We start from the raw sequence: 60,939 nt of genomic DNA on the forward strand, positions 1-60,939 counted from the left end.
CTTATTTGAACATTTATTACACACAAGGTTCAAGTAAGACTTTTCTTATTGGTATATAATTAATTTCCTTTAGTCTCCCTTATCCACATTGGCTTTTTCTGGAGGAAAAGCAGTGATCTGTAAAACAAATCAAGAATATATTAAATCTAGAGGAATGCAGGGAAGAAAACTATAAAACAGAACCAAAAACTTGTTGCACAGCCTACATAATTAAGAGATCAACTGGCTGGAAGCAGATCAAGGCCTAACTTCATTCAAGACCTAAATATTATGAGACAGTTATTCGGTTTTATGTGATATCTCTTCCATTCACCATGCACAGGCTTTTCCAGCTATCTGCATAACGTTTGCAAATATTTGATAAAGATGATGTTACCCTATCTTCCTCCATCTGATTCCTGGAATGCTTGAAGAAAGGGGAAATCTTGAGTAACCTCATTAAAATTAATGTCTGGTGGACCTCTCAGTTTGCTCACTGATTGGGTAGACTTGCTACTCTCGATTAATAACTGCTTTTCTCTGCCTTTTCTATTAGCCATGCACACACTTCCTCCTTATATCCAAAGTTATTTGCTTCTAAAATTCATAGTTGATACCTTCCCAAGGCTACCTGTTGTTTCAGATAAATAGTTGTGCTTCCTGATAGTTACAGGTTTTCCTCTCTATCCTTAATTCTGGCAGAATTGTTTTTAATTATGTCATGGTAATTTCAGGATGATTTTGTATCTGAAACTTCACAGACTTAGAGTTGGTTTGTTTTTTAAACATAAAGGAAGAAAAGTGACCTTTCTCAGCCCTTTTACTTAATTAAAAATGCAAGGAATGTAATTTTTAAAATGTGGAACGAAGAGTAAAACAAAATGCTATGCCTCCAGAAACACTGATGTGTTTCAGTTGTTTCAAATAGTAAACAACCAGATGACATGTTGGGTACACACATTAATTCTATTCCTAATGAGAATTAGATTGCAAGGCATATAAGACTTGAAAACCAAAGATTAGCTTCAGCCATGAAACTTATTTCAGCTACCTCTCCAGCCTAACCCTGCCCCCAGCCCGCATGGCCCAAAATAACCTCACCACTCAGTGACCACAGAGAAAGTAACTTGGTTCCTTTTAGCCAAGAAGGGAAAACACAGTAAGGGTAAATAAGTACAGGTTACATAGCAGGCCTGAGTGAGCAGGAGTTGAAACTAAAAGTCAAAGAGAAAGCTATCAAAAAAAGTTTCCATTTCAAGTCAGTACATTTTGGATAAAAACCAATCCTAATGGAAGATGGGGCTAGGAAAAAGATTAGGAACTGGCAGTTATCCATAGAGGTCAAATACAGAGGGAGGGACAGCAAGAGAATTGACAAAGGTCGCTGATAGGCCACAAGTGTAGATAAAGATAAGAAAACAATGTTATTACAGTGACTGTTGACTTAGGCAGCTAATCTGGACTATTGAAGTCAAATCCTCTCTGGGAAAAGTTATCTTTCTGACAATGCAAAGTATGTTTATTTAAATATCAGAATATCTTCAGTCTGAGAGTTAAAGCATATGAGAACAATCTTTCCTAACTCCCTAAGATTCATCTTATAAGTAATTTTTTTTAACTAAGGTTGTCTTTTAAATATATATAGAAAAATATATATACACACGTATAGACATGTATATATATATATATGTATAATTATAAAAAAGGTATAATTACCTTTTCCAAATGCATTAGCCTGATTGGACTGTGCCACAGATTAGTGTCTTCTCATGAAATTTTGAGTATGTCATTTGTAAATGTTAGCATTATAAATGACAGGAGAATTTAAGAATTGACTTGTATTTCACTGGATACTATAGTACCCGGTAGGTTACACACCTGCTTGACCACATACCATTCATGTTACATGACACAAAATAGGAAAAAATCTTTTGCTGGTATTGCTTTCCCTTCTCTCTTAGAGTCAAAAGGATCTATTCTGCAAAATTAATCAAAATATTCAAAAGGAAAGCAGGTTTTTCAAAACTGGGCTAAGCAATTATCAAACTGAACTAACCTGTTTTCAGATATCCTGTTGTATTGCCCGGTAAGTCTACTCACACTTGTCCAACCCGTGAATCAATATGGAATTAAGAAAGGTTACCATATGTAAACCCAGCTATAAATGGTTGTAGAAAATGTAAGTATCAGTGGGTTTCCTATGTAATAGTATTTAAAACACAAATATTTCAACCATTTGGCCAGGTATATGTTGAAGTTCACAAGCACTGGTCCTAACTAGATCACATGAAGTGGATTATGTTTCTGATATGTACCTTATTATTTTGACTATATTATAATTTTACTATATCCATATCGACCATATGTTTTAATAACACATCCCATTGAAATGACAAAGTAGAATTTCTCAGTTACATGGGGCAGGCCGGGCGCAATGGTTCATGCCTGTAATCCCAGGACTTTGGGAGGCCAACGTGGGCAGATCACCTGAGGTCAGGAGTTCAAGACCAGCCTGGCTAACATGGCGAAACCCCGTCTCTACTAAAAATACAAAAATTAGCCGGGCATGGTGGCGGGCACCTCTAATCCCAGCTACTTGGCAGACTGAGGCAGGAGAATCGCTTGAACGTGGGAGGCAGAGGTTGCAGTGAGTCGAGATTGCGCCACTGCACTCCAGCCTAGGCAACACAGCGAGACTCTATCTCAAAAAAAAAAAAAAAATTATTTACAAAAATGTACATGCTATGGTGTTAGAGCATGAATGTCAAATCCAGGCTCTGTCAGTGAGATTCAGTACTCTCATCTGCAAAATAAACCTTATCTTCCTTCTGTCCTGCTCAGTTCCATTTTAAGACTAACAACAAATTTGAAAACTTAGTTCTATATTGCTATGCAGCTAAACAGCTATGTAAAAAATGGCTGATAATTACTGTTATATACAAAAGAGAAACTTATTCCAGGACAGTGAATAGCAACAACTAACCTTTTTATCACTCTATACTGTTCAGGGTACTTTATGCACACATACTATGCAAGTACCTTGCATATTATATATGCATCATTATATATATCACCATATATATAAAGTACCTTGTACATTTTTGAGGTTCTATAGAAATATATAATCTCATTAATTATTATGTTCTTATGTTTCAACAGGTACTGTTATTCTCATTTTATAAATAAACTCAGAAGCTCAGTCACATGGCCTCCATCTCGTCTCACACTTTTTCCACCTATTCCTTTCTCCCTGTCCTAGAAAATGGCAAGAACTCCACGTTTGAACATGTTAAATGTAGTCTAGCCTCAGTTTCTAAACTTCATATATTCAGCTGGTATGTTACAGAAACTAATAGTGAGAAATTGTCATCTGAATTAACTGCTAGGCAGCAGGACCTATATAATAACTGGCCTCGTTTTATATATTGTCATATTTGGATCAGCTCCTTATACTGCTCTGCTGGTGTAGGGCACCTTAAAAGCCCTACATTGGCCGGGCACGGTGGCTCACGCCTGTAATCCCAGCACTTTGGGAGGCGAAGTGGGCAGATCACGAGGTCAGGAGATTGAGACCAGCCTGGCTAACACGGTGAAACCCTGTCTCTACTAAAAATACAAAAGGAAATTAGCTGGGCGTGCTGGTGGGCGCCTTCTAGTCCCAGCTACTCAGGAGGCCGAGGCAGGAAAATGGCGTGAACCCGGGAGGTGGAGCTTGCAGTGAGCTGAGATCCTGCCACTGCACTCCAGCCTGGGCGACGCAGCAAGACTCCATCTCAAAAAAAAAAAAAAGAAAAACCCTACATTGTACGTCCTGTGTTAAATCACCTTTCATATTCCATGTATATGAAAGATGGGAAGTTGAACAAGAGCAGCAGCCTGGGGAATCTCCAAAAAAGAGGGCTTAAAGGAATTGCATCAAGTAAATGGGACTAAGCAAAGATGCTCTGCACAATAGTGGGAAAATTGGTCACTAAGTTCCACTATGAGGCTGAAATTCCACTTTGAGATGGAGTCTCACTCTATCACCCAGGCTGGAGTGTAGTGGTGTGATCTCAGCTCACTGCAACATCCGCCTCCAGGGCTCAACCAATTCTCCTGCCTCAGCCTCCCAAGTAGCTGGGACTACAGGTGCCCGCCACCACGCCCAGCTAATTTTTGTATTTTCAGTAGAGATGGGGTTTCTCCATGTTGGCCAGGCTGGTCTTGAACTCCAGGCCTCAAGTGATCTGCCCGCCTCGGCCTCCCAAAGTGCTGGGATTAGAGGTGTGAACCACCACGCTCGGCGGAAAAATCAAGTTCTGAATACACTTAAATTTTCTTATGTAGGGAAAAATTAACATCTCAGAGTGTCAAACGAAGTGATAGTCATCTTCAGTGTCAGTAATAGGGAAGAGTTATCATTACTCTGGAAAAAATCTTAGAACCTGCAGTTTGCATTAAAAGACAAAGGCTGTTTCCTGGATCTTTGTCCTCCACGTACCAAAACCAAGCAACTTGTATTTAGAAGAAAACCGTTTCTCCATGATGCAGGCTCAGGCAAGGTTTTCTATACTAGGCTTTGCTTCCCTAGCCAGCTCCTGCTGCAGCTCCCCACAGCTGCTATCTCAGTCTTCATTCCTCAAACCTGGACAATGCTCACCTCCACCCTCACTCCTACTTTAGAGAGAAAATAGAAGCTGTCAGACATGAACTCCTTCAACTTCTCTGACGCCAGGTCTACAAGCCTACCTATATCTGTGCCCATCTTGGTGCCTTCTTCTGTTACAGAGGGACCTCAGAGTAAGGCTAATCCCTCCATCTGTGCACAGGGATATCCTGCAAACAATTTCTTTACACACATCATCACCATCAGCTTCTCTCTACTGCCTCCTTTCCATCAGCATTTAAGTGTGTAAAATCTCCCCCACCTTTACTGTTTTTTATTTTATTTTATTTTTATTTTTTGAGATGGAGTCTTGCTCTGTCTCCCAGGTGGGAGCGCAATGGCACTATCTCGGCTCACTGTAACCTCTGCCTCCCGGGTTCAAGTGATTCTTCTACCTCAGCCTCCTGAGTAGCTGGTATTACAGGCAGGCGTCACCACACCCAGCTAATTTTTGTATTTTTAGTAGAGGTGGAGTTTTGCCATGTTGACCAGGCTGGTCTCAAACTCGTGACCTCACGTGATCTGCCTGACTCAGCCTCCCAAAGCTCTGGGATTACAGACATGAGCCACCATGCCCAGCCAATTTTTTTTTTTTTTTTTTTTTTTTGGTGGAAGGGAATGGAGTCTCACTGTGTCACCCAGGCTGGAGTGCAGTGGCACAATCTCGGCTCACTGCAGTTTCCACTCACTGCAATCTCCACCTCCCAAGTTCAAGCAATTCTCCTGCGTCAGCCTCCCAAGTACCAGGGACTACAGGCGCACACCGCCATGCCCAGCTAATTTTTTGTATTTAGTAGAGGCAAGGTTTCACCATGCTGCCCAGGCTGATCTCAAACTCCTGAGCTCAGGCAATCCACCTGCCTCGGCCACCCAAAGTGCTAGGATCACAGACGTGAGCCACGGCACCCAGCCTCCCCCATCTTTAAAAATAAATAGAAACATGACCCCATGTCTTCCTCTAGATATTGGCCTTTTGCTTCACAGCCAGCTCTGAAGTATCTGTGGTTAATCACAGTTCCTCACTTCCCTCCCACTTTTCTACCCAATTTAATCTAGATTCTGCCCCAACTACTTCACAAAACATTCTCATTAAGATCACTAGTAGTTTCTATTTTATTAGGCCTCTTAGCAACATGAAACCCTCCTTCTCAAACCACTCTTTCTAGTTTTCTCTGAAATCACTTTTTTTTTTTTTGACAGGGTCTGTCACCCAGGCTGACACCATCATAGCTCACTGCGGCCTTGAATTCCTAGGCATAAACAATCCTCCCACCTCAGCCTCCTGAGAAGCTGAGACTTAGGTACATGCCACCACACCCAGCTTGATCTCTCTCTTATTTGCCAGTTTCTCCTTTACTTGCTGTAGCTTCTCAGGGTTTTGTCTCATAAGCCCTCTTCTCTTCAGCCTGTACATACTTGCTAGGCTCTCCCATTCACTACCAAGGTCAATGACTGATTGACGCACTTCACATGTACACTTCTCTCCTGAACTTCAACTTGTAATCCATTTACCTGCCTGCTAGACATCTTCACTTAGATACTTCTTAGGCTCCTCAAACCCAACAAACCCCCAAACTGCTCTTGCCTTATCAAACTTGCTCCATCAGTGTTCCCCACCTCGGAAAATGGCCCCACTGTGCAACCCAGCTCCAGCCAGAAATCTAGGAGTCATCCTTGACTTTCCTCTCACTTCACATTTATCAGCCTCCTAGTCCTGTTGCTCTACATCTTAAGTATCCTTTAAATCCATGTATTTCTATTGCCAATGCTACCACTCTGGTTGAGACAATCATGCCCTCTCATCTGGGTTGCTAGACTAGCTTCTAAAGGACTCTTCAGTGTTCACTTATACTCTTCACCCCCACTCCATTTTATATTCTGCCAGTGTCTTTAGGAAAGCTCTGTATAACCTGGTCCCTTCCCACTTTCCCTGCCTCTTTGCAGTCTATACCACTCTTGCCTTAGCTTTCTGTGTTCCAGCCCTGCAGGCCTTCTTTTAGTTCCTCAAACACACACATTCTTTTCTCCCTTTCCAGCCTTCCCATTTGCTGTTCCCTCCTGTGCTCTTTCCCACAGTCCTCAACAGAGAATCTTCTTTGTCATCTCTTCCTCAAAGAGGAAGTTCACCTGACTAGTTTGCTTTCCTTGTTAATTCCTCAGAATCATGAATCCTTTCAGTGTGCCCAAATCACATACGATTTTTGGTGTTGTGTGCTTCCTTCTCACTAAATCACAAGAGCCATGGAGGCCAGGGACCATGTCTGACTCGTTCACTATTGAATCCATGCAGTTTCATATAGTGCCTGGCACATAAACATTGTTATTTGTTGAATGGATAAATGAGAACATAGAAGCTGTTTATCAAAGAAAAAACAGCCCATCATCCTCCCTGGCATAGCAGCAGAAGTCAAAATGCAACATTAATCAGTAGAACTGTTCATGCTTGCTTAAGACCAAGCTCAGAGGTTGATGAACTTAAGCAACCTGGCAGAAAATAGGGAACTCCCTAAACTTGTACATCTAACTGTGGACATCTCTTCAGTTTATCTGCTGACTTCTTAGAGGTTTTCACATTTTCCATAGTTGTAAGCCATGTCTAAGCACGATCTTAATTCTGCTTTTTACAAATTCCCACCCTAATCACTGTTTACTTGTGCTTAAAGGTAACATTGGGTTACATTACATTTATAGATGGTGATTTTCTTAGCCATTTCCCCACTGCCGGGCTTTTTGGTTAGTTCTGATTTGAGATTGTTATGAATAGCAGTGCTACAAACATTCTTCGTAAGTAACTTATTTCACATCTTCTCCTTGAATACCAAGTGGGATTAAGATTTCAAAGCATATGAACAGTTTATATCCTATCATATACATAGCCAGAGATTTGTCTAAAAAGAAAGAATCAATATATAGTACCATTAAAATTCTGTAATACAAACCTATCTCTAGTTCTGTATAGCCCTACCAACACTGAGGGTGGGTTGTTTAGTTTTTTTAGAGACAGGGTCTTGCTCTGTCACCCAGGCTGGAGTATAGTAGTACAATCATAGCTCACTGCAGCCTCGAACTCCTGGGCTTAAGCAGTCCTCCTGCCTCGGCCTCCCAAGTAGCTTGGACTACAGGGACACACCACCACACCCGGCTAATTTTTTTTTTTTTTAGAGACAGGGTCTTGTCATGTTGCCCAGGCTGGTCTTGAGCTCCTGGCTCAAGTGATCCTCCTGCTTCCCAGAGTGCTGGGATTGCAGGCATGAGCCACCACACCTGGCCAACATTAGATTTTGCATTTGCTACATTTATTTCTTGAAACTTAACAGAAAACTAATATCTATTGAGCTATTTCTGTGTGTCAGAAAGTTTAAGGATTTGACATGAAGTTTCCCATTTAATAAATCACCATAAACCTGTAAGTACTATTAGTATGCCTCTTTTAGAGATGAGGAAACTAAGGCTTAGAGTTGTCCAGGTAAATTGGAGGAGTTTAAATGTACATGTACTGATTCCAGAACCTGTATTCTTAGCTACTGTGCTGTACTGTCTCTCCTGGTTGTTAATGGCAGTGTTTTTTCTGTTTTACTTAACAGACAGGAAAAATTATTAATAAAATCTGTAACCTGTCTGATTTCCAGGAATGTGGTATAATTTATTGCTAGAGAGCTTGTTTCATTGAGGTAAACATCCAGATGGAGCTTTTTGATTAAGAAAAGTCAACTCCCAGGGTTTAACATGTGTAGGCCAGGACAATACAAGAGAGATCAGTTACTCCAAATAATAAAATCAAATAAATTTGGATTTTCATTGGATGCCCTAGCGAAAGAGAATGAGGCCTGGGAAAGAAAGAAGTAGGGAAAGGTTAATGAAGAGAACTGAGACGAGAAGCATTCCAGAAACATTGCAGGAGACAGGGGCCTACTAGAAGACATGGCCATGGAGAAGCTCCCTACTGTAGTAGAGAATGGCTGCTAAATTTCTTTAAGCAATCATCTGTGTACTGAATTTGAAGTTTTCTGCTTTGTGATACAGCCTTCCATTAACTAAACCTTTCATGCAACTTGGATACACTCAACCATGTTGGTGGTGGATCATTCGGAGGAATGAAGGATGAGGAGTGGCACATGATAAGGCAAAAAGGAAATAGCCAAAGGAACAGGGGACAGGGGACAAGCAGGCTGCATCACATCTGCAGGAGACCCAGAAGCAAACTTAAAAACTCTTGGAGAAACTGAGGTCTCAGGACTTCTCAGAGTGGTTAGAAATGGGTCTCAGGCCATTTCATATTGAAAGAATGACCCTAAACACTAAATTATTTGGGGTTGTCCAAGTTGGAAATGTCTGGGTTACACGGAAGTGAGAAAGAGCTTTTCTTGAACCACAGTAAAATAAATCTGATGTATGAGCAGCATTTGTCAGAGCCTGTGCCTTGATGTAGGGTATGAAATAATTAGCTTTGGCTGGGCGCAGTGGCTTACGCCTGTAATCCCAGCACTTTGGGAGGCCGAGGCAGGCAGATCACGAGGTCAGGAGATCAAGACCATCCTGGCTAACATGGTGAAACCCCATCTCTACTAAAAATACAAAAAAAAAATTAGCCTGGCGTGGTGGCAGGCTCCTGTAGTTCCAGCTTCTGGGGAGGCTGAGGCAGGAGAATTACGTGAACCCAGGAGGCGGAGCTTGCAGTGAGCCAAGATCACGCCACTCCAGTCTAGGCGACAGAGTGAGACTCCGTCTCAAAAAAAAAAAAAAAAAGAAAAGAAATAATTAGCTTCCAGGACACCAAACTCTTCTGGTTTTCCTCCTTCCTCATCAGGCATCCTTAGTTTCCTTTTCCTAGTTCTTCCTTTTCTTCCTGATCTTTATTAACAGTGTGTGACAGGCTTCACTTGTCCACTCTTTCTTCTGTCTACAGACTCAGTCCCTTGAAGATCTTTGATGCTTTTAAATACCATCCATATGTTGACAGCTCCCAAATTTTTTTTTTTAATTCTTTTTATTTTTATTTATTTATTTACTTATTTATTTTTGAGACACAGTCTTGCTCTGTCACCAGGCTGGAGTGCAGTGGCACAATCTCAGCTCACTGCAACCACTGCCTCCTGGGTTTGAGTGATTCTCCTGCCTCAGCCTCCCGAGTAGCTGGTACTATAGGCGCATGTCACCACACCCAGCTAATTTTTGTATTTTTCGTAGAGACGGGGTTTCACTGTGTTGGCCAGGATGGCCTCAATCTCTTGACCTCGTGAACTGCCTGCCTCAGCCTCCCAAAGTGCTGGGATTACAGATGTGAGCCACCATACCCAGCCAACAGCTCCCAAATTTTTTTTTTTTTTTTTTTTTTTTTTTTTTTGAGACGGAGTCTCGCTGTGTCACCCAGGCTGGAGTGCAGTGGCGCGATCTCGGCTCACTGCAAGCTCCGCCTCCCGGGTTTATGCCATTCTCCTGCCTCAGCCTCCGAGTAGCTGGGACTACAGGCGCCCGCCACCACGCCCGGCTAGTTTTTTTTTTTGTATTTTTAGTAGAGACGGGGTTTCACCATGTTAGCCAGGATGGTCTCGATCTCCTGACCTCGTGATCCACCCGCCTCGGCCTCCCAAAGTGCTGGGATTACAGGGTTGAGCCACCGCGCCCGGCCTTTTTTTTTTTTTTAAACAGAGTCTTGCTCTGTCACCCAGGCTGGAGTGCAGTAGTGCGATCTCGGCTCACTGCAATCTCCGCCTCTCGGGTTCAAGCAATTCTCCTCCCTCAGCCTCCCGAGTAGCTGGGACTACAGGCACGTGCCACTATGCCCAGCTAATTTTTTGTATTTTTAGTAGAAACGGGGTTTTGCTGTGTTCGCCAGGATTGTCTTGATCTCCTGACCTTGTGATCTGCCTGCCTCGGCCTCCCAAAGTGCTGGGATTACAGGCGTGAGCCACCACATCTGGCCAACAGCTCCCAAATTTATATCTCCCAGACTTCAGACTTGTCTACTGAACCCCAAACTCATATAGCCTATTACCCACTTGACATCCCCACCACTTGGATGTCCAAAGTTCATCTCAGACTGAATATGTCCAGTACTGCATTTGAGTCTCCTTCCAAAAGCTTTACTCATGGTTTTCTCTACCTCCATTCTTTCAAGCCAAAAAACATGAAGTCATCCTTATGACTCCTTTTCTTTTTTTTTTTTTTTTTTTTTTTTCTTTTTTTTTTTTTTTGAGACGGAGTCTTGCTCTGTCGCCCAGGCTGGAGTGCAGTGGCCGGATCTCAGCTCACTGCAAGCTCCGCCTCCCGGGTTCACGCCATTCTCCTGCCTCAGCCTCCCGAGTAGCTGGGACTACAGGCGCCCGCCACCTCGCCCGGCTAGTTTTTTGTATTTTTTAGTAGAGACGGGGTTTCACCGTGTTAGCCAGGATGGTCTCGATCTCCTGACCTTGTGATCCGCCCGTCTCGGCCTCCCAAAGTGCTGGGATTACAGGCTTGAGCCACCGCGCCCGGCCATGACTCCTTTTCTATTATACCCCATATCCAGTTTAACAGGAAGTCCTGTCATCTGTACATTCAGAATAGATCCAGAATCTGCATGTTTCCACCATCTCTACTACCGCCCTAGTCAGAGTCATCGTTCTCCCTAACTTGTAAGGGAGGCTGTCTCCTAACTGATCTCCCTGCTTCCACCTTTCCCTCCCTAGCAGTCAAGTTTGATCCTTTTGAAATCTGAATAACAAAAGATTATTATTCACTCATCTGCTCCTCATTTCATTGAGAGTCAAAGCCAAAGTTCTTATAATGGTCTTAGAGGATCTCCCAGCCCTTCCCCTTTGACTTCATCTACTTCTGCCTTCTTGTTCTTTCTCTTCCAGCTACATCTGCATCTTTGCTGTTCCTGAACAAGCCAGCCAGGCACCCTCCCTTCCACTTTAGACTTGTTGCATGTTCCACAAAGCTTATTCTCCCATTTCTCTTTTTTTCTTTTTTCTTTTTCTTTTTCTTTTTTTTTTTTTTTTGAGACAGGATCTCACTCTGTCACCCAGACTGGAGTGCAGTGGTGCAGTCTCCACTCACCGCAACCTACACCTCCCAGGCTCAAGCAATTCTCCTGCCTCAGCCTCCTGAGTAGCTGGGATTATAGGAGTGTGCCACTACCGCCCAGCTAACTTTTTTATGTTTAGTGGAGATGAGGTTTCTCCATGCTGGCCAGGCTGGTCTGGAACTCCTGACTTCAAACGATCCACCCGCCTCAACCTCCCAAAGTGCTGGGATTACAGACATGTGCCACCGTGCCCAGCCCTACTGTCTCATTTTTTATAAGTCTACTTAAATATCAACTTCTCTATTGGATCTTCCCTGATAATCATCTAATTGTGATGCCCTATAAGCATTTCCAATCTCCCTTTTCTTGTTCTACATTTGTTCTTTTTTCTTTATCACTTATCACCTTCTAACATACTATATCATTTTATTTATGTCGTTTATTTATTTTGAGACAGAGTCTTGCTCTGTCACCTAGGCTGTAGTGCAGTGGTGCCATCTCAGCTCACTGCAACCTCCACCACCCGGGTTCAAGCGATTCTTCTGCTTCAGCCTCCCAAGTAGCTGGGATTACAAGTGCCCTCCACCACGCCCAGCTAATTTTTGTATTTTTAATAGAGACAGGGTTTCACCATGTTGGTCAGGTTGGTCTCGAACTCCTGACTTCAGGTGATCCACCCGCCTTGGCCTCCCAAAGTGCTGGGATTATAGGCATGAACCACCACTCCCGGCCTATATTTTATTATCTTAGTTGCTTATTGTCTCTCTCCCCTCATCACTAGAATATATAGACTTCACAAAGGCAAAGACCTGTATTTGCTTTGTTCACTAATATATCCCAAGCTCTTACCACAGTGCCTAGCCCATTGTAGGCACTCAATGATAATTATTTTGATGAAAAAAAAATTAAAATCTGGGCCAGACATAGTAGCTCACACCTGTAATCCCAGCACTTTGGGAGGCCAAGATAGTTGGATCACTTGAGGTCAGGAGTCTGAAACCAGTCTGGCCAACATGGTAAAACCCCATCTCTACTAAAAATACAAAAATTAGCTAGGCATGGTGTGAGCATCTGGAATCCCAGCTACTCGGGAGGCTAACACAGGAGAATCACTTGAACCCAGGAGGCAGAGGTTGCAGTGAGCCGAAATCACACCACTGCACTCCACCCTGGGTGACAGAGCAAGTCTCCATCCAAAAAAAAAAAAAAAAGCCGGGTGCGGTGGCTCACACCTGTAATCCCAGCACTTTGGGAGGCCAAGGTGGGAGGATCACTTGAGGTCAGGAGTTCGAGACTAGCCTGGCCAACATGGTGAAACCCCATCTCTACTAAAAAAAATACAAAAATTAGACCGAGTGTGGTAGCTCATGCCTGTAATCCCATCTCTTTGGGAGGCCGAGGCGGGAGTCAAGACTAGCCTGGCCAAGATGGTGAAACCCCATTGCTACTAAAAATACAAAAATTAGCTGGGCACGGTGGCAGGTGCCTGTAATCCCAGCTACTCAGGAAGCTGAGGCAGGAGAATTGCTTGAACCCAGGGGCCAGAGGTTGCAGTGAGCCGAGATCACGCCACTGCACTCCAGCCTGGGCGACAGAGTGAGACTCCATCTCAAAAAAAAGAAAGAAAGAAATACAAAAATTAGCTGGGTGTGGTGGTGGGCGCCTGTAATCCCAGCTACTTGGAGGCTGAGGCAAGAGAATCACTTGAACCCGGGAGGCAGAGGTTGCAGTAAGCTGAGATCACGCCACTGCACTCTAGCCTAGGTGATAGAGCAAGACTCCATTAAAAAAAAAAAAAAGCCATCACCGCTAGGAGTCTAAAAGCATTTTCCTTTAGGCCAGGAATCAGCAAACTTTTCCTTAAAGGGCCAGATATGGTCAGATGATATTTGTTGTAACTACTCACCCCTGCCATTGGAGCTCTAGAGCAGCCAGAGACAATACATAAACAAAGGGGCATGGCTGAGTTCCAGTAAAACTGTGTATTTACAAAAAGCCGGCCAGGCTGTACAGCAGTCTGTACTTAGCTGATTCCTGCTTTAGACAAAGACACATCTTGGTAAATCAGCTCTCTTCATTGATAGGCCAGTCTCTATTCATCCCCTCTCCCAATTGCCAAAAACAAAATTCTAGAAGAGTGAATGCAAACCTAGCAAAATTATAGATCATTAGCTTCTCTGCCTGCATGTACATTGTGGGCATTCCTTACTCAGTGTGGCCCTTGAGTAAGTTGTGATTTGCGCGGGTGAGGTAGAGAGAGAAATCCTGCTATCCGGCACTGTCTTGCTAATGAGTCTTGAGCACATTATCTGTAGCTTTGGAGTATCCTCTAGAGGTTTCTAATAGGCAGAATGATCTACTTCTGAAGCCTCTTTTCTCTATGCCATTAAGTTCTTTGGCACTGACGATGAATTTCCTGTGGCATTTTTTACTTTTATCTGCTATTCTGAAAGTCAACAGACTGACGCAGTTATTAAAATAACTGCCAATATTATAAGGTCCAGGCCCTAATTTCCTGCCATCTAAAGCAGTAATACTCAATTAGGGGTAGTTTGCTTGCTCTGGAGACACTTGGTTGTCGTAACCAGGAGTAGGGGGGTGCTACTGGCATCAGGTAAGCAGAGTCCAAAGATGTGACCCAGAATCTTTCAATACACAAGATAACCCCCTGTAACAAAGAATTAGCCAGTCCAAAATATCAGTAGTGCTGAGGTTGAGAAACCATGATTTAGACTCTTCTACTGAACTTTTAATCCACCTCATACTCTACTGAGAAACCAGTATCGCTAAACCATCACTTTTCTCCTTGACTCCTAAACTCCAGTAGCTCCTCATCCCCCGGAGAGACTAAGTCTGTCCTTGTCATCCTGGCATTTAGATCTGGGGATTTTGCCCACATACATATTCAGACTCTGCTTCTTTCAAGTTTTTATCTGCACCACCCTCGGCACTACCATACTTTTAACTCATGTTACCCCGCAAACACACATTTTGGGAAGATCACCCCACCTCTCTCCTCAGATCCAAATCTTACTCATTCTTTGAGGCCCACGCATGCTGCATGCCCCTGTACCATTGAGTCTGCCCGTACCACTGCCTTTTGTAGTTACACGGGCTCACCCGTCTTACACTGTTACATTGCTATTCTGTCTACCTCGCCTCCTCAGTTACTCCCTGAAGGGGTCCGTATTGTATTTCTGGCCTATTGATCTCAGTTTACACAGCGTAAAGTGTGAAAAGTGTATTGGTGTATTGAGATTCTCTTCATTGAGATAATGAGTATAAAAAGCACCCTATATAGTGCCTGGTACACAATTAAGTGCTCAGAAAATTATAGTGTCAGTATCTATAGAAGCATGAATTCGGGACCCCACAGAAGGTGCTTAATAAATTGTTTAAATGTAGTTATATATTGGAGAGAGCATGCCACACAGACTAGTCTGGTATTTGGAACTAACAGCAAAGAAAAACTGCCATAGAAATCCTACACCAATTAACACGCCTTCATGCTAGACTGAATCCAGGAGCAGGGGTGTCATGTTTTCCCAGAGTGGTGCCCAACCCAACCTTTCTGCATTTAGCAAGTTAATGAACAGCTTGTGAATAACTCTTTGCCCACTCTGGCTCAATTTAGAAGGCCACCAACAGGATATAAATATGCCACACTGTCTGCTTTCCTGGAGACCCTGCTGTCCTCTCCCTAAGTGCTTCTGCTTTCAGTCGGTGGAGAGTCTGATGTGCCTAGAGAAGTTGCACAGTGGGGTGAGGCTGCAGCGAGGGCCTGGCCTTTTCCCAGGCGGAAGAGAGCCTTGTCTCAGATCCTGAGAGAAAAGTGAGTGGGGGCATGGCATTCCGAGCAGCCCAGGTTTGGCTTTGGGCCAAGCACTGAGTGGCAAACAAGAAGGAACACATTCCGGGAAGGCAAGGAGCCCTGCCAGCACGAAGGCAGCAGCAAAAGCAGGGCCCTGCTGGGTGCCAGGTGTTCCTTGGCTCTGTGGAGGTCAGGCATGCAGGGGGATGAACTCAGGTTTCTCTAGAATATCATTTGAGAGGCTTAAGTGCCTCCCGCCCTCTCCCTGTCAGCAGACAGAGCATGTGGAACTGTTAAACATTAAAACGCTCTGCTCTGGGGTCCAGCCCATGCTCTCTAAATAAAGGCAGGAGCGGAAAGAGTGTTGTTGCCATCATGAAATCACACTTCACAGGAGCCAGATTTCGGTAATTCTGTGTCTAAGAGAAAATGCTACTCCAAACAAGGGCAGGTTGGAGAAGCGCCTGGGATTTCTATGCCCTAGAAGCTGCGCTCTCCACCGTTGCAGCCCAGAAACACAAACACACACACTTGTTCTCCACGCCTGTCTTCCTAGTGGCCAGAGCTGGGGGAAGCCTGGAGAGCCCTTGAAACGTCCTTTCACAATCGGCGCTGGCCCTTCCCCAGGTGATGAGAGAAGAGGGAGAGGAGGACCAAAGCGGAAGCAGATAGAGCCATTCTTTTCGGGGGAAATGGCCACACAAGCCTTCCTGAAGATTCCCTTCTTCTGTTGGATAGGTAGGTGACCTGGACAGGAAGGGCTCTGGGCCCGTTTTCCGCAGCAAGGGGACAGGGGTAGCTTTCTCTGAGCGGGGAGAATGAAGTCTTACCCCAATACCTCTGGGTCTCTTTGCTGGACTTTGCTGCCGCCTGGTGGCTCAGTTGTCATCACTTCTCAGAGAGACAGCCAGCCCTGGATTGAGTTTGAGGATCTGGCCTCTCAGTCTAGTCCTGAGGCAACCTGGAGATCCTTCTCTGAGAAGTTTCTCTGCTCTAGGACTCCCTGGTTCTGTGGCCTAGCAGCTAGGAGAGAGGAGCACCATGGGCTTCCAGGCCTCATTCAGTCTGGCAGTCAGGTAGAGGGGCCATGGCTGGCTGGCTGGGCACCTGAGAGAGGGGCTGGGGGTAGTTTCTTATTCCCAGGACATCTCAGTGGGATGAAGTTGTCCCTGAGTCCCCCTCATTCCTGAATGCCTTTTTCGCTAATAATCCTGCCCCTCCCATGACCCTTCCTTTCTGTTAAGGCCCATGTTGCAAAACTGAGGCTCTGGCATAATATATATTTCCCTTCTGTTTCCCCAAATTTAAGGCAGTTATTTCTCCCTGATACAGTTAGCTCCTTGCCATGATAAATATATGATTATATGCCTTCTCTGTGATGCTGCTGCTATGAATCAGTCCCTGGGAATAGTGAGGAGTGGGCATACTTTAAAGAATTTTATTGGATTGGTTTCTCTAAGTCCCTGAAAAGCCTATAGATTATTAGCCATATTTTTCTGTGTATTATATCTAGGTGTTTATTTCCTCTAGCAAAGGAAAGCACTTGGTTTCAACAACCACTGATCTGCCCTGCCAAACTTTCCGATCTGAGCTAATACCCAGGGAATATATAAAATCCAAACTCTTCTGCCTACCCCACCAAACTCTTTTAAATTTTAAAAAAATTGTGGTAAAGTGACATAAAATTTACCATCTTAACCATATTTAGCATATAGTTCAGTAGTGTTAAGTACATTACCCTATTGTGCAACCGATCTCCAGAACTCTCCATCTTGCAAAACTGCAACTCTGTACCCATTAAACAACAGTTCTCCGTTTCCCCCTTCCCTCAGCCCCTGGCAGCCACCATTCTACTTTCTGTCTCTATGAATTTGACTACTCCACATAACACCTATAAGCTAAACCATACAGTATTTGTCTTTGTTTTTTAAGAGATGGGGTCTCGCTGTGTTGCTGAGGCTGGTGTCAAACTCCTGGCCTCAGGTGATCCTCCCTCCTGTGTAGCTGGAATTACAGGCATGAGCCACTGCACCCTGCCCAGTATTTGTGAGGGGTTTTGTTTTTATTTTTTTCTTTTTACAAGCCTGGATTCCAGAATCTTTTTTTTTTTTTTTGAACTGACTTATTTCACTTAGCTTAATGTCCACAAGGTTCATCAATGTTAGAGCATGTGTCAGACTTTTTTTCCTTCTCAAGGCTGAATATTTTTGTATATATATATTTACATATCCATGGATAGATGAATATCCATATATGTTTCATTGTGTGTATATATAGATAATATATATATGTGTGTGTGTTTATTCATCCATGGATGGACACTTGAGTTGCTTCTAATTTTCGATTATTGTATATAATGCTGCTATGAACATGTGTGTTCAAGTATTTATTCAAGTTGGGCCCTGGAGGTCGAGGCTGCAGTAAGCTGTGATCACACCACTGTACTTCAGTCTGGGTGACAAAGTGAGACCCTGTCTTTAAAGAAAAAAAAAAAGAAAAATTTCTTCAAGATTATTCTCCCAGTTCTTTTGGCTATATACTCAGAAGTAGAATTGCTGGATCGTATGGTAATTCTATTTTTAATTTTTTGAGTAGCCACTGTCCTGCTTCACACAGTAGTTAAGCCACTTTACATTCTCACCAACAGTACAGTTCTCCATATCTTCACCAACCTAGCCCAAGTCATTCCCAGAGTTACTAATTCTCCACATCTTCACCAACAGTTGTTATTTTCTGTTTCTTTTCTGTTCTTTGAGAGTAGCCATTCTAATGAGTGTGAAGTGGTACTTCATTGTGGTTTTGACTGGCATTTCCCTAACGATTAGTGATGTTGAACATCTTTTCATTGGTTATTGGCCATCTGTGTATCTTCTTTAGAGAAATATCTATTCAAATCCTTTGCCTTTTTTTTTTTTTTTTTTAAAGACGGTCTTGCTCTGTTACCCAGGTTGGAGTGCAGTGGCGTGATCTCTGCTCACTGCAACCTCCACCTCCTGGGTTCAAGCTATCCTCCTACCTCAACCCTTGAGTAGCTGGAACTATAGGTGCGTACCACCATGCCTGGCTAACTTTTTTTTTTTCTTTTTGAGACGGAGTCTTGCTCTGTCACCCAGGTTGGAGTGCAGTGGCGCGATCTCGGCTCACTGCAACCTCTGCCTCCTGTGTTCAAGCAATTCTCCTGCCTCAGCCTCCTGAATAGCTGGGATTACAGGCGCCCGCCACCACACCCGGCTAATTTTTATATTTTTAGTAGAGACGGGGTTTCACCATGTTGGTCAGGCTGGTCTTGAACTCCTGACCTCGTGATCAACCCACCTCGGCCTCCCAGACTGCTGGGATTACAGGCATGACCACCACGCCTGGCCTGATTTTTGTATTTTTAGTAGAGACGGGGTTTCCCCATCTCTACTTTGGTCTCGAACTTCTGGGTTCAAAGCGATCCACCTGCCTCAGCCTCCCAAAGTGTTGGGATTAGGCATGAGCCACTGGGTCTAGCCTTTTGCTCATTTTTCCATTGGGTTTTTTCTTGCGTTGACCTCTGTAACCTCTTTTCATGTCACTCTCCCACTTAGTATCCTAGGATTCTAACATGCAGATAGTCTCTCTGCTCCTCAGAGACAAACATGTCCTTTCCTAACTTTTGCAGTTGCTGATCCCTCTTCCAGGAATGTGTTGTTCCCAGCTCCTCTCATGACTGACTGCTGATGCTTTAAGCACCAGCTTGTCACTTTGGAGAACTTTCTTAACCATGTCATCTAAAGCCATCTCCCTCTGTACCACTGTTCGTCACACTTCATCATGTCGCTGTTTCTTCTTGAAAATCACTATCTGCAATTATCTTGTTTGTTTACATATTTACTTGGAATCTACCTGTACATGGAATGTAAGTTAAGTTCCATGGGACACAGACATGCCTGCCATGTTCATGGCTCCAGTGCCCAGCTTAGTACCTGGCATGTAGTCTTGGCTCAATAATATTTATTGAATGAATGAATCACTACTAGAGGGGGCATCACAGGGAGAAAGAAGACAGGTGATATGGCCCAAATTGGAATTTTACCTCCTTACCTAGACTCTGGGTCATAGAAAAGGCCGCACGAGCCTTCTGGCTCTGAACTCCATACGTTAATTCCTGCATCAGAAGCATAGTCCTGTTTGAGCCAGGGACATTGCTTTGGAGTTGCTCAGAGAAAATGGGTAAGTATTCCCAGTGTCCACCCGACAGAGGCAGAGGGCTGTGGGGGTTTGCTGTGGCCACCCTCACTCTTCACCATACACCTGAGGTATAAGTCAGCTCAGCTAAAGTCCTTTGAGATTTGCAGAGTACTTGGGACTATAGAAATGACTTGGGCTCCATCAGTCTCCTGAGGGCTGAGTATGTTAGTAAGAGTACCTGTAGTGAGTAGTGAGAGGATAAAAATGAACTTTCCATACCATCGTACACTAGAAAAATCAAGTTTTTTATTTTAAAATATTTTCAAAGGCAAAGGCCATAGCAAAACAACCCAAGGGTGGTTGAACCAAATTCAGGGAATTAGAGGACCATCAGCCATCGCAAGCAGGTCTATATAAAATACACATCGTTTATAAATGCACACAGCAGAAGGCACGGTGGCCCCAGAGGACCAGGTAGGGGGACAACAGGGAGAAACAGCACCATCTGGAAGGACAGGCACACCCACACCACTCAAAGCCCTGGGCCCCAAGTGCACCTCCAAAGTCACCTGCCCTGCAGCATGGCTCTTGCCCTTTCTGAGCCTGAGTATACCTGAAGAGCAAGTTCGCCAGCATCTTGGCATATCCACCTCTCATGGCCTCTGACAACCTAGCAAGGCTCAGAGAATGGATTTTTATCTCTGTCTTTCAGCAAGGACCAGGGAGAAGTGCTGAAGCAAGAAGGGTTATTTTCCTAAAAAAGACTGATGAAAGGGTGAAAGGGGCTGTTTCCAAAAAAAAAAAAAAGGATGGCCGTTCATGGAAGAGTGAGTTTCACCTGAGACATACAGATTTGGTGCAAGCAACACAAAAGGCCAGGCTGTTTCATCCTAAAAACTGGGATGGGGAGAGCATGAAGAGACCACTTACTGGTAGTCCCTCCGGTCCTCATTTGGGTTTGTCATAAACAGGACAGACAGTCGTCTGCTCCACAATAAATAATTTCCACCTGGATTTCATTCCCTGATTAATCTCTCAGTGTCTGAAGAGGGGAAAACAGTGGCTGTTTCTGACACTGCCCACCCCATCTCCAGCAACTTTCCCTGATACTTCTGGCCTCCTCACTAAGGCCCTTCCAGAACCTCCAAAGCCACTATCTTAGCAGATGGGAGTCCCAGGGTGATAAGGCCAGAGTTGTGGGGCACAGAGAAGAAGAGAAGGCCTTGATAGAGGAAGAGGAATATCCAAGGCAAAACCACCTCTATATCCAAGCTCCTCATCCTCTACCTTTCCTGTCCCCAGAGGTATGAGATAGACCCCCTGGCCTGGTTCCTGCACTGTTCCAGGCCCACAGTGGATACTTCCACCTTAAGGGAGAATAGGCCCCATGGACTGGAGGTCCCTCCTCCATGGCCTGCAACCCAGTGACTACAGGGGTGACACAGTGACCTCTGCCCTGTGATGGCTCAACACCGTCACACGCAGCTGCCCAGACAGGCCCCCCGAATGGGCTGCTGTTGGCCATGCCTGAGATCTGGGCAGGCAGGCAGGGAGTAGACAGCAAGACCTCAGATGCAAGCCTCCACCCTCCCCTTCCCTATTTCCAGGGCTTGGGACACCTTAGACATGTTTGAACACACAAGGGCAAAACCCAGTACCAGGTTTGTGACCACAGTGATCAAAGGCCCTGCTCCACCTGTCTCACCAGAAAGTGACAGCTGAGGACACAGCATTTGGGTACCTCTGTTCTTCACAGCCCCTGCCACCATCCCCGCCATAGGCAACATCTCCCCGTAATGCAGCCAGCCACCTCATGAGGGGCCGGCACAGAGCCCCGGCCCAGAGCATGGAAATTCATCTCTGGCTGGAATCCTGGCCGTGAGCCCTCCCCTCTGCATTCACGGCTTCTCAGCAGGCCCCTGCCCAAGCCTGACAGGTGCCTGGCTGCCCACAGAGAAGCCCTGTGGGAACACAGAGTGTTGGGAGAGAGCAGAGCCCACATGAGTGATTTGTGTTCTGACCTCTGACCTCACCATGGGGGTGAGCTGTGTGGCAGAGCCACATTCCAAATATGAAAGCATGGCCTCTGTCCCTTGAGGTGGCCTCCAGTGTGCTGCCTGTGTGCCAGAACTGTTTCCAAGGACCCAGTTTGTTGTGGTTTTTTTTTTCTCATTTAAGTGGTTGCTGAAGCTTTGTGTACAGAATTCCTCAGTTGGTTCCAAAAACTCTGGCTTTTTGTTTGAGTCCAAAAATCGTAGAAGCCAGTTACTTTGTAAATAGGTACTTCAGATCTCTCATAGAGGGAGGAGAAGAGCTGCGGGGAGGAGGAGGGATCTGGAATGTTTTCCTTCATAGGCAGTCTTAGCGCAGCAGCACTGTAAACCACATTGGTGGAGACTTAGCACCCAGAACATTCTTCTTGAAGAAGGAATGGGGACAAAGGCCAAGTGGCTGTTACCTGCACACAGGAAAGATGTCCACATCAAGGAAAGGGCCCAGAAGGCAGACGGACATGGGCAGAAGGGCCAGTGATAACTTTATTTCCCCCAAGAGTGGGCCTGGGTGGGACCGATGTACCCTGCATGCTGCCCAACCTTGCTTAGGGTCAGAAGCCAGCTCAAAACAGGACCAAGTCCAGCCAGGCAGCCTGGCCTGAGGTTCTTGGCCCCTGTCCTCAACCCTCAATATCAAAAGTATTAGGAAGAGAAAAGGCCTCACCTGTGCCCAGGGACTGGGCCGTTCCAACTCAAGGTGCATAACTGCTGCTCTAGCCGAGAAATACGGAACGCCAGATAGGATGAGGACATGACCAGGAAGCAGATCCTGGAGAAAGGGACAATACGGAATTGAATATTTCTTCCACAGAAAGAGCATTTCTGGAAGTTCACCACAAACAGTGGGAACCAAGCTACCCCTGCAGTTGGAAGAATTAAAGAGCCCTTTGTCCTGCAGCCAGTTCAGGCCTCAGCATCTTTCTTCCCAGAGGCCATGTAAGGGTCTTGAGACTTCCCCATGGAAGTGTCCTCACAGCCCAGCTAGAGCTCTGGGCCCTTCAGCTGAGCCCTGGAGGGAGCTCTGGCCAGACAGCCAGAACACTAGCCACCGTGGTCCTTCCTGTGCCTCCTCTGGGAGGCCATGATGATGACCCCCTAGGCGTTGGGCCCATTCCCCCCAGCAGGTGCTGATGTTGATGGTCAAAACCCGGCTAGCAGAGCCAGAGGAGGCTGATGAGCTAAGGTGAGGGAAAGCAGGGGCTGGCTGTTCATGTCACTTCCCACGATGCTCACTGCTCTACTGGTCCTTAGACAGAGGTAGAGACAAGTCAGGGGTTCCAGAAGCTACCCTAGTGGTGGGCAGTGGAGAGGCCATGCTTTTCCTCTCTCTCTCCAATTTTCCTGGCCCTCCTTCTCCCAAATCCTATGCAGCTTTTCCTCTTTTCAACATGTCCATATCCTGCCCCTCTCCACCAAATAGTCTCAACCCTAAATTACAAGGTTTCAAGAATAAAAACTGGAGATCCTTTCTCTTGCTACAGAAGGGCATGCCACATGGCCTTCAAATACCACCCAAGAACTTGAATTTGACTCAGAACCTTCCTCCCGGTTCTGAATAGTGAACTCCCCACACTCCAAGGCCCTTGTTCCAAACACCTAGACATGCAGGTGGGTCTGTCCCCCTCCCCAGTATAGTCACCTACAGCACAAAGAAGACCTTGAGGAGCCGGTAATCCCACAGCGTCAGCTCCCCAGTGCTCCTGGGCTCCTCCTCCAGCTCATCCTCCTCATAGACAGCATTCTTTGCAGTGGGAGAGCAGTTTGGCATCTTCTTAGGGCAGGCAGGACCCCAGCCCGGCATGGGCCATGCCCACTTCCCACCGTTTTCTGAAGCTACTTGGGTTCTTGATTTTTCTGTATGGATTTGGAGAAAAAAAAAAAATCAGCTCTCAGAAGCCCTGCTGGCTGTGGTGAGCCCTTTGTATGGAACTGGGAAGACAGAAAGTCTGGCCTTTGCAAGTAGTTGCCATGGACAAGCCCCCCGAACTTACCAGACCTTGAAGGCTTCCTGGAGGGGAAGAAACTGTCTGTGGAGTCCACGGATGCTGGAGGGATACAAGGGATGTTGTCTGGTAGAGACAGGGACCTGGAGGAAGGGCATACCTTTCTCCACTTCATCTCAGGGATGAGGACTTCCTGCAGTAAGACAGGAGAAGCTATCTTACCATGGCCCTTGGGAACTCACTTGCCCTAAGGAGCCCACACCATGTTTATCAGAGTTTTCTCCAGATATTACCAAATATAGATGCCTAGCCAGGGATGGAAGAAGGTACAAGTGGGGAGGGCAGTTGCTACAGCAACCATATGCCTCTCCTCTCTGCTCCCTTGCTGTGACTAGCTATTCTGCCAGGAAATGATGTCCTTGAACACTGCTAGTGTAGAACCACAGTGGGATCTTAGATGTGAGGCAACCCAGATACATGCTCAGATCTGAGCCAAGAAAGCTCAGCACAACATGTCTTAGGTAGGATAAGTTCTGGCTCCTTCTATCCCAAGCCCTAACCTCAGCAGGAAGAACTTAGGGTCCCCATCCACAAAAATGGGAACTTCACCTTCTATCCGGCACATGGTATTATGCATATCACATGCTTGGTTAACCACTAATAGTTACTGAAGGAGTCTTCAAACACCCTAGGGTCATTTCTACCCCATCCCTGCCCTAGAAACTCAGCTCTGCCTACCCAGGGCCCCAGCTGCCAAAGGAAACTTCTGGATCTTTGGCAAATCTAAAATAAGTCTGTCTGGGTTCTACAAGGATAGTCTTTGGAGTTCTGCCCTAGGGACATCTTTTATTTTTTTTGACAGGGTCTCTCTCTGTTGCCCAGGCTGGAATACAGTGTTGTGATCTTGGCGCACTGCAGCCTCAACCTCCCAGGCTCAAGTGATCCTCCTATCTCAGCCTCCTGGGAAGCTGGGACTACAGGTGTGTGCCACCATGCTCTGCTATTTGTTGTATTTTTATTGAGACAGGGTCTTACTATGCTGCCCAGGCTGGTCTTAAACTTCTGGGCTCAAGTCATCCTCCTGCTTTGGCCTCCCAAATTGCTAGGATTACAGGCATGAGCCACTGCACCCGGCTCCCAGGGACATCTTTATCCCCTTGAAGGCCATCTTGACTCAGCTGAAGAAAAGAGGATGGGCCACTGGCCCTGCATCTGTACAGGTGTGCAACCCAACCTGGCCAGTGTTTTGGGGCTTGAACTTCTGTTCTACTCAGAAAATCAGCCTATCGGCCAGGCACGGTGACTCACACCTATAATCCCAGCACTTTGGGAGGTGGAGGCCAGTGTATCACTTGAGGCCAGGAGTTTAAGATCAGCCTGGCCAACATGGTGAAACCTTATCTCTACTAAAAATATAAAAATTAGCTGGGTGTGATGAAGTGCCTGTAATCCCAGCTACTTGGGAGGGTGAGGCAGGAGAATCACTTGAACCCAGGAGGTGAAGGTTGCAGTGAGCTGAGATGTTGCCACTGCACTGTAGCATGGGTGACATAGCAAGACTCTGTCGCAAAAAAAAAAAAAAAAAAAAAAGGAAGAAAAAAGAAAGCCTATCTGCTGAGGCCCTGGTGGGTCTGCATTATGGTGCAGCAAGTTTAGGAGATGCCCTGGCATAATATAGCCACTGGCTCTTGAGCCTGGTGCCCCAGTTCTGCATTTGCATTGTGGGCCCCCCCTGGGAGGCCCAGAAGCCTCAGAGCTCCAGGCACTGTCAGTCCAGCAGTCTTTGCTCCCAGCTTCAGCTCTCACCAGAGACTCAGGTTTCCCTGGAAATTCTCTTACACTCAGACTCTTCTTGCTGGAAGGCTGAGGAGGAAAGGGAAAGCAGTCACGTGTCCATCTGGAACAGGCAAGGTCAGGCATGAGGAAGCATCAGCTCTCTCCAAGAGAGCTTTACCTCCAGATAAGCCACTTTGTGTCAGGTGAAGCCCAGCTCCCAGGGTCTATAGGGGGCCCCCTATTTAATGCTGGAGCAGAAGGCAAACCCCAGGCAACTTACTCTCCCACCTGCTGCCCCACCCCTCCCCTCTTCCTCACCATAGGCCAGAGAGAGTCACAGGGCATGTTGGGAAGCAGCTACGCGTTCCTATCTGTGCATTAAGGAAGCACAAGTGAGGGCCTGGACATACAGATGGTCCCTGACTTACGATGGTTCCACTTAGGATTTTTCAACTTCATGATGGTACAAAAGTGATACGCTTTCTGTAGAAACCGTACTTCAAGTACCTATATAGCCATTCTGGTTGGTTTTTTTTTTTTTGAGGCGGAGTCTCGCTCTGTCGCCCAGGCTGGAGTGCAGTGGCCGGATCTCGGCTCACTGCAAGCTCCGCCTCCCGGGTTTACGCCATTCTCCTGCCTCAGCCTCCTGAGTAGCTGGGACTACAGGCGCCCGCCACCTTGCCCGGCTAGTTTTTTTTTTTGTATTTTTTTAGTAGAGACGGGGTTTCCCCGTGTTAGCCAGGATGGTCTCGATCTCCTGACCTCGTGATCCGCCCGTCTCGGCCTCCCAAAGTGCTGGGATTACAGGCTTGAGCCACCGCGCCCGGCCTTTTTTTTTTTTTTTTTTTTTTGAGATGGAGTCTTGCTCTTGTCACCCAGACTGGAGTGCAATGGCGTAATCTCGGCTCACTGCAACCTCCTCCTCCCGGGTTCGAGTGATTCTCCTGCCTCAGCCTCCCAAGTAGCTGGGATTACAGGTGCCTGCCACCACACCCGGCTAATTTTTGTATTTTTAGTAAAGACAGCGTTTCACTATGTTGGCCAGGCTGGTCTCGAACTCTTGACCTCAGGTAATCCACCTGCCTCGGCCTCCCAAAGTGATGGGACCATACAGCCATTCTGTTTTTCACATTCAGTACAGGATTCAATAAGTTATATTATAAAACAGGCTTTGTCTGAGATGATTTTGCCCAGCTCTAGGCTAATGAAAACATTCTGAGATGTTTGAGGTGAGGCTAAGCTATGATGTTCCGTAGGTAATGTGTACCTCTATTAAGTGCATTTTTGACTTACGATATTTTCAACTTTTGATGGGTTTATGGGACATAAGCCCATGTACAAGGAGCATCTGTATATGGGGACACACGGGGGCCCACTGGCCTCAAAGACATGCTTGCAAGCATAGACACACAATCCAAGTACTGTCTCTTGTACATTGAGCCTGAGCCTTTAACTCCCCTCTCCCTGCCCTGTTCCCTATGCTGGAGAGATGGGCAACCTCCCCCAACACCCTTGTCCACCTGCATCCAGGCCTGAGAGACCTCCCTGGCCTTCCTGCTCCCAAGCTCCATACCTGTAGGTGGGTGCAGACTCTCCTCAGCAGGTCATATACACTGTCCCGGGAGAGCAGTGACACAAAGATATACTGGGATATGGAAAGAAAACAGACAGCGATAGGGTGAGATGAGACCCCTTGCTGTGCCAGCCAGCCCCCTCCTGGATTGGGCACAGGCCCACAGGAGTATCAGGCCGTAAGAGCCAATAGGAGCTCTGCCTAGGAGCTTCTCTTCCAACTTGTTGTATGGCCTGAAATACGTACTGGAGAGCTGCAGGGTGGGGTGAAATAAAGACCTGGGAATGTGCCCAAGTCAGACTATGGGCTGCTGGGGCTGGGAGCAGGAGACTGACAAGGAAGCGCCGGCCCAGTGCACTGACCTTCTGGCTGGTGTTGGTGGTGATGGCCAGTCCATTGGGAAGGAGCCGTGCCATCTTGTGTTTTTTGATCATTTGCACAGACACCACAGGAATGACCACCTGAGAGGGAGAGGGATGCTTCTCTCAGGACTAACCCCCAAGGACATGGTCCCTTTGCTCCCTGTATAGGGACCCTGCTGTGAGCCCAGCATGGCCACATGGAGAAGCCTGGCCCCATGTGGGGAAGTGTCTGAGCCTTCTACCTTCTCATCCAGGCTCCCCTTCCGGTTGTGCCTGCCACCCTGCCCCAGCCTTGGCAGGACGTGTCACTCTTGGCTGTCACATAGGTATGATCCCTGTTATCCAGGAGGCCAAGGATGGTGGCTCTGGCAAATCTCATACCCTAGTAACGGAGCTCCATAGGCTACTTCTTGGCCACAACTATGGCTCCCCCTAAATGTGACATCCCGCTCTGATTCTCAAAGCATTTCTGAAATACCCAGAGGCAGAATGATTTGGCTGTGAACTGTTCAGGCCAGCTCAGGCCAGATGTGGGGTCCACATTGGGGCCCCTGTTTCAGAAGGGGCAGGACTTTACTGGACACTGGATGGGATGCCTCGAAGCTGCTCATCCAACCAGCAAGGGGCTCCACCCGGGGCCCAGCATGCAGAGAGATAGGCATGACTTTGAGGCATGAGGCTGGCTCTCCCCTCATAGGATCATGGCAGCCCTTACCACTCATTACTACCTTGATATCCCTGCCAAAGAGGCTGGCATGGAAGCAGAGCCAGTTGGGGGAGATGTACAGCCGGCCCTGGAGAAGGAGGTCCCTCTGGAGGGCACAGGAGCACACTAGGATGTCACAGGAGAGAAAATGGCCATAAGCAAGGTCAGCCCAGGAAGCCCCAGGACGTGGGTCCTCACACTCTGGAGTCCAGAGTCCAGCCTCAGGACCCATCTTCCTCAGACTCTCCCTTCCCCACCACAGACCCCAAACCCCAAACAATCCATTCCCCAGCATCGAAGGGTCCTTCTCCTGACTGCCCCTCCACTCCACCAGCCTGCTGGATGTTTCTTCCTTCTCCACCCATGCTCCAGAGGGTCCAGGCAAGTTCCTGCCCTGATCTCCGAGCCTGCAATCTCACAACCTCAGGCAGAATCCCTGACCTTTCCCTGCTCTGCTCTGCCCTGAGGGCCTTGATTGTGCAAATGCCCCCACATGCTCAGTGAGAGGCCAGAGCAGGGAAGAAGTCACCGGTAAGAGCAGAACAGACACAAGATTCCGAAGTCCTGACGTTTCCCCAAGAAAACCTTCAAAAATGCAATGCTATGTCCCAAACCAGCCCTGTCTTCTCACATTCTGGGGGAGTGGTCCACATCTAAAGGACAGCCAGTTCCCATTTCTAAGTCATGCTTTGGAGGCTCCAGAGCAGAGGCCCCTGGCCCCAGGCACTCTGGGTGCCTAACCAGCTATACCAGGGAGACAGCTCACCTTTGAGAACCACTTCCTCCAAGGGAACATCCTTAAACAGCTTGTGGTATTGCTGGTTGTATTTATTCAGTGTTATCTGCAAACACACAGGCTGCGTCTGAGAAGCCCTGGGAGGTGAGACCGCCAAAGGGGCCCTGCTCCAGCCAACAGGAAATGCCACAGCCCCCCGGCCCATGCTGGGGACTTAGCATGAGGCAGCTAGTAAGCAGCCAGTGAGTATGGAGGGCTGTGTGCCAAGCACAGCTTGTCTCCTGGTGCTGCTGGTCCTGACAGGCAGCTTGTATTAGCAGAAGGGGACACCCTACTCCCACCCAGGAAGGGACACTCACTCAGGCTTCCTGATTTTCTGATGACCAGCCTGGTGGCCAAGGCGCCAAAAGTCACTGAATTCTGGCAGCCCAGGACCCCTTCCTGGGTGAATAGTGAGAAGTCAGCCTCCAGACTTACCCCTTCTCGGCCACACTTCTTTATCTCTTCACCCTTCAAGCCTTCTGGCCAGTGCGGACTGCAAAGGAGACATTCCATTTTGGGGACAAGGAACCCCAGTCCTGCCCATGCGTACTCAGTGCCAATTCTGCCCTGGCCTTGAGCCAGAAGCTTGGGGCAGAGATCGGAGACTAGGGCCCTTCTCTAGGGGACACAGCAAAATGACAAGTACAGAAAGAACACAGCTATACAGCTCATCCCTGGGGGAGGGCACTGCGGGAGGCAGGGAGGGGTCGCCAAGGGCCCACCTTCCCCGATGCGAGTGAGCAGCATCTCCAGGAGGTGCGCCCAGTCTCCCAGAGATGCTGAGGAGCTGCCCACCTGGGTGTCAAAGACCCTGTCCCATTTCTCTGGCCAAGGGGTAAGCAGGGGAGCAGGCAGTGCCAGAATAGGGACCAGTTTGGGGTGTGGGTGAGGTGAAGGTGTCAGACTCACAGCTCCGGGGCCTGGCCGCAGGCCATGATGCCAGCAGGACTGCCCTCCCTGCCGCCTCCTCCCTGTGGCCTGAGCTCTGCTGCGGGAAGCTTGGCACAGACTCACCTGACCTGACTGAGGCTACCACATTGGGAGAGGGGGATGGCGCTGAGAAAAAAGGTAAACCTTTGCCTTGTCTGGGTTGGCCCAGGGCACAGGTGAGCAGGGAGGAAGCTGGAAACCCGAGAAGCATGGACTCTGCTAGGTCCCAGTGCACTGGGACAGGCCTGAGGGGTGGGAGGAAGAAGCCTGGGGCAGCCTGTGCCTGACCTCACAGACCTACAAAGGGGCCCGGCTCAGCCTTGAGGTCTTCTTACAAACAGGTCACCTCCTGAGGGCTTCCCACCCCCAAGTCTGTGTGTATCTCCGACTGGGAAAGGGGTCCTCACCTGTAGTCCGGGGGCTCCTCAACTCTGTCTGGTTTCTCTTTGCAGGGCACAGCACTGTTCAGAGAAGCTGTCTTTCCGTGCATTTGTTGGTTGCTAGGGAAAAACAGGCCCACATCAGTAAGGGGGCTTCATGAGGACACCTTTCCCCACCAGCCCCACCATGCCCAGGGCCGCTGCCTCTGTCCCCCACCCAAGACTGGCCCTGGTATTGAGGGTGACACTGAAGATGTCAGAGTTCAGAGGCAGCGGCACAGGCAGAGGTTCTGGGATGGCTGATGGAATTGGGGGTCTCACACAGCATGTTTCCCAAAAGCCAGAAGTTCTGCTTATGCCTGGGCTGGGAGGAAAATCAACCTGTCTACCTCATCTCCAGTGCCAGGCAGCTCGTAGGCCAGGCTGAGTGAGGCCTCTAGCCCCACCCTTGAGGAGGCACACTGAGAGGGAGGACCCTGAGACTTGCTTATGCCGAGAACAAAAGTGTCCAAAGTACCCGCGCGGCATGACTGTAAACCATCAGGTTCCAGGAAAGGAGGCTGAGCACAGGAGGCCTTATCAAATGAAGCTCAGGAGCTAATGCGCTGAAGGTGTGGGAGGTGGACGCCCGTCCGCCTGCAGGTGAGTGTGGCCAGGAGGAGAGGAGCCGTCTTATACCAGGAAGTGGCCTCAGTCACCTCCAACAGTCAGGACAGCTTGGTGATGAGAGCCAAACCATCTCAAAAATGTCCCTGAGGGACAGCATGGGAGGGAACAGATCCTTTCTCCCTGGGCAGGTAGGGCTCTCCAATGGCCTTTGAGTTCCTGCCTCCACTAAATGCTCCAAAGAATCGTTACCCTGGCTTCCTCCAAAGAAACGCTCCTCCAGGCTTCACATCAATAAAGCCTGAGCCATCAAACCAGCTCCAACCGAGTGGGCGCAGGGGCTGACGGAGAGAGAGGATGGCCAAGAAACACGGCCACACTGGGGCAGTATGGTGGTCAGGAACAGGTAACAAGGTCATGTGCAGTGGTCCCACAGCATATTAGGAGCTGGAGCCTGGAACCTACAAATCTCAGTGCTCAGTCACACTCCACTCTGTGACTGAGGCCAGCCAAAGTTCTCTTCTTCAAGAACAGAGTTATTGCATCAGCCTAAGATCTGCCAGGACCCTCAGAAACTGATTTAGCCTCACCCCCTCCCACCATACCATTGTACAGATTACAAAACTGAGTCCTGCCGAGGGACAGGCTGTGTCCGGTACTACAGTGAACAGCCAGTGACCTCACCCACAAAATCAGTCCAGCCATGGCCATGTGGCCTGGTTACCTCTGTCCTCCACCTTAGAGAGGATTTTGCCACACATATCAACATATACCTACAACAATCTTGTGAAGTGACAGATTTTGTTAGAGACTTGACTCTCAAAGTTGATTTCTGGATTTATTTGGTTCCATCACGTCACATTTCACAGAGGTTTTTTTTCCCCTTGATTTTTAAAGCTCATTATAGAAAATATGAAAAATATAAGATCAAAATCACCTATAAGAAAGATTCCCCAAAAATCACCCAAAGAAAAAATGTATGATAAATATATAACCTATATAAATGGTTATATAATCTATAATTTGTGTACCCTACTTCTGTGGCTTAACCTGATTTCATGAGAAATTTCCCATGTCACTCACTGTCCATTCCTAGGATAGATTCTCAGAAGTGAAAGTAGTGGATTGAGAATGAACAGATGCAGGCCAGGCGCGGTGGCTCACGCCTGTAATCCCAGCACTTTGGGAAGCTGAGGCAGGTGGATCACAAGGTCAGGAGTTCAAGACCAGCCTGGCCAAGATAGTGAAACCCTGTCTCTACTAAAAATACAAAAAAAGTAGCCAGTTGTGGTGGCGGGCGTCTGTGGTCCCAGCTACTCAGGAGGCTGAGACAGAGAACTGCTTGAACCCAAGAGGCGGAGGTTGCGGTGAGCCAAGATGGCACTACTGCACTCGAGCCTGGGCTATAGAGCGAGACTCCATCTCAAAAAAAAAAAAAAAAAAGAATGAACAGATACTATTCCAGTTAACCCAGGCATCAGCACGATATGAGCGTGCCTGTTTCCCGATATTCAGGCCCTTCTCTGGATATTGTCTCTCACTCACCTTTGCAAATCTGATAGGTGAAAATATGTTGTCTTCATTTGTATTTCTGCTTACTGGTAGGTTGAACACTTTTTTCCAAATAATTATTAACCACTAGAATTTCATTGTCTTATAGACAATTCACAGGTGAAATTCTTTCTTCGTTTATATTGAAGTTCTTTCTTCATTTGTATAAATTGTTACTGGCCTTTTTTTTTTTTTTTTTTTTGAGATGGTGTCTTGCTGTTGCCTAGGCTGGAGTCCAGCGCTCACTGCAACCTCTGCCTCCTGGGTTCCAGTGATTCTCCTGCCTCAGCCTCCCAAGTAGCTGGGACTACAGGCGTGTGTCACTGCACCCAACTAATTTTGTATTTTTTAGTAGAGACAGGGTTTCACCATATTGACCAGGCTAGTCTCGAACTCCTGACCTTGTAATCCCCCTGCCTTGGCCTCCCAAAGTGCTGGGATTACAGGCATGAGCCACCGTGTCCAGCCTTTTTTTTTTTTTTTTGAGACAGGGTTTCACTCTGTCGCTCAGGCTAGAGTACAGTGGCGCAATCTTGGCTCACTGCAGCCTCAACCTCCAGACCTCAAGTGATCCTCCCACCTCAGTGTCCCAAGTAGCTGGGACTATAGGCCTCCGCCACCACGCCAGGCTGTTTTTCATTTTTTTGTGGGGGGGGTCTCACTGTGTTGTCCAGGCTGGTCCTAAACTCCTAAGCTCAGTCATCCCACCTCAGCTTCCCAAAGTGCTGGGATTACAGGTGTGAGCCACCATGTCTAGCTTTCTTTTTTTTTTTTTTGAGACAGAGTCTCACTCTGACACCCAAGCTGGAGTGCAATGGCGTGATCTCAGCTCACTGCAACCTCCACCTCCCAGGTTCAAGCGATTCTCATGCCTCAGTCTCCTGAGTAGCTGGGATTACAGAAGCCTGCCACCACATCTGGCTAATTTATATGTGTGTGTGTGTGTATACATATATGTGTATATATATATGTGTGTGTGTGTGTGTGTATTTTTTTGTTTTTGTTTTTTTAGTAGAGATGGGGTTTCACCATGTTGGGCAGTCTGGTCTTGAACTCCTGATCTCAGGTGATTCACCTGCCTTGGCCTCCCAAAGTGCTGGGATTACAGGCATGAGCCACCATGTCCGACCTGTAAATTCTTTATTGAGAATGTTAATCCTTAGTTTATCATTTTTGTGATATTTTCCCCAATTTGTCATTTCTCTTTTGTCTGTGGTATTTCTGCTGTGTCTGTGTGTAATTACTGTGTGGTAGATTCCATCTATTTCTTCCATGTATGTTTCTCGCTTGGTCTAAGTCCTCTCACAGAGCAGTCCTTGGAGGAGCAGCATACACAAGTCAGACCACTGAGCCGTTACAGCGTGAGCCTGGCAGTCAACCCATGGGGCCGCCAGGGAAAAATCCTGTAGGCTCAGCTCTAAAGAACCTGCACTCTAGCCTAAAGGATGGACGAGGGATAGAATGGGATGACAATGGGAAGGAGCTTAGACAGTGCTTTCAGAGGCAGGGAGCCTGTTGCTTGAGAGTGTGACTCAAGTTCTCAGGACAGCAGGAGCTCAGAGGATGCACAGATCTGAAATATTCACAGTGGGGTTCCTAGAGAAAAGGAAGCTGAGCCTTAAAAACTGGTATAATTATAATCTTGTATGGATTATCTAATCTTGCATAGATAATCATGTCTTTGCATGGATTCCAAACCAAACACATCCTTAGGTTCAAATGTGACTTTCTCAGGGAGAGAAGCTTTCCCTCAGCCCTCCCCCAGCCCAGGTGAGGAGTCTTTGCTTCAGACACTCACAGCACCCTGATGGGAAGTCTCCTCTCAGCATCTGTCACACTGTTTCAGAGTCTGTGAGCCCCTGGAGATGCACAGACTCCGCCTACTCCTTCACTGAATCCCCTGAGTCCAGTGCTGAGCATGCAGCAGGCGCTCACAACAACTCTGGGGAGGGGCTTTCCTGCCTTCAGACCAGGCTCAGCCACCAAGCCCGGCCAACTCTCAAGTCTCTTTAAATTAAAAGCCAACTCCTGGCTGGGCGTGGTGGCTGAGCCTGATCTGAAGGTAGGCTCCCAGCACTTTGAGAGGCTGAGGCAGGCGGATCACCCGAGGTCAGGAGTTCAAGACCAGTCTGGCCAACATGGTGAAAACCCATCTCTACTAAAAATACAATGATTAGCTAGGCATGGTGGCGGGCACCTGTAATCTCACCTACTCAAGGGGCTGAGGCAGGAAAATCACTTGAACCCAGGAGACGGAGCTTGCAGTGAGCCGAGATCGCACCATTGCACTCCAGTCCAGCCTAGGCAACCAGAGTGAAATTGTCTTAAAAAAAAAAAAGAAAAAGCCAACTCCTTTACACGTGATCAAGGGGATGGTTACAAGCCACTCCTTTATGTTTATCCATTGAAGCCAGTTCCTCCTGTCTCTCTGCTGATAATGTTCTTGGCTCAGAGACCCTTCCTATGGCCAAAATGAGGAAACCTGCAGTGCTCGCAAAACAATCTTCATTCACTTTCCACTAAATAGTTGTATCTTCTCCTCTGTAGTGTTTATTTTGACAAATGAAAATAAAGAGGCCGGGCGCAGTGGCTCACGCCTGTAATCCCAGCACTTTGGGAGGCCGAGACGGGTGGATCACCTGAGGTTGGGAGTTCGAGACCAGCCTGACCAACATGGAGAAACCCCGTCTTTACTAAAAATACAAAATTAGGCCGGGCGCGGTGGCTCAAGCCTGTAATCCCAGCACTTTGGGAGGCCGAGGCGGGTGGATCACGAGGTCAGGAGATCGAGACTATCCTGGCTAACATGGTGAAACCCCGTCTCTACTAAAAAAATACAAAAAACTAGCCGGGCGTGGTGGCGGCGCCTGTAGTCTCAGCTACTCGGGAGGCTGAGGCGGGAGAATGGCGTGAACCCGGGAGGCGGAGCTTGCAGTGAGCCGAGATCACGCCACTGCACTCCAGCCTGGGAGCACAGCGAGACTCTGTCTCAAAAAAAAAAAAAAAAAAATACAAAATTAGCTGGGCCTGGTGGCACATGCCTATAATCCCAGCTACTAGGGAGGCTGAGGCAGGACAATTGCTTGAACCTGGGAGGCGGAGGTTGCGGTGAGCTGAGATCGTGCCATTGCACTCCAGCCTGGACAACAAGAGTGAAACTCCGCCTCAAAAAAAAAAAAAAAAAAAGAAAGAAAAGAAAAGAAATGGGAGCAGTGCCACTTGAAGAAGTACAGGGCAGAGTGGTCACTGAGCACGCACCAGCAGAACCAGTCAGGCAGGGGACAGCCAGTGACCAGCTGGGCCCCAACCCAGAGGGCAAAGGAGGAGGCTTTAAGAGCACAGGGCTCAGCCTGGTCGCCCACCCCGCGGGCAGCCACTGTAGACTCTACTCATAGACTTTTTCTCACGCTAGGTGTTCATGCCCTGTGGGTCGTGAACCACATCTCCTCCCGCTCTGTCCCATCCCGTCCCGTCCCCACGCCCCAGCTGTGGAGTTCATGTCAGGAGTCCTAGAAGCCACAAAAAACTCTAATTTCTGTCAGGAGAGGTGTGGAGCAGGGGAGTGGCAGTATTTTGACATTAAAGGGGGTACAAAAGATTGGAAATCGTCTGATGAGGCCCCTTCCCCCAGCTAAGCCTGGTCTAAAGGCAGGAAGGCCCCTCCCTAGGGGGCACAGCAGGTGTCTGCCTGCTCTCCAGCCCCAGGCAGCAAAAATACTCCCTTTTCGCATCATGAGGCAGGTAGGGAGCTCCTCAGCCTGAGAAGCTGCCAGAGGGCAAGAATGGCACCAGCACAGGGAGATGTCAAGAATGGGGAGACAGGGCAGGAGAGGAGAGGGCAATGAGTGGAAGCCCAGATACACAGGAGTCTAGGGGCCTCGTGGTGCACCTGATACAGGCACTCTGCTCTGCACACCTCCCCCGGGCTCCAAATACCCACACCAGGCAGTCACTCCCAAGTCTAACTCTGTAACCTTGACACCCACACCCTCCCAAGCTTCACACCCTGCCATCTAGATGCATCCATGCATGTAAGCTCAGCAGCAGCCCCCCAAGCCTGCTTCCTCCTTGGCATCCAATGTCTGTGAAAGGCTCTATCCTCCCTACAGTTACCCAGGCCAGAATACTCCACTCATTCTTCTCCCCACCTCCACAGCCAATCAAGCCCTCGGGTCCTCCCCGCCGACCCCCGAGATAACCCATGAAACCATCTCTTTTCTCATTCCTGCTACACCACGCAAGCCCAGTCCACAATCCTTTTCCCAGATGCTGGCAACAGCTCCCTGACCGAACCTGCCTCCAGCTGTGCGGGTACACCCTGCCTGCCTCTCTCCCACATGCACACTGCCCAGAGGGCCAGCTAGGGCCCGGGTCTGATCCTGCCACTCTCCTGCTGATGCTCCTTCTTCACTTCCCGTCACTTCTTCAGCTGGTCTCCCAGACCTTCCTGCTTTCCAACCTCACCCCGGTCATCCCCTCACCTGCAGTGCAGCCCAGCACCTTCACTTCCATGCCACAGCAGCCCTTCACATCTATGTGCTTTGCCTGCTTACCTGCTTACCCTTCTCATGCTTATATACCTGGGGAGTTCCCGGTCATCTTTCAAGCCCCAGGTGAAATGTCACCACCTCTGTGAAGCCTTCCCTGGTTTGCCCCAGCAGAGGGGCTCACTCCCTCTTCTGTGGTCCACTGTCGCTTCTTGCAGGCTGCTGCCCCAGCACTTACCACACCAGAGTGTGCCTGTCTGTTTACACATCTGTGTCCCCCAGTTGACTCTGAGCTCCAGCAAGGGCATGTCCCGTACATCTCTGTATCCCCAGCATACAGCCAGCACCCAGTGTTTGCTGAATGAAGGAGAGACAGGGAAAGAGAGAGAACACCCCAAAAGGGAGAAGGAGAGGAAAAAGCAAGGCAGTAAGACTGAGGGAGCACAGAGAATGACACACCCAGCAGGAAAGGAGGGGAGAGGCTGGACAGGAGCTGACGGGGTCCCCCACAGCAGGGCCCTTCCCTCCAGGAGCTCTGGTCCGGTACCTCAAGGCACTCAGCCCTGGGTGGTTGACTGATCAAAGAGGAACTCAGGTGGGAGGTATGAGGTGCAAGGAAAGAATAAAGGGCCTGGGCAGGATGGGGTATTTGGGTGAAAGCACAGGCTGGGTCCCTCCTGTCTCCAGTGGGCTGCACGCCCCTGGGCGGGCCATGCCCTGGCAACACTCCCCCAGACTTCCCAGCCCTTCCTAACCACAGGGGAAACCTCCCTCCAGTACTCATCCAAGCCTCTGGCAGTGGCCAAGCCTGTGGTTGATGCTGAAGCACAAACCTCAGCCGGGCCTGCGTGGTCACAGGCAGGGCCTTCCCCACAGCTGGGGTGGGGTGGTCCCCTTGGGCATCTACTCCTCCAAGGAGGTAACCGCACTCTCCCAAGCTGACTTCTTGTGGACCCTGTGGGTCCTGCCAACTCTTCTCAAGGCCAGGCCAAAGACAGCTCCACCCTCTTGTGCAGCCAGCCAGGACGCTCGGCCCCAGCGAGCTCCAAGCAGAGACCTGAAAACAACACTGTTCTCTTTCAAACAAAAACACATCATGGCAACAGGCCCCGACAGTACAAACCCAGAAACCAGGGAAATAGCCATCCAAGGACAGGAAGCTTTGTGGACATCTGTCCTGGATAGAACTTTGCAAACTGGAGCTCAGTAGGCTGGACCTGGGACTCTTCCCCCGACTGGCTGCTCCAGATCTCCCCGACAAGGTCTCCTCACGCCACCCTCACCTCTCACTCAGCTCACCTCCTACTTCAGGGCAAAAGGACACTCTCCTTTTAGCTCTAAAGTGTAGCCGGCTGGGTGCATATTAGAATCACCTGCAGTGCTTTTTTTTTTTTTTTTTTTTTTTTAAAAAGATGGAGTCTTGCTCTGTTGCCCAGGCTGGAACACAGTGGTGCAATCACAGCTCACCACAGCCTCAACTTCCTGGGGCTCAAGTGATCCTCCTGCCTAAGCCTCCCAAAGTAGCTGAAACTACAGGTGTATGCCACCATGCCCAGCTATTTTTTTTTTATTTTTTATTTTTATAGAGATAAGGTGTTGCTATGTTGCCCAGGCTGGTCTGGAACTCCTGGCCTCAAGCAATTCTCCCACCTCAGCCTTCCAAAGTGCTGAGATTACAGGCATGAGCCACTGTGCTCAGCCTGCAGTCCTTTTAAAAAAAAAAAAATGATGCCTGAGCTCTGTCTCAAACCAGTTAAATCAGAATATCTGGGAATAGCATTTAAATAATTATAGATTTATTAAATTGTTGTTGAAGTATTATTTACATACAGAAAAGCACATGTTAAGTAAATGTACAATTCAATGCATTTCACAAATGAGTACACACCTGGGAACAAGGCCCCCAGAACCACCCGCTGCTGCTTCTACTTTCATTGGCCACACCCTCCTGGCCATGGATAACCGTCATCCTGACTTCCAGCACCAGAGTGCTTTTGCTTATTTTGGGACTTTACATGAATGGAATCATACCATACATACTTGTCTGCTTTTACTCAGCAATGCATTTGAAATATGGATATACCACAATTTATTTATTCATTTTACTATTGATGGACATTTGGGCAGTTTCCAGTTTTTGCCTCTTATGAAAGTGCTATGAAAATTCTATTACCAGTCTTGTGCACGCAAATATTCACTTCTGTATGTAAACACTTAGGATTAGAAGTGCTAGGTCATAAGGCAGGTGTATGTTCAGCTTCTTTTTTTTTCTTTTTGAGACAGAGTCTCATTCTGTCACCCAGGTTGGAGGGCAGTGGCATAATCTTGGGTCACTGCAGCCTCAACCTCCCAGGTTCAAGAGATTCTCATGTCTCAACCCCGTGAGTAGCTGGGATTACAGGCGTGTGCCAGCATGCCCAGCTAATTATTGTATTTTTAGCAAAGACGAGGTTTCACCATGTTGGCCAGGCTGGTCTCGAACTCCTGACCTCAGGTGATCCACCCGCCTCAGCCTCCCAAAGTGTTGGGATTATAGGCGTGAGTCACCGCACCTGGCCGGCTTTAGCTTTTAAGGGTTCCCAAGTGATTGTAAACCCCCAGCCAACTAAGAAAGCACAGGAAGAACCCTGCCCCCACCCCTCCTTTCTTTGTGGCTTCTCTCCGAGGCCAATCTGCCTGCCTGGGCTCTGAAACTGGGGTCCTGACCCTCCTGAGCCTTCTTCACCCTGGCCCTCTTGAGTTTTAGGAACTTCCTTGGCAAGGCAGGGGACCCCACTGTCAATAAGATTCCCTTCATCTGTTTAAGGCCTGAGGGCCCATTTCCTAGGCTATACCATGGAAGTCACAAGACCAGCTTTTCCAGGTGGCAGAGGCCAGCTCTGAACCACACTGTGTCCTTCCCAAGAGACTCCCTATGTGCTCTCAGGGCCACAGTCCCCACACACAGTCAGAAACTGGGTGACAAGACCTTTCCTGATAGCAAACTAGGATTCTGTGGAGAGAGGTAGGCTCATCGTCAACGTGCTGAAACTTGAAGATAAAAGGTAATTTCCCTCTTTTGCAAAAATAATGTTATTATTGCTGTCTTGCACTTTCATAGAAGCTGCACCTCCCTTTTTATTCTCTCAGGTGACATTCCATATCTAGGACGACTGCTTTGTCCTTTCCACTGACTGGAGGAGGGGAGAAAAATCCCATAATTGAGTCTCATACTGACTGTAAGGGGGTGAGGCTTAGTGAGTTGGGGTTCCACTCAGCTCTCCTGGCAGTGCGCTCCAGAGGGGCAGGAACTCAACCTCGTCACGATCCCTTCTTCCAGGAAGGGTTCTGAGAACACCCAGGACAGGAACAGGCTTGCTCTCCCATCACTGCCTGTAGCAGCTTTGAGACGAAGCGGGGATGTGGAGGGCCAAAGGCCTATCTTCCCAAGACCTACCAAGTGACTCTGGCCACAGGCAGTGGAACCATGGTGTGCTCCAGGCCCAGGAAAAGCCATCGCAAGCTGACCAGCAGCCTCTTTAGAGTGAAAAGATGAGCCAGCCTGTCAGATTCCCTTCCTAAGGAATCCTAACTGGGAAATCCGTGATGTGGGGGTGTGCAGCCAGGAGGAAACAGGCGAGAGAGAGCAGGCAGGTGCACGCTGCAGCTACACTAGAGCAGAACCTCTAGGTGGCCACGGAGACTGGCTCTAGAGCGAGGGAAGAGGGGGCAGGAGGCGGAGAAAGAGAAGCAGGGGGCCACGGGCCAGGCCTCCAGTCTAGGAAAGCACGAAGAGGATCTGCTCCCCTAGGATGCCCATTAACTCCTTCTGTGTTTGTGTCTCTACAAAATGGCACGCAGAGAAAAAAATAATCCCCTCTGTGACCTGCAGATCATCAGGGCTACTGTAAGGATCTGCAAGAGGTCTTGACTCAGTCTGGGGTGGGGCTGGGGACACTCACAGCCCTGCCCACTGAGCAGCACATCCCCCACTAGCGCCACTGAGCGCTGTGTTAGCCTCTGTCCCATCACATCCTTGGAGGATACCTAGAGGGGCCTCTACCCACGCAAGTGAAGATGGGGGCACCACTGGGCCTCAGAGGTACCCAGAAAGCTCCATACGTGTCCTCCATGCCTGAATCTTTCCACTGGGACTACAGTCCAAGGCACCAGCTGCGGCAAGGCCCTCTCTACACCTGGGCCACACCCAGTGACTGCCTCCCACCGCCATGGGCTGGGGGGCACGACCTGATCGCAGCTCTGGCCCAGCCACGCTCAGGGTCCCTCCCTTTCCTCTCCTCCCTCCACCAGAGGTTAGAGGCCAGCAATCGCTGCCTGCTCCTGCCCAGAGCTCAAAGGCCTGTGCAGTGAGAACAGTCGCCACGGAGACAGACAGTGACAAACAGCTGAAACCGGGAAGCTTTCCTCTTGGGGATATCCAGGATTTCCTACAAAGCACAAGCCAGATCACAGAGCCAGCCCTGCAAAGAGTGCCCTGCTGGCTGCTGGCTCCATCCCATCATGCCCGCTGCTGCAGCGGCATCTATTTGAGCTGGCACCCCCGGGTCTGTTCATAGACCACTTTTTCTTGGCAGGCCACTTGGGGCTTGGCCATTTCCAGACAAAAAGCTGGTCATTCAGGTCTAAAAACAGACTTGCATTCATTAAGGAACAGAGTGCCCCTGTGCTCTTGCTGGCCACCCTCCGGCCAGGCCTGCTGAGTGGGGGGGCCACAGACAGGCTGAGCCGCTCAGACGCCCCCACTCAGGGCTGCCAGGGGCTGTGGCTACTCTGGAGACAAGTCAGTTCTGTCCAACGTGGATACTGTACAGATAGCCCACCCCAACCACCCTGGGACACCCACCTCAGAATCACTGTGGCTTTGTGGATCCATCAGGCTCTTCTCAGGACCATAGGCAAGTGTGAAGGGTCTTGGGGTCCTGAAAGAGCCTGGGGCTGGGGACAGGAAGACAGGGATGCAGGCCTGAAACTGCTTCTCATTGCTGAGGGGCCTTGAGTAAGCCACTCTTCCTTTCTGGGCCTCAGTGACTCCTCTGCAAAGGGGTGAGAAAGTCACAGCCCAGGAGGGACAACAAATGTTGTCTGAGGGAAAAAAGCAGAGGCCAGGAACTGTATAAACTGCAGATGGCCACTGGCCCTCTGTGGTCAGATGAACCCCCATCCCAGGAGGGACCTCTATCAGGGCGTCCTGACTCAACCATGGAGGGCAAGGAAGACTTTTCTGAAGATAAACAGCATTGGAGCTCCAAGGGATGCTAGCAAAATGGAGAAGGGGGATGCTGGGTGGAGAGGGTCACTGTAGAGGGGTTGCCATATACAAAGGCCCCAAGGCCAGAAGTGCACAGCATGTGTGAGGAAGCTAAATAGAGCCTTGGGTCTGGAGGGCAGAGGTGAGCAGTGAAGTAGTAAGCAACAAGGCTGGAGGGGTTGGCAGAGCCAGATTATGCAGGGCCCATGGGCCTCTATAATGGTTTTGGTCATTATCTTAAAAGCAATGGGAAACCAATGTGGAGATTTAAACAGGAAAGTATATTACCAACTTTGTGTGTTAATTGCTTCAAAGTAATCCCAAGGAAGTGGGGCAAGGGAGTGGAGGGTGCATATTGATGAAACAGGAATGACTCGTGTTGTTGGTTATTGTAGCTGGGCGATGGATACATGGGGATCCACTGGACAACTCTCTCGTCCTTTGTTGTGTTTACAGTTTTCCATGGAGAGAGATCAGGTGAAAGGCTGTAACTCAGCAGACAGATGATGTCTTGGACTGGGTGGCAGTAGTGATGGAGGGGCAGGGATGGATTCGGAATATGTATTTCCAAGTAGAATCGATCTGACGTGGTGATGAATTGGATGAGAGGTAAAAAGAAGAAGGTGTCAAGTATGACTCTAGATTTCTGGCTTAAGTGAGTAGGATAGTGGGCTGTTATGCTTAGACTAAACGAGGTAAAAATGGACTAGAAGAAAAGCCTAGTTGGAAGAAACAGTCACGAGTTCAGCCTTGAACGTGTGTGAGAGACATTGAAGTGGAGATGTCAAACTATATATAACTAAGAAGCTCAGAAGAAAGGGTTAGGCAGGAGGGATAAATTTCTGAGTTACTGGCCTATAAGTGAGAAGACGAGCTAGTAAGACTGCACCAGAGAAAGTGGGTACACAAAGAACAGAAGCTATCAACAAGAATGCCAAGACTTAGGGGGAAATAAAAGTCTTTTCAACAAATCATGCTGGGACAACTGAATATCCACATGGAAAAGAATAACATGACCTTTAGCTCACACTGTATACAAAAATTAGTCAAAATTCAGCTGGGCGCGGTGGCTCATGCCTGTAATCCCAGCACTTTGGGAGGCCAGGGAGGGTGGATCACTTGAGGTCAGGAGTTTGAGACCAGCCTGGCCAACACAGTGAAACCCTGTCTCTACTAAAAATACAAAAATCCGCCGGGCGTGGGGAAGCATGTCTGTAATCCCAGCTACTCAGGAGGCTGAGGCAAGAGAATTGTTTGAGGCCGGGAGGCGGAGGTTGCAGTGAGCTGAGATCACGCCACTGCACTCCAGCCTGGGTGACAGAGTGAGACAGTCTCAAAAAAAAAAAAAAAAAAAGCCAAAATCTGCTAAAACTAGGAAACTCTTAAAAAAAACATAGGCGTAAATCTTTATGACCTATCAGGCAATGATCTCTTAGATATGACACCGAAAGCACAAGAAACAGAAGGAAAAAACAGAATAAATTAGATCGTATCAAAAATAGAAATGTTTATGCTGTTAATATCGTCAAGAAAGTGAAAAGACAATCCACAGAATGGGAGAGAATATTTGCAAATCATCTGTCTGATAAGGGATTAGTATCCCAAATATATAGAGAACCCTTATAACCTTGAGGACATTATGTTAAGTGAAATAAGACAGTCACAAAAAAACATATGAATCCATTTAAATTAGGTATCTAGAGTAGTTGAATTCATAGAAACAAAGTAGAATGGTGGTTGCCAGGGCCTGGGGGCAGAGGGGATAATGAGTTGTTGTTCTTTGGGTATAGAGTTTCAGTTTTGCAAGAAGAAAAGTTCTGAAGATTGCACAACAATGTGAATATACTTAACACTACTGAAATGTGCACTCTGTTGCTCAGGCTGAAGTACAGTGGCGCAAGCATGGCTCACTGCAGCCTCAACCTCCCGGGGCTTAGGTGATCCTCCCACCTCAGCCTCCTGAGTAGCTGGGATTACAAGTACATGCTACCATGCCCAGCTATTTTTTGTATTTTTTGTAGAGACAGGGTCTCTCTATGTTGCCCAGGCTGGTCTCAAACTTCTGGCCTCAAGGGATCCTTCTGCCTCAGCCTCCCAAAGTGTTGGGATTACAGGTGTGAGCCACTATGCCCAGATGGTAGGTTGTTTTTTTTTCCTTTTTCTTAACTACAATTTAAAATTGTTCTAAAAGAACTCTTGGCCAGGCGCGGTGGCTCACGCCTGTAATCCCAGCACTTTAGGAGGCCAAGGCGGGAAGATCACAAGGTCAGCAGATTGAGACAAGCCTGGCCAATAGGGTGAAATCCCATCTCTACTAAAAATGCAAAAATTAGCCAGGCATGGTGGTATGCGCCTGTAGTCCCAGCTACTAAGGAGGCTGAGGCAGGAGAATGGCATGAACCCAGGAGGCGGAGCATGTAATGAGCTGAGATCGTGCCACTGCACTCCAGCCTGGGCGACAGAGTGAGACACCATCCCCCCCCCAAAAAAAAAAAGCTAAGTAAAAGAAGCCAGTCACAAAAGACCACATATTGTACAATTCCATGTATAGGAAATGTCTAAAATAGGAAATCCATACAGACGGAAAGTAGATTAGTAGTTGCCTAGGGTTAGAGGAAGGAGGAAATGAGGGGTGACTTCTAATGGTATAGACAGAGTGTCTTTTGGGGATGATGGTTGCACAACTTTGTGAATATACTAAACACTACTAATTTGTACATGTAAAAAAGTGAATTTTATGGTGTGTGAATGATATTTCAATGAAGACAAAGAGGTGGAGAGGGAAAAGGAGAGAAGAAAGGGAGAAGTCTGGGATCTGTGGAACTACAATCTTAAAGATTGTGTGGAGAAGGAAGAGCGGAAGTCCTCCAAAGAGATTCTGAGAGAGTGGCCCAAGAAAGAGAGGCTGGGCGCAATGGTTCATGCCTGTAACCCCAGCACTTCGAGAGGCCTAGGCTGGTGGATCTCTTGAACCCAGGAGTTTGAGACCAGCCTGAGCAACAGGGGAAGACCTTGTCTCTACAAAAAAATACAAATAAATAAATAGCTGGCTGTGGTGGCGAACACCTGTAGTCCCAGCTACTCAGGAGACTGAGGTGGGAGGATCACCTGAGCCAGGGGAGTTCAAGGCTGCAGTGAGCTATGATTGTGCCCTGCACTCCAGCCCAGGTGACAGAGCGAGACCATGCCTCCATTTAAAAAACAAACAAACAAACAAAAACCCGGGTGTGTTGGCTCATGCCTGTAATCCCAGCAGTTTGGGGATCACCTGAGATCGACAGTTTGAGACCAGCCTGGCCAACATGATGAAATCCTGTCTCTATTAAAATAAACAAACAAATACATAAATACAAAACAACAGAAAGTAGAAAACCAGGTGTAAGGCTGTTATGGAAGCCAAAGGAGTGTTTCAAAAGATGGAGGGGAATGCAGAGCTGAAGTCTGCTGAGAGGCCAAGTAAGAGCAGGACGCAAAGGCAGCCCCTGAATTTACCACTGCAGATGAGTAACTTTGGTCAGGACAACTTTGGTGCAGTAGTGGGGTCTGCTCCTCCTCCTTTTCTCCTAGGCCGGTGACTGCATCCCAGGGATGGTCCGGTGAGCACAGGTCTCTGTCCACCAGCAAGGATGCTGCTGAGCACAGCTGGAAACCTGGTCCCAGCCCAGCTCAGTCTACATCCCCTCGGAAACTGCCCTCCGCCCTCCCTTGCAGGAAAAGACCACGGAGATACTGGGAACAGGTAGATAGGATTGCATCTTTCTCTCCTGGTTCCCTGAGGGGGTTGTTTGCCGTCAGGGAGGGAGAGGGACAGCCCTCGCCACGGCCTCACTGCCCGGTTCCCCAGTTCCCCAAGCCACCTTCACCCGCAGCACCTCCACCCCTCAGCTAGCACAGGCACGAACCACAAGTCTATTTTCTGCGCCTGCCTTGGAAAGGGCTGGGAAGCTGGTAAGGCAGCCGCACCCAGCATTCCAGCGCCACACTTAGTGGCTCCAAAGCGGCGCCCGCGGCGGCACTGATCCCGCCTGGCTGGCCCCAGCTGACCATTTGCAGGAGGCTGGTGGTCACAGCCAAAGCTTGCGCAGGCCGGGGAGCTGTCGGGAGTGCCGCAGCCGTGCCCCCACCTGCTGGGCCCCCGGGAAAAGGAGCTCGCGCCCCCTCCGAGCGCCTTCCTGGTGCGGTGCCTGCATCACGCATGGTAACTGGCCCGACTGAGGATGCCCGCACGGGGACTGGCCGCGAGCCCTGCCCAGGCTCCTGCCAACTCAGCTCCCCCAGGCTGGGCTCTGGCCAAGGGCCCAGATTCCTGATCAATGACCCCGTCTTGAGGAGCTTGCTGGGTCCTGGGACCTCCTCCTCCAGGGAGAACCCCAGATTGTCTAACTGCAGGAGCGCTCCTAGGAATGCCTGCTCTCGCCACTATTATTCAGCCTTGTCCTGGAGCTTCCAGCCACCGCACGCAGGCGAGAAAAATAAATAAAAGGTTCACTTACATGTTAAAAAGGGACAATTATTGTTTGAAGATGGTCAGATAAACTACCTGAACAATAGGTAATCAACCGACAAATCATAAAAAAGTGGCGCAGATATTTTTATATTTGGGCACTGAAGTAGGCAGAACTGTGATGGGGTAGACACATAATTAACTCATGGAATTAATTACTACTTTAACGGTTACAAGATCAATAGATCTTGTCCAGTAAATGGTATTGGGGCAATTGGCTACCTCCCAAATGACTGATTCTTTAACTTGTCAAAATCAATCGTTTTCCTGTAGACCTACAATACAGTTATAAAGTATATGTGGGAAAATAATATATATTCATATGACAACAAAAAGTATATTTTGTTCCGGGTTTTGTTTTCGTTTTTGTTTTTTTTGAGACGGAGTCTTGCTCTGTCACCCAGGCTAGAGTGCAATAGCACGATCTTGGCTTACTGCAACCTCCACCTCCCAGGTTCAAGCAATTCTCCTGCCTCAGCCTCCTGAGTAGCTAGGACTACAGGCACATGCCACCACACCTGGCTAATTTTTGTATTTTTAGTAGAGACGGGGTTTCACCATGTTGGCCAGGCAGGTCTTCAACTCCCAACCTCAGGTGATCCACCTGCCTCAGCCTCCCAAAGTGCTGGGATTATGGGCGTGAGCCACTACTCCTGGCCTGAGTCAAGGTTTTAAAGGAGCAAATTTACCCCAAATTAATTTGTAAATGTTCCAACAGGGTGCACGTGCGTGTGCACACATGTGAAAGAGAGTAAGAAAATTTTGAAAAAGAAAATGATGCAAAGGCTTTGCCTTACCAGATGTAGAACAAATTACAAAGGTAGATTAATTAAGTAGTGAGGTATTAACTGGCCTAGGAAAGACTACTAGATCAATGGAACATAAGACAGTTCAGAAAATGACCTATGAGTATATGAGAATTTAGCACATCACGAAGAACGTGTTTCATACAAGTAAGGAAAGAATGAGTTGTCCAATAAATGGTATTGGGGCTACCTCCCACCATTCACAAAAATATAATCCAGGGAGATAAAACACCTAAATATTTTCTAAATCTGTAAATAGCTAGAATAAAAGAGAATATTTTTAAATATCAGGAAAAGTTTTTCTAAGCAAGATATAAAACCCAGAACACATAAAAGATTTAATTGCATAAACATTTAAAATTTCTGTATATCAAAATTTAAGTGGACAAAGGATGGGTATTCTTCATATGTAGGGAGCTCATCCAAGTCAATAAAAAAAGGTAAACAAACTAATAGAAAAGTGAGCAAAGAATATGAACAAGCAATTTACAAAACTATCTTACCTATCTTATCGGTAAACCCTAAAATTATAGTGCTCAGTATTACCAAGGATGTGAAAATAGTCATTTATTATTCCCCATTATAAGACTAAAGACTGAGTTAACCTTTCTAATATACATCAAATGCCTTAAGAAATACAAAATCTTTTTTTTTTGGAGACAGTCTCGCTCTATCACCCAGGCTGGAGTGCAGTGGCACAATCTCTGCTCACTGCAACCTCCGCCTCCTGGGTTCAAGCGATTCTCCTGCCTCAGCCTTCCGAGTGGCTGAGACTACAGAAGCATGCCACCACACCCAGCTAATTATTGTATTTTTAGTAGAGAACGGGGTTTCACTGTGTTAGCCAGGATGGTCTCAATCTCCTGACCTCATGATCTGCCCACCTCAGCCTCCCAAAGTGCTGGGATTACAGGCGTGAGCTACCGTGCCCAGCCAAGAAATACAAATTCTTTAACCCAACAATTCCTTTTAAGACACTTGATGTAAGGAAATAAATGGACAAAAATGTATATTCATATGATTAACAATTATGGGGAAAAATGTAGAAATACCAAAATGGTATTTTATCAATATAATGGATTCCTAAGCAATTGATAAAAAAGAGTAAGTTAGGCCGGGTGCGGTGGCTCACGCCTGTAATCCCAGCACTTTGGGAGGCCGAGAAGGGTGGATCACGAGGTCAGGAGATCGAGACCATCCTGGCTAACATGGTGAAACCCCGTCTCTACTAAAAATACAAAAAAAAAATTAGCTGGGCGCGGTGGCAGGCGCCTTTAGTCCCAGCTACTGGGGAGGCTGAGGCAGGAGAATGACCTGAACCCGGGAGGCAGAGCTTGCAGTGAGCCGAGAGGGCGCCACTGCACTCCAGCCTGGGCGACAGAGCAAGACTCCGTCTCAAAAAAAAAAAAAAAAAGAATAAGTTAGAGCTCCTATATGTGCTAATATGGAAAAAAAAGTCCAACATGTATTGTAAGTGATAAGTAGGTACAGACTGAATGCAGTGGCTCATGCCTATAATCCCAGAACTTTTGAGAAGCCAAGGCAGATGGATCACGTGAGCTCAGGAGTTCAAGACCAGCCTGGCCAACATAGTGAAACCCCTCTCTACTAAAAATACAAAAAAAAAAACAAAAAAAAAAACTAGCTGGCTGTGGTGGTAGGCTCGTGTAATCCCAGCTACTCGGAAGGCTGAGGCAGGAAAATTGCTTGAACCCCAGAGGTAGAGGTAGAGTGAGCTGAGATCGTGCCACTACACTCCAGTCTGGGCAACAAGAGCAAAACTCCATCTCAAAAAAAAAAAAAAAAAGAAAAGAAAAGAAAAGTAGATACAGATCAGTATGATATAATCTATAACATAAAAAAACTATACTGAAAGGTATACATCAAACAATCATGACTACATCCAGGAGAATAAAGGAAATGTTCACTCTTTATATACTTTGTTTTGTTTGAACTTATACTAACAGGTTTGTAATACTTTTAAAATCAAAACCAGTAAAGCTCTTAAAGTAAATTAAAGGCTGGGCATGGTGGCTCATGCCTGTAATCCCAACACTGGGAGGCTGAGGCAGGAGGATCGCTTGAGCCCAGGAGTTTGAGACCAACCTGGGCAACACGGTGAGACCCCATCTCTACAAAAAAAATGAAAATCAGCCAGGTGTGGTAGCATGTGTCTGTAGTCCCATCTGCTACTTGGGAGGCTGAGGTGGGAGGATCACTTGAGCCTGGAATGTTGAGGCTGCAGTGAGCTGCGATCATGTCACTGCACTCCAGCCTGGGCAACAGAGCAAGACCCTGTCTCAAAAGAGAAAAGAAAGGAGAGAAAAACTAAAAAAAAAAAAAAAAAAAAGTAAAGTAAAGTAAAGATATAAGTGATATACACATTTTAAGACAGGGTCTCACTCTGTTACCCAGGCTTGAGTGCAGTGGTGCAATAAAAACTCACTGCAACCTCTGCTTGCTGGGCTCAAGCAATTCTCCCACCTCAGCCTCCAAAGTCGCTGGGACTACAGGCACGTGCCATCAAGCCTGGCTAATTTTTGTATTTTTTATAGAAACAGGGTCTCGCCATGTTGGCCAGGCTAGTCTCAAACTCCTGGGCTCAAGTGATCTGCCAGCCTCAGCTAGCCTCTGAAAGTGCTGGGATTACAGGGTGTGAGTGAGGCACTGTGCCTTTTTTTTTTTTTTTTAACTTTTTAGATTTTAAAGCTTTAAAGTTAATACTATCTAATGTTGATCAACATATTGGTGAATGAACAGTCTCACATATCTGTATGGTAGGACAGTATGAAAAATGTACATAAATTTTATATGTAGACACCTGTCACACCCATAAATTCCATTTCTAACAATTTATTGCTAGGAAATAATTGAGCACAAATTACAATGTATAGTAAGAATGTTCACTGGCCAGGCATGGTGGCTCACGCCTGTAATCCCAGCACTTTGGGAGGCCGAGGCAGGCAGATCATGAGGTCAGGAGTTCCAGACCAGCCTGACCAATGTGGTGAAACCCTGTCTTTACTAAAAATACAAAAATTAGCTGAGCATGGTGGTGTGTGCCTGTAATCCCAGCTACTCAGGAGGCTAAGGCAGGAGAATCACTTGAACCCAGGAGGCGGAGGCTGCAGTGAGCTGAGATCCTCCCACTGCACCCCAGCCTGGGCAACAGAGCTAGACTCCATCTCAAAAAAAAAAAAAAAAAGCTCATTAAAGTGTAGTTCGAGGAGAAAAAAGGAGGTACTATAAATGTCCATCAATAAGGCACAAATTGTGTTTTATTTGTAGACTAGAAGGCTACGTAACCATTAAAAATATTTATCAATATTTATTAAAACTTATTAAAAAGTTTATATGAACATGAAAGATAGGATTATATAACATTGGAAAAGCGTCCTGTAGAACAGTGTGCCTAATAAAATACATGTAGAAAGATGCTCACTAAAATTCCAACATTTTCCTCCACGAATTGGGATTTTACATGTTTTTGTTTTCGTCTTTATACTTTTCTGTATTTTTGGTATACTTTGCCTAAATTTTTTTTGGAGACGGAGTCTTGCTCTGTCGCCCAGGGTGGAGTGCAGTGGCATGATCTTGGCTCACTGCAACCTCCGATCCCCAGGTTCAAGCGATTCTCCTGCCTCAGCCTCCCCAGTAGCTGGGATTACAGGTGCCTGCTACCTCAGCTAGCTAAATTTTTGTATTTTTAGTAGAGACAGGGTTTCGCCATGTTGGCCAGGCTGGTCTCGAACTCCTGACCTCAGGTGATCTGCCCACCTTGGCCTCCTGAAGTGCTAGGATTACAGGTGTGAGCCACCATGCCCAGCCTTTAAGTGCTTTATTGGTTTTGATGTTAAAAGTATTACACACCTGTTAGAATAAGTTCAAACAAAACAAAGTATTCAGGCCACTTTGCCTGATTTTTATAATTAGAATAAACAAACTATTTTCATTTAGTAAAAGAATTTTTTAAAAGGAGGAGAAGGAGAAGGCAGGAAAAAGAATTGTTCCAAAGGCACTGCGATATTATTAATGAATAGACACCTCTGAAATTCAAAATTCCTAAAATCTCATTCTTCACTACATGCAAACTTTCAGAACCAACAGAAAAATAAAGCTTGGTTTTAAAAATGAACTTTGGGCCGGGCGCGGTGGCTCAAGCCTGTAATCCCAGCACTTTGGGAGGCCGAGACGGGCAGATCACGAGGTCAGGAGATCGAGACTATCCTGGCTAACACGGTGAAACCCCGTCTCTACTAAAAAATACAAAAAACTAGCTGGGCGAGGTGGCGGGCGCCTGTAGTCCCAGCTACTCGGGAGGCTGAGGCAGGAGAATGGTGTAAACCCGGGAGGCGGAGCTTGCAGTGAGCTGAGATCCGGCGACTGCACTCCAGCCTGGGCGACAGAGCGAGACTCCGTCTCAAAATAAATAAATAAATAAATAAATAAATAAATAAATAAATAAATAAAAATAAAAATGAACTTTGCCAAATCGACATGTGATAAAAATTACACAAGACTAAATATAGTTCCACACACATGCACAGACACAAACGAGTGCATGTAAAACTAGTGAACTCTGACTAAGGTAGATGGATTATACCAGTGTCAATTTTCTGGTTGTGATACGTTCTATTGCTATTCAGGATGTTACCATTGGGGGAAACTGGGTGAAGAATACATGAGATCTCTCTGTAGTACTTTATAATATTGAACGTGAATTTACAATTCTCTCGAAACAAAAAGTTTATTTTAAAAAGTGAACTTTGTGCCTGGAAAAGTAAAACAGAGGTAGCTTTTCTTAGAGTTGTAGCTGAATTAGAGTTGTAGCTGAATTATCACTAAGAAGCCCCATTTCAGGTTCTCAAAGTTAGAGGCACTGAAAGGAAAGTACGTTTTAGTGAGCACCTACTGGGTACCAGGCCATTACACAGCCAGAGTACCTCTGAAGCAGGTTAGCTGTGAGTCTGTTTTATAGACGGATAATGGGAGGCTCAGAGCCAGTAGTAACTCAGCAGTAACTTATGGAGCAAGAGTGTGAACCCAGGTCTGTCTGAAAGCTTAGGCTGCCCTATCACATCACACTGACTACAGGGCTGGGAATGGCTTAAAAGACAAAAACCAAACCAAACCCTTATTCAGTGTTCTCCATATCAAGAAACTCCATGTAAAGAAATAAATATTCAAGTGGGTGGGGGAAAAAAGGCACATTATAACTAGGCAACAGGAATTTCAAAATGTGTGCCTATACATGAATATCATCTATTAGATCTGTCACTACAGCCCTGACTATTAGAAAGTTCTTCCTGGCTCGGCGCTGTGGCTCATGCCTGTAATCCCAGCACTTTGGGAGGCCAAGGTGGGTGGATCATGAGGTCAGGAGATCGAGATCATCCTGGCTAACACGGTGAAACCCCGTCTCTACTAAAAAAATACAAAAAATTAGCCGGGCATGGTGACGGGTGCCTGTAGTCCCAGCTACTCGGGAGGCTGAGGCTGGAGAATGGTGTGAACCCGGGAGGTGGAGCTTGCAGTGAGCCGAGATCGCGCCACTGCACTCCAGCCTGGGCAACACAGTGAGACTCTGTCTCAAAAAAAATTTTTTTTAAAGTTCTTCCCAGTACCTGAATGGACCTCCTTCTAGCTAATAATCCTTCACCAAGGAACAAACCTTTGTCCTCATGTTCCTTCCTTGATAGAACTGGATCTCCACTGCTGGTGTGACCAGGGCAAAGTCTGCACCACAACTCTCTCTTCTCTTGCATCGTCTTGTATTGCAAGATTCATTAACTTTTCCAGTTTCTGTTTTCACATGGGGACAATTGGTTATTTCCCATTCTCCCAAGTCTTCCATCATTATGGACGCAGATTGACAATCTAATGTAAATTACATGCCTCTGAGGTCCAGGCAAGAGTTGGAGAGCGGATCTGTGAACTCCTAGAACTTTGGGCAAAATTGCTGGGTCTGAACAAAGGGGTATGTTTCTGGAAAGAGAGCATTTCGCTTTTATTAGATTCCCAGTGTAGGCTATGACCCCCAAATGATAGCAGATACTCCTCTAATTAGGCAGCTCCTTGGGGAAATGGCTGATTCCAGAACTGAGGAAATGCAAAAAGGAGCCTAAAACGTCTAATCATACCAGAAACTAAGGAAGTCATCGAAGCCTGGAGTCATGGCTCAAGAACTCAGGAACCAACTTAAAGATGGGACCATTTGAGCATCAATAAGAATGGATTAAAACACATCAAATATGTTCAAATCCATGAGATTATAATAACACCGAAATGACTCACTGGCCACCTTGGTGGATACTAGAGCCCATACCACAATTTTGAAAACTAAGAAATAAGAGTCAAGTATTTGTTCTGCCTTTCTAGTACTGGCTATAACTCAGGATAAGCAAATAGTTGAAAAGGGAACACACCTTTTTTTTTTTTTTTTTTTTCCAGATGGAGTCTCGCTCTGTCACCCAGACTGGAGTGCAGTGGCATGATCTCGGCTCACTGCAAGCTCCGCCCCCCGGGTTCAGGCCATTCTCCTGCCTCAGCCTCCCTAGCAGCTGGGATTACAGGTGCCCGCCACCACGCCCAGCTAATTTTTGTATTTTTTTTAGTAGAGACGGAGTTTCACCATGTTGGCCAGGCTGGTCTTGAACTCCTAACCACAGGTGACCCGCCCACCTTGGCCTCCCAATGTGCTGGGATTACAGCAGGAGCCACTACACCTGGCCGGGAACACATCTTTTTATAGAAAGAGTCTCCTAATAAATGATGAAAAACTGGTAGGATTAGACTAATAACCATTTTCCAGTCCCTAATGAAATAATGGGTCAGAATGAAATAATCATCAATGGCTGCTAACATTCTTCAAAGAGAAATAACTGATACTATACGCTTCTTGACGCACACAATACCATCAGAATCTGACCAAGACTCTAGGTTCAACTCCCAATGTATAGGAAATACATAAATCAAAGGAATGGTTTAAACAACATCAACAAATCAGAAGAAGTTATAGAAAACATAGCCTGGTTTTTTCAACAAATAATTTGCAAGGGAAAAAGAAAGGGAAGAAAAGAGGAAACCACAGATGTAAAGAGATTACAGAGATAAAGATATATAGATTCAAAATGTCAACTCTTGGCCGGGCGCGGTGGCTCAAGCCTGTAATCCCAGCACTTTGGGAGGCCGAGACGGGTGGATCACGAGGTCAGGAGATCAAGACCATCCTGGCTAACACGGTGAAACCCCGTCTCTACTAAAAATTACAAAAAACTAGCCGGGCGAGGTGGCGGGTGCCTGTAGTCCCAGCTACTCGGGAGGCTGAGGCAGGAGAATGGCGTGAACCCGGGAGGCGGAGCTTGCAGTGAGCCGAGATCCGGCCACTGCACTCCAGCCTGGGTGACAGAGCAAGACTCCATCTCAAAAAAAAAAAAAAAAAGTCAACTCTTTGACTTTAAAGTATAAACTTCATCTGAATCCTTATTAAAATAAATGGTACAAAGACATTTATGAGACAATGGAGGGAATGTAAATGCTGACCAGCTATCAGATTAAGGAGTTACTGTCATCTTTTAGATGTAATAATGATATTGTAGAAATATTTTTTAAAGGCTCTTTTATAGATATATACTGAAATATTTTTGGATAAAATAATAGCTACAATTTGTTTCAGAATAATCCAGGAGACAGGGAGCTATATATGAAACAAACTTTACCCATGACTTAATTATTGCTAAAACTGGGAGATGGGTACATGCCACTTATTACACTATTCTCTCTCCTTTTGTATATGTTTGAAATTTTCCACAATAAAAAGTTAGCAATTCAGAATATAAACATGTTTCAACTTGTTTAATAATGAAGGAAGCGCAGTAGGAATGCCAATTCTAAGTATTGTCACTGGGTTATTTTAAAATAAAATTTCTAAGTAATCCTTCAAAAATTCAAAATTTATTTTAAAATAGCATTTTGTGTGGCCCGAGTGATTACTGGCAGGTTTTGAGTAATCCGGTTAATTCCAACACAAATTAGAAATATCTAAACTTTTTTTCTACAGAAGAGAGAAAAAAAAAGTTCTAATAATCAATCACAGTTGTTTGGTCAGGCATACCGCCCAGGCTGCTGTGCGCTCGGTGAGCCAATGAAATGAAATACCAATAGGATCTCTACAATTAACTACTATACCATTGATGTGCCATGTATAGATGTTAGGAGGAAAAGCGATTCATGTTTGATTTAAACTAATTCTTCATGTGATCTTTACTTCAGGTTAAAAAGAAATACAGCCAGCCAAAAACTGCTTTAAAAATTAACAATGTAATTTCAAACATCACTGAAGAAACACTAATTTAGGACAAGGCTTTAAAGATTGGTTCAGTCGCCACAGGTTATTAAAACACGCCTCCAGTCCTAAACGATGAAGGAGCATTTCTTTTTCTTTTTTTTTTTTTTCACTCTTGTTGCCCAGGCTGGAGTGCAATGGCATGATCTTGGCTCACTGCAACCTCTGCCTCCGGGTTCAAGTGATTCTCCTGCCTCAGCCTCCCTAGTAGCTGGAATTACAGGTACCCGCCACCACGCCCAGCTAATTTTTTGTATTTTTAGTAGAGACGGGGTTTCACTATGTTGGCCAGGCTGGTCTCAAACTCCTGACCTCAGGTGATCCACTCGCCTCAGCCCCCCCCAAAGTACTGAGATTACAAGCGTGAGCCACCACGCCCGGCTTGTGCATTTCTAAACTAATAAAAATGTATAGTCATGGGAAGGAGGGGTGAGGAATCACTTTCTCCTACAGTGGCTTATATCCCTGAGGACAATGCCTGCCTTTCGGAATCTGTCCCGGAGCAGGCAGGTGCACCTTGGGGAGCTTGTTACTTCTTGATTACACAGGAAGCTCCATTCTCAGGTGTTTCTGCCCTCCCCCTTCTCCTTCCTTTCCTACATCAGCAAATAGCTGGGGAATTAAAGCTTCAAAGGTTGGTGATGACAGGTGGTGACAGACTGATATCCTGAAGTCCAGGTGAATAGCAGCACAGTGGCCAAGGCCAACCTCATTTGAAACTCATACTTGCATCAGAGATGGCTGCAGAATTGTGGGAAATGATTTTCACTTTCCTGGGAGAAAAATTATTTTCTGGTGTTCAGGCTCACACCAGATATCAGAGTGGAACGCTACACCGTTCTTGACTTCAAGGGCTTTCCATGGGTAGCCACAGCAAAGGAGAAATTATGAAAGGAAATGAAACATCTTCCGAAACTGGGAAGGAAATGGGAGGGAAATTTTTGTTTTGGGAAAATAACAGTTTTATTTTATTATTTCTCCTAAGCTTGTGATTTTGGTATTCCAAGTCCTTATGCTTGAATTACTTAGCAAGAGGACATGCTTATGCAGAAGACAGGGAAATGGAGAGAAAAGAGCGGGAATACACAAAAGTGAAGGTTCCTTAACAGAGTTCATGGTGGAGATCATAGACACTGGTGGAGTTTTTATCCAGAACTTAAAACTTAGGAAATACCTATGATGCCACTTTAGTTGGAAGTAATGGGGACTTCTGATTCCAAATTCATATTTTATTTTTCTTTATTATATATATATATATATATATATTTTTTTTTTTTTTTTTTTTTTTTTTTTGAGACAGAGTCTTACTCTGTCACCCAGGCTGGAATGCAGTGGCGTGATCTCAGCTCACTACAGCCTCTGCCTCCCAGGTTCCAGAGATTCTCCAGCGTCAACCTCCCAGGTAGCTGGGATTACAGGCATGCACCACCACACCTGGCTAATTTTTGTATTTTTAGTAGAGATGAGGTTTCACCATGTTGGCCAGGCTGGTCTTGAACTCCTAACCTCAGATGATCCACCCGCCTCGGCCTCCCAAAGCGCTGGGATTAGAGGTGTGAGCCAATGTGCCTGGCTCAAATTCATATTTTAAATGCCTATTTGCAATCAGCAAAGAGCCAGGTATGCTGCATGCTGCTTGCTATAAGGATTTGGCTTCACTGGCTCAAATTTTTTCACTCCACCAAAATATAAGGCACAGGCCCACTTGTCCAATCACATTTGCTGAAAATACTGTAGCCTGAGTGTAGACAAACTTCCCCAGAAGTTGCTAGAAGTCTCTAGTTAGCATAATCACTGGATGACTGCATGCAGAAGGCCTTTAGGGAACGTACAGTCCAATCTCCTTACCTTATGGTATAAAGCAGGCCCAGAAAGCGGAAGTGATTTGTCCCAAGTCGCAGCAAAACAGGAACAGCCTGAGGCTTAGAACTCACTTCTGATTCTGAGTAAGGCTCTTCCCTCCAGCTGATAAACATGGTCCGTGGCAGGGAAGGACCAGAGCGACCCTAAGCAGGTTAGGGGCAGGGTGGAGCCCCCCAGGAGGCACTAACAGCTCAGCAGCTCACGGGAGAGCTTCCAAGAGGCCAGCTGGCAGCAACCTACCTTGGGTACTGCTGACCTCAACCTCAGGGGATCACAGGAGCACCCTAGGTGGATGAATTAGCAATGCAAGTCTCTCTGGTCTGTGCCGAAGCTTTGGGGACTTGCTAAATTTAGAAATTTGAGGCCAGGTGCGGTGGCTCACACCTGTAATCCCAGCACTTTGAGAGGCCAAGGCAGGCAGATCACCTGAGGTCGAGAGTTGGAGACCAGCCTGAGCAACATGGAAAAACCCTGTCTCTACTAAAAAATACAAAATTAGCCAGGGGTGGTGGTGCATGCCTGTAATCCCAGCTACTCGGGAGGCTGACGCAGGAGAATCACTTGAACCTGGGAGGCGGAGTTTGTAGTAAGCCGAGATCACGCCATTGCACTCCAGCCTGGGTAACAAGAGCAAAACTCCATCTCAAAACAAAAGAAAGAAATTTGAAAGCAGCCAGCAACATCAAGGCACAGATGGAGTTTGAGCTACCCTCTCCAGGCTATTCAGAAAATTCTCCCAAGGGGAAGTTGGGAAGGAGAACTTCCATTTGGCCCCAGCCTAAACTCTCCTGGAAGCTCGGTGGGGCCTCTGTCAGCTTTCCCCTCTGGACCTGCCCATTTGCCCCAGAGGTGCCCACTCAATGCCTGCCAAACTAAAACTTAAACCTAAGTGTCTGCAGCATGGTCTCCAGCCAGCCTGATCAGAAGACTATGGAGGGGGCCAGGCACGGTGGCTCACACCATATTCCCTATAATCCTAGCACTTTGGGAGGCTGAGGTGGGTGGATCACATGAGGTCAGGAGTTCAAGACCAGCCTGGCCAACATGGTGAAACCCCATCTCTACTAAAAATACAAAAATTAGCTGGGCATGGTGGTGGATGCCTGTAATCCCAGCTACTCGGGAGGCTGAGGCAGGAGGATCACTTGAACCTGGGAGGCAGAGGTTGCAGTGAGCCAAGATTGCACCACAGCACTCCAGCCTGGGTGACAGAGTGAGACTCTGTCTCAAAAAAAAAAAAAAAAAAAAGAAAAGAAAAAGAAAAAAGAAGGAGGGGCACACTGACTCCTCACTGAAGAATGGGATGGACACCCTTTATTCTACCTCTCCTAGCAAGGCCATAAGTCTTTGCTCTGAAAGGAGCCAGACTTTAGAGCCCGCTACAGGTGGACATGGGGTGAAGACACCAGGTTGCCAGGGCACCCTCTCTCGTTCCCTAGGAGCCTGGCCCCCTGCAAGGAGGGGCACCTTGAAACAATCAAGCCTAGTGAGTGGGGCGGCAAGCAGAGCAGAGACACAAATGACAGCGCGGTGGAGCCCCACCAGTCCCTCTGAGGATACGGCAGAGGGACCCCCGCTGGGGTCCACACCCCTGTGTCTCTCGGGCTGATTTGGACACAAGGCTCACACATTCACCCTACCTGCTCCAGTGCTAGCTGGCTGAGGATGCCAGGCTGTACCTGACCTCAGGCTGTGCGGCTTGGAACCTGGACCGGGGCAGGAACTGACAGGTTCCCCCAAATAGTGTCACCCCTAGAACCCCAAGACCTCAAGGAGCAGAAACCACAATTCTGGATGTTATGTGTGCAGCGCCATCTCCTGTCTGCCCTGCCTCTTTATCCCTTCCTCCCAAGGCGACTTTGGACCAGGTCTCGAGGCCAGGAGACCGGCCCCAGCCCGCCCGACCGGGATGGGCCTGGCGCCCGGGGGAGGCTGCGTCGTGCTGAGACAGCTCCGAGCTGCCTCCCCGCAGCCGCGGGCCGCTACAAGTGCGGATTCGGCGGCGAGAGGAAAGAGTCTGGCCCTCCAGGGGCCGCAGGGAAACTCAACATTTGGGTCGGGGACAATCAGGACTGGAAGTCGATATCGCGGGGAACGAATGATGAATGAATAAATGAAAGCATGAAGAGCGGCGAGGCGGAGATGGGCCATGCGGGGCGTCGCGAGGAGGGTGCCTTTCCCTGCCCGGATGCCGCCGGGACCGTCCCTTATCCCCCAGGTCGCAGCAGGACACCCGGTCCTGGCGCGAACACCTCGCGGGCCCCGGGAGGTGCCTGGGCGCGCGGCGCAGCTCTGGCCCGGAGCCCGCATTCCGGCGGCCGGGAAGTGCCTGCCCCGTGGGCAGAACGCGCCGAGTTGCCGCAGCCCCAGGAGCCGTCCTGCCCCGCGCGGCAGCAGCCCCTCGCGGCGGCCTCCGGAACCCCGAGACCGGCCCCCGGGCCGCAACCCCTTACCTGCCCGCCTCGGCGGCCTCGCTCCGGCTCAGAGCGGTCATCGTGACTCCTGCACCCAGCGGCCCTGACCGCGCGCCCTGAGCCAGCGCCCGCCGGACCCCGCCCGCCCCGTCGAGAGCCCGCCCCGCCCGCCCATTGGCGGGTCGCGCGGGCCGGGCCCAGCCCATTGGTCGTTCCTCCCTCTCCTTCCACAGCTTCCCCAGCTTCCCTCCTTCCCCACCTTCCCCAGGTAGGGCCCCAAGCTCTGAGCAGATCCTAGCGCTCGGTCCCCGAGACTGGAAGGTCCGGGACTGGAAGGTCCCGGAGGCCAGGGCCTGGCGCGGTACCTCCTGTCCCTCACGTCGAGGGTATTGTGTCCCCTCTGGACGCTTCTGTCCTCCTAGTCTTGGAGTTTGGGTCCCTCTGCAGGAACCAATTCCGGCTCCTCTCCAACCTAACCCTTCCCAACATCGAGCTCCAGGGTAAGTTTCAATTTTACCATGAGTGGGGAACACCAAAGGGGATATTGAACACCACGGTCTGACAGCCAAGTCACCACCACGAGCCCGGGAGCCAGGATGCTCCCACGCACTCTTGCTGGAGTTAACATTGCAGTCTCTAAGGAAATGCACTTTTGGAGGAGTCTGAAGGGGATGAAGGTGGACACAAATCAAAGGCAGGGAAGCAGAGGCACAGCTCAGTGTGTGACAATGAGCTGGGCTGAATTGAGCAGTGATAATGGGCCCACAGGTCCTATTCCCCAACTTGCCTGGCCTGCAGGCCCTTTCCTCTTCCATCCCCACCGGGTCACTTGGTCCTTGGGAGTGTGATCAGGAGAGGGAAAAGGCGCAGGCCAGATTTGGTCCCATTTCCAACTCTCTCCCCCAACCCCTTGGCACTACGGCATCACGGTGGGAGAGCACCAGCAAACAGGAGGGGTCACAAGGGGAGCCTAGGTCCACAACTGAGGACCTGGGAGCAGAACCCAGTCTCAGGC

The 60,939-nt window shown here is 47.7% G+C and overlaps 2 protein-coding genes across 2 annotated transcripts in view; one reads left to right on the forward strand and one right to left on the reverse strand.

Moving 5' to 3' along the window:
• Window positions 1-466, forward strand: part of SENP8 (SUMO peptidase family member, NEDD8 specific) — a 1,387-nt gene extending 921 nt beyond the window's left edge. Inside the window, exon 1 of the mRNA XM_025390044.1 lies at window positions 1-466. This exon is cut by the window's left edge and continues 921 nt beyond it. The gene's annotated coding sequence lies outside the window, so the exon portion shown is untranslated.
• A 19,417-nt stretch (window positions 467-19,883) lies between these two features.
• GRAMD2A (GRAM domain containing 2A) lies at window positions 19,884-60,022 on the reverse strand. The gene is made up of 12 exons (XM_025390043.1): window positions 59,964-60,022; window positions 30,129-30,221; window positions 29,227-29,284; window positions 28,780-28,855; window positions 28,036-28,139; window positions 27,308-27,406; window positions 26,946-27,017; window positions 25,403-25,459; window positions 23,645-23,789; window positions 23,297-23,507; window positions 22,318-22,422; window positions 19,884-22,057 (listed from the first exon to the last, which is right to left on the reverse strand). The coding sequence occupies exons 1-12, from the start codon at window positions 60,002-60,004 to the stop codon at window positions 22,054-22,056; spliced, it is 1,065 nt and encodes a 354-aa protein (XP_025245828.1). The 5' UTR covers window positions 60,005-60,022; the 3' UTR covers window positions 19,884-22,053.
• Between the last annotated feature and the right edge of the window lie 917 nt (window positions 60,023-60,939).

The sequence above is a fragment of the Theropithecus gelada genome, chromosome 7a (assembly GCF_003255815.1).
Source record: "Theropithecus gelada isolate Dixy chromosome 7a, Tgel_1.0, whole genome shotgun sequence".
NCBI lineage: Eukaryota > Metazoa > Chordata > Mammalia > Primates > Cercopithecidae > Theropithecus > Theropithecus gelada.

Coding starts and splice junctions, on each gene's coding strand:
- GRAMD2A (XM_025390043.1), bottom strand. CDS start 60,004: ATGACCGCTCTGAGCCGGAGCGAGGCCGCCGAGGCGGGCAG. Junction 29,285..30,128: donor GAGGAGCCCCCGGACTACAG/GTGAGGACCCCT, acceptor TCTCCTTTGCAG/TCCGCACTGGCCAGAAGGCT. Junction 23,790..25,402: donor CAGGGAAACCTGAGTCTCTG/GTGAGAGCTGAA, acceptor GTCTTACTGCAG/GAAGTCCTCATCCCTGAGAT.